This window comes from Peromyscus californicus, unplaced genomic scaffold, assembly GCF_007827085.1.
Source record: "Peromyscus californicus insignis strain IS unplaced genomic scaffold, ASM782708v3 Scaffold_11__1_contigs__length_118956290, whole genome shotgun sequence".
Classification (NCBI taxonomy): Eukaryota; Metazoa; Chordata; class Mammalia; order Rodentia; family Cricetidae; genus Peromyscus; species Peromyscus californicus.
In genome coordinates this window covers 11862503-11934591 of record NW_026294402.1, presented here as the reverse complement: position 1 = coordinate 11934591, position 72089 = coordinate 11862503, and the positions used below count along the sequence as shown (strand labels likewise).

At 44.5% G+C, this 72089-nt stretch overlaps 1 protein-coding gene across 4 annotated transcripts; it reads right to left on the bottom strand.

Annotated features, from left to right (window-relative positions):
• Window positions 1–21558: 21558 nt before the first annotated feature.
• Window positions 21559–62977, bottom strand: Slc36a4 (solute carrier family 36 member 4). 4 transcript variants are annotated; one of them, XM_052752931.1, is made up of 11 exons: window positions 62650–62977; window positions 44552–44675; window positions 43479–43569; window positions 42217–42305; window positions 40656–40751; window positions 39365–39449; window positions 37034–37261; window positions 35342–35440; window positions 31498–31667; window positions 27004–27173; window positions 21559–25933 (listed from the first exon to the last, which is right to left on the bottom strand). In XM_052752931.1, the coding sequence occupies exons 1-11, from the start codon at window positions 62693–62695 to the stop codon at window positions 25632–25634; spliced, it is 1500 nt and encodes a 499-aa protein (XP_052608891.1). In that variant the 5' UTR covers window positions 62696–62977; the 3' UTR covers window positions 21559–25631. The 4 variants fall into 4 exon arrangements, with proteins under 4 accessions (XP_052608891.1, XP_052608896.1, XP_052608903.1 ...); XM_052752923.1 differs by having other exon boundaries at window positions 25797–25933; window positions 27017–27173; window positions 62650–62784; XM_052752936.1 differs by lacking the exons at window positions 42217–42305; window positions 62650–62977 and having other exon boundaries at window positions 44552–44666.
• Between the last annotated feature and the right edge of the window lie 9112 nt (window positions 62978–72089).

Below are 72089 nucleotides of genomic sequence, written 5' to 3'. Positions count from 1 at the left end.
GAAATGTCAATGCTCGCCTCCATTTGGTGGGGTTATGGTCTCCAGCAGAATTGACCTATCATATGGTATTTAAATTCTAGTTATATCTATCTCCAGTGCTGATCTGAGATCTTGGTTTTCTGGTGTGAGAACCAGGCCATGTGTTCCCACTGCCTGGTCTAGCCCAGGATAACTCACTGGAACCAGAAGCAAAAATAAGCCCACATCAGTTATATTTTCCAGTTGAGCATTTTGTCACAGAAATGAGAAAAATAACTAAGATGTCCCTGGTGGTTAGTTTAAGCCTCTCACCCTACTCAGAACTAATGAGGTAGAGGAAGTTAATCAGCTCTCTCCACCATGTTCCTCGTCCTGCCTTGGCCTCTGAGTTCTTGAATTATAGAAATGTGTCACTATGACCCGCTCAAACCAGGGAGATAGAACACAAGCACTGTTAATACTTGGAGTCACATAACTGTGTGCTGCTCTGTGCACTGTGCAGTGTCCAGTAGCATCCCAGGCCTGGGGTTCAGCAGCATCTTTGGCAGGAGCATTTAGTATTGCTGCCGTCAAGACAGGGTGATCATTAATATCTCCAGGCAGTGCCAAATGTGCTCTGGAAACACAACCACTCTGATCTGAAAAACCAATGATTAAAGTCCCCCTGCAGCAACATTTAGCTGGGGCCTGTGTCCCAGGTACTTTGCCAAGAGATTCACAAAGACTGTCACTCTCCATTCTCACTCAGAAATATCCAGTAAAGAGCAGCAGCCTCCATTATGCCTGGGAAACAGATGTTGAGAGAGTTAGTAACTAGCTCAAGGTCACAGAGCTGGGGTGGTAAGAGGTCCTTTGGACTCCATGGGTAATATGGGTATTAGCAACTGCCCGGGCTGACCCTCTCCCTCAGATTCCCACCAACATCAACCCACACCTTCGAGTCTCTTCCCTACCAGGAACAACAGCCGTTCCCATGTTCACAGGGGCGCCATTATTGTGACCCCCGGAGACTCTAACACCTTTAGCCCATGTCCCCTCCTCACAGGACTGGGTCACACATCCTGGTGTCTCTTCATACATAGATATGCCAAAAGAATCAAGTTCCATTCTCAGTCACCCCACCTAGGTAGGGCTCCCCATCAACTGCTCGGTGTTGGGTATTTCACTGTCTTTCTTTTGTTCGGCCAGCTCAGTATGGTAGCTGCCTTCTGAACTTGATGTTTCTATGACTCTTTTATTATTGCTTCATTGTCGTTGTTATCAGAGAATTCCACGCATGCATATGGTGTATTTTGATCATACCCACCCTGACATTCCCCTTCCAGCTCTTTCCAGATCCCTTCGGCCTTCTGCAATTTCATATCGTCTTCTTTTTCCAATAGTTCACAGAGTACAGCATCAATGCTATCCAAATGCACGTGGGTGGGAAGCTACCCACTAGTGCATCATCAACCTGTCCAGTGCCATGCCCTTGAAAAACACTGACCTTCCCTCAGCAGTGACCGCCAGTAGCTCCTCAGCTGGGGAGTAGGGCAGCTCCCCAGTCCCTCCCTTATCCACATTACGATGCCTCCTGACTTGACCTTGTCCAGGGCTTGGGAAGCACAGCTGCTGGGACATCACCAGTGCAGAGGCCTGTCTGTGGTGTCCAGAAGACACTCCAGCTCTGGCTCCTACACCTCCCCACCTTCTCCATCTTCTGCAGTGTTCCCTGAGCCCTGGGGACAGCAGTTGAGATTTCTGTGATGTGTAATGGTTTTATCTTGACTGTTCAATTAATTAATCAATGTGTCTTTATACCTAATTAGGGACGTTTTGTATTGTTAGGTTTCTCATAAAAGAAGTGACTTGGCTCTTATCTCTTGGTTGAGCTCTAACAGCAACAGATGCTGGCTAACCTTCATGACGACCTAGCACTGAACACCCCTAGAGCCAAAAGACAGAACTTGTAACATTTATGATCTACAACTTAAATAATATTCATGCAGAGCTTTGCATAACATCTTAGGAATTGTGATGCTCATCAAAAATGTTAACACATCTGATCTTATGTCTATGAGATATTCATGGAAGAAAGTAAAATAGAGATTGCTGTAATGATGATGGAGATGACTCACCTTTAACTTTGGTTCTGCTTTTCAAATGAGGACTCTGAATATGGAGAGGATGGCAAGCTCCATGCATTAGAAAGAGCAATAGAACATGTCTAGTAAACTTTTGACAAGGAAGATATTTAATAAGGCAATAACTGTTGGAAGGAAATTAAGTTGAAATGTGAGAACAGGGGTTCCTTGGGCCAGCACCCTAGGGAAGCACTAGAAGAAAGGAAGTCTGTGAAGAACAGAGTCCTGCCTGACAAATCCCAATGGTTCACTCTGAATAGCAAATAATTTTTCCCTCGGAGTCACAGGATGTGAACAGCAATGAGTTTTAATCACAGGGAAAACATGCTTTACACTTATAGCCCCAGTGTGATGTTCTAATATCTTTTCCAGGTACTATTCTGTGGAGTACATTCTGCCTCCAAAATGTCTGAGGGCTTTCAATTATGGCTCCTGTAATAAGACCCAGCTTGATTCAAATGTCTGCCCCTCAATCTAAAGCATCCTTAATTCACTGAATTATTTCTACAGTGTCCCTGGGGGTTTCCATTAGCTGTCCAGGACTAACAAGCATGTACAGGAGACCTGCAATCTTACAAAGACAGTTTCCTATGGAGACCCCAGCTATATAGAATCTCTGCCAGGACCCCTGTAGCCCTGGCAAAGACTGAGTTACCACAGAGGTCTCTTCCTATTTCAACAACCACTCAGACTCCTACAGAAAACTTCTCTGAGAAATGGCACAGCCAAGTGAATTTGCCAAGATCTCTCTGGAATCCTTTGGGTACTTCCATGGTATTTCTTCTCCTGAATAGTATGGCATCCAACAAGCTTCAGTGTCTATAATCTTACAAGTCTCATAGCTTTGCCTCTAAGTCTATAATAAAGACTTCTGAAGGCCATGCTTACTTGCAGTTTCTTCAAAAATGTTCATTATACTTCTTTCTTTTCTAATAATTTTGTTCAAGATTTCAACACAATAAGAATCATAGAGCCAAAGCTAGATATAACCATTTTGAAAAAGGCAGCTTCATCTTTTCTCAGGAACAAAAGTCCTGATAGCAACAAATTTTTTTGTGAGAAGAAAGGGAGAGACTATTTGAGTACCTTGTATTCCTGTTATACACGGGCACTCCTGTCACCAGGACAGGTCCAGGTTCTGGTCATAGCAAAGCAATTGGTCCGTTCCCTTTAGGCAAAACGAAATAGGAAATGGGCCATGCAGATCTGATGTTCAGTTTCTCTTTATTTCAGTCTTTGATAGACTGCTTTGTTCCAGCCCCATGCATGAGGGTAGAGCATTCCTCAGTGGATGAAAAATGCTGCAGACAGCATTACACACTCACCATGAGCCCAATGCTCTCTCCTTTCTACCATCTGAATGGGCATACAATATGGCTTTCTTTCTGATAATGGGATTGCCTTTCTGCCTGGGCTTCCTGGAAGTTTAGAACAAATTGTTATGCTAATTACATTAGCCACGCTATTCCCAGGGATTGATGATGGTCTTTTTCCTATACATTTTTCTGTTCTAACTTCATTACCTAAGAGAATGTATTTTAATATGGACTACTTTAAAATCCTTTTAAGTCAAAGCTGGAATACAAATAGCATCTTTTGATGTCCACATAGTTTGGGTAAGGTCACAGAGCAAACTCCATCTATGGCAGCCCCTTTGAAGGGCCAATTTGCAGTCATAGAAATGAGTATGTACGGCTTCTCTCCCGCACCATCTGTTCACTCATGTTTATAATTCAGGAGACAGCATCGTAAACTTTTCCAGAAATAATGAAAGTAAAATGGCTGGATGGCTCCCTGCAGAGCTGAGCTTGAAGGCTTTTGTGATTTTTCTAGAAAACTAATGTATACCAACATCAAAAGAAAAAAAAATGGTATTTATTTTCTCAACTCAGGAATGAATCCATTGACTTGCTGTTTTGTTGAGCAAACTGTCAAATATTGTTTCAAATGTCCCTTGATCCACTTCTCTATCTTTTTGTGTTATTATTGTTCACTGTTTCCTTCTTTGAAAATAAGACTATGAAGTTTAGCTTTGGGACCAGTGGCATGACTCCATGGGTATAGGTGCTTGCTGCCAAGCCTGATGACCTGAGTTCAATTCCCAAGACCCATATGTTGTCTGACCTCCACATGCACACACAGAAACAAATGAATGTAATTTTTAGAAGAACTAAGCTTTCAAAATAGCTAAAAAACTTTGACAACATCAACTGACAGAGAAGTAAGAAAAGGCACTTTTTAAGACCAAAGGGCTTAAGTTTAGATTTTTAAAGACCTTAGTGCCTATAACACGGAATAATAGCAATTAATAATATTGCAGGAAGATAACATTTATCCTAAGTGAGGCCTGTCTTAGTGAGTTAAAAGTGTCCATCTATTTAATTCTCAAAAGGACCACATAGGCAAGAGCTGGCAGGATCCCACTACACAGAGGAAGAAACTGAGGTACATGCTAAGATTGAATATCGCTTAGCTTGCTTTCCATTGTTCAAAAGCCACTTTCAGAGGAAAGGGCTTATTTCATCTTACAACTTACAGTTCATTATGAAGGGAGTGAGGGCAGGTCTCAAAGTCGGAACCTAGAGGCCGGAAATGAAGCAGAGGCCGTGAAGGAACGCAGCTTACTGGGTTGCTCTCTACTGCTTGCTCAGCTGCCTTCGTATACACCCCAGGACCTCCTGCTCAAGGGTGGCATTGCCTGCAGCGGGCTGAACCCTCCTACAGAGTGGGAATGGCAGGATGCAGGGGGTATAAAGGGGAAATGGCAAAAACAGGGATGCAGCCTTAATTAGGTCAGCAGTTTTCAACCTGTGAGGGATTGCAAATCAAATATCTTATCCGATATTTACATTATGATTCACAACATTAGCAAAATTATAGTTATAAAGTAGTAAAGAAATAATTTTATGGTTGGGGGTCACCACAACATGAGGAACTGTCCTAAAGGGTCACAGCATTAGGAAGACTGAGAACCTCTGAATTAGGTAGAAGGGAGGGTTCAATACAGAGTGAAAGGGAGGGGGGAGGGACAGACAACACTAAGGATGTTTGAAAAGCCTTAAGAACTCATTTTATCCATATAACTTTATTTGCAAAGAGTCACTGGTCTAATTCGAGGCCTCTGGTTTCCGCCACACCATCGATGCTGGGCCCTCACTGGGGCTCCTCTTGGATATCCTGCTGTTGCCCTGTGTCATGGAGATCCTGCAGCTTTGGGTCTGCAGTGCCGGCCCCTTCACATGCTCCAGCAGATCCCAGATGGGGTGGATGCTGGGGTGGGCCAGCACATAACTCTGGTTCTGGGCCTGGGTAGCTGCAGGGTTGGAAAAAGGGGTTGACTGCGTGACTCACTATGTCACACAACAGCTTCCATGATGAGATTGATTTTTTTTCCTTCTCTTTTTCTTTCTTTTGTCTTTTTCTCTTAACTTTTATTTTATTTTTGGGGGGAGGTTGCAAGGGCAGAGGATGAATACAAAGGGATGGGGAAATGAATGGAATAAAAATGCATGATGTGAAGACACAAAGAATAAATAAAAAGAAAAAAGAACTCATGTTATATTTACCTAAAATTACATATCATATCATACCATATATATATCTAACAATGCTCCCCACAAGAACCACAGTCTAACAAAACCCCCATTAGCAGGTATGAGGAACCACCTTTCAAGCTGGTGGTCAGGATAGCCCAAGAGACTCTCAAAACAATATAAGCTGCTGCTGTTGCCCCTGGCTGCCTCCAGAAGCCAAAGGTGAATCCCTGTTGCTGAACACACCATACACTCAGGACATAGGATTTGGAAGACTAGAACTGGACTTGACCTCAAGGTCTCCCTCCTAAGCTCTAGCTTCCAGAATGTCAGAAGGTACCATGCAACCTGCCATGGGAGGGAAGCAATCCATAGTCCTACCCAACTGTGTAGTCTATGAACTACAATGACCAGCATGGCAAGATAGCAGTACGGTGAGGTAGTGGCACTCACATCTTGGTGGTGACTAACAACTAGCTGTCTCTTTGGATTAAGGCCCACTCAGCAGGGAAGAAGTCATGGCTGGTCCTAGAAACCTACATAACTACCCAGAGCTAGTGAGGTTGTGGATCTTAGGGGAGAACACACTACTGCTACTTAAGTACACCAGCACACCTCCTAAATACTTATTCTTATCCCCACAGTCAAGCGTAGCTCTCACCCTCTTTACAAAAGATGGTCTCTGAAAATCACAGATCTCTAAATGCAGAGACCAACTGATGACAGGCTGCCCAACCCCAGTGGATATATCTACAGCACAACTCCTGCCACTAAAGCTCAGCTCAGAGAAGGGTGTGGCAGGTTAGAAGAGTCAGAAGACCAGGAAGTCTGATGTGAGACTCTGATTCCTAGAAAGGACAGGGAAGCTACACCCATAACACCTCAACAATCAGCTTCCTACACAAGACCAAACAATGACACCACCCATAGACTTGCTACCGTGAAAGAGGGAAACCTCACCAGTGGCCCAACTCCTAGACAAAGAACTACAGGCAGCTACTCACTGCTGAGAGGGAGATTTAGTCTTTCCCAGGCATGAGCCCCCTAATTGCGTATCTAATACGAAGAGAGCAACCTTGAAACCATGTACACACATATCAGGCCCTCACAGTAGTGCCTGGACACAGGAGGGGCTCTACATTAGTTATAACTACATTTTTACAATCAGACTCACCACTTATCCATGGGCAGTAAGGCCTCGGACAGTGTGTTTTTCTCTCAGCCTTAGTTTCTTTACCCACAGAACTGAGTTGATAGTGTTAGTGCTTTTAGGAGAAGAGGGTGACTTATGAAGGAAACCAGACCTTGACAAGACCCTTCTGCATAGAAGGGTCTCCACTGATGATGTCTTCCTGAGGACAACTCAATCTTTCCTTTGACTCTGCTTATCTATAGTCTCCAGACTTGAAGATTTTAAGCAAAAACACCATTTCCTCTCGTGTGTTTGTTTCATAGGGTGTCATCTGAGATGAAGTTGTCTACAGACTGGGAAATCTGTTCCTTCTTCCTCTCTCCTTCCAACAGCTCTGGGTACTCCTTGACTATGGATGGCATCAAACCCTGATGAGTGGAAGCAGAGCCCTTGTAAGAACAGACACCCCCATCCTCTTATCCCCTTCTCTCTGCCATGCAGGAATATGGACAAGAAAATTGTGCAAACCACAAGTATTTCTCAGCTTCCAGACTAATATCTGTTAAATCACAAAGTCTAGAGCAACTAGTTAGTTATGCAACCAAACAAATGGGCTTTGAAATCCTGCAGCAGAAAACTCCCCAGCAGCCATCACACTCCGCTGTCATTTAAGACTGACATTCCCCAAGCACACTCTGTTGAGATGAGTCCCTGCCTAAGCAATGTGGCCATCCTTTACTGCTCCTCTTGTTTTTCTTCCCCCTGCAGCTGGTTACTTTTCATTTCTATTCCATTTGAGCTTCTCCCACCTGCAGGACAGATGAGTTACTTAAGGTCTTGAAGCAAATGATCTAAGCCTGAAGTTGGTCAGATTGTTGGCTTCGTCTTAGAAAAGGTACACGTCAATAGTTTATGTAGCATCATTTAATTCAGGAAGAAAGTAAAGGAAAATGGCTTATGGTTCACCGACCATGCCTTAAGAGAATCTAGTTGGTCTTCTGAGATGTGTTCTCATCTTGGAGTACATGTCTTTTTAATGAACTCTAGCCTGAGAGGTTATTTGCCAAATTATTTTTTCCAGTATAAACACAAATGGAATAGCAATTCCTAAGTGAACACTTACTTGGATAAGATCTTAACTTCTCTATCTTACCTAATCACAGAATGTGGGTGTGCTCTGTGCTTAGAAAATAACTAAGGTCTTATGGCCAGCAATGCTCCATGGCCTGTGACATGATCAAGTGTGTACCCGGATTTGGTCTCATGTGTCTGTCTGAATCCCAGCATCACCCTATATTAGTCTGATCTTGGGAAACTCACTTGAATCTGAGTCACATCTGTTAAGGCAATAGTATAAAATCTGTCTCACATAGTTCTTGCAAATACTGAGTTACAGAAGAAAACAAACTGAAAATGGGTTGTAAGCCTAAATACAGCAGCTAAAACAAAACCACTCAAGATTCTATCGAAGTACAAGGGCCTGAGCTAAAGGCATGTGTCCTCACTGCTTGTCTATAAAACCCTACTTCACAGATTATTACGGACATTAAATCCTGCAGCTATGAAATAGTAGCAATTGTCAGTCCAAAGTATGGACATCTAGAAACAGGAGCTTCTTTGTGTCTCTAAAACCAAGATAATTGTCATCATCATTATTGTCACTAATAGTTTTGTACAAGTGTAAGATGAATCATGGTCTTATTAATAAAAAATTCCAGAGTCAGATATTGGGGTGAATTCTGAAAGATCAGAGAGACAGAACAAGCCACAGCCAACTTCACCTCGCCAGGTCCTCAGCTAATCTTGTTTCCTCAGATTGAAGGCCTCTGAGTCCTCACCCAAAAGTGTCTCAGCTGAACTGCTTAAAAGCCTAAAAGCTTAAAAGCCTCTAGTTTCTGGTCCTCACGCCTTATATACCTTTCTGCTTCCTGCCATCACTTCCTGGGATTAAAGGCATGTATCCTTCCCAAGCAAGACATGAGATCTCAAATCCTGGGATTAAAAGTGTGTGCCACCATGCCTGGCTTTGTTCCCAGTGTGGCCTTGAACTCACGGAGGTCCAGATGGATGTCTGCCCCCACAGTGATGGGATTAAAGGCGTGTGCACCACCACTGTCTGGCCTCTATGTCTAATCTAGTGGCTGTTCTGTTCTCTGACCCCAGAAAATTTTTATTAGGGTACACAATATACTGGGGGGACACAATGTATCACCACATACAAGACCTCATCTATCAGGGCTTGATGACTAGGAGCACATACTGTTCTAAAGGACTTGAGTTCTACTTCCAGCACCCACATCTAGGTAGCTCACTCACAACCATACTCCACCTTCTGGGAATCCCATGTCCACTTCGAGCCTATGAGGGCAGCTGCACACAGGTGTGCATACACATAGAAACACACAGAGAGGCGCATACACAAGAGTAAGCTAAATCTTTAAAAGAAAACCTCATGTAAAGAAAACCTTTGGGCTGGCTTTGAACTTGCTATATGACTGAAGAGGACTTTGAATTTTTGATCCTCCTGCCTCCAGCTCCTGAGCCATGCCCTGCCATGCCCTGGTTTATGCACAGTGGGGATGAGACCCAGGCCCTCACAAATCCTAAGCAGGTACTCTTCCAACTGAGCTCCACCCTCACCTTCTATTTCCTTCTTTGTTGTTGTTTGTTTTTGTTTTTCATATTTAATACTGTTCTAACAAATAACTGAAAATGTTGACCAACTTCAGCACGCAATCCCTCAGTTGAAATCTTGTTCTAATGAAGATTCTAATCTTGAAGATCTGAGATGTGATCAAGGGTCTCATCTCTAAAAGGTTCCTGAATTTGTTAATGGTGATTGTGGTCTCTGGTCCACAGTTTGAACAGCAAGAATCCAGGTCTTAAAGTGCCGACAGCTACCCTGCTTATACTAGAATTGAGAGAAACCAAGGAAGAAGGGACTGGACCCATCACACTTTAGAAGCACTGTCTTGGTTCGCTTCTCAGCAGCCATGAGACAGCGTTGCTCAGAAGCAGCTTGGGAAGGAAAGGGTTTACTTGGCTCACATGTCCCAGTCACACTCTGTCACTGGGGGAAGATCAGGCAGGAACCTAAGAGAGTGCTCTTACTGAATTACCCCCTATGGCTTGCTCAGATTTCTTATACAATGCAGGACCACCTGCTCAGAGGCAGCACTACCCACAGTAGTCTGGGACCTCCCATGTCATCATTAACCAAGAAAATGCCCCCGCAGACATGCCCACAGGCTAATCTGATGGGGAGAGTTCTTCAGTTGAAGCTCCCACTTTCCAGGGGACTCTAACTTTGTCAAATTGACAAAAACTAACCAGCACAAGCCTCGTTCCAGAACGCAGGGCAGTGGACAGTCAGCAAGGGAGAGCTGTGACTGTTAATCTTTGAGAATAGAGCATATCTGTGCCCACGGGGTTCGCTGTCTGCATTAATGACTCCATGCACCACCTTTATCTGCATGACTTCATTGTTCCAGGTTGTTTTGCCCCAGAGGATAAAATTGCAAAGAACTTGATCATTTCTTTTGAGAGGATCCGGAAACTTATTTTATGTGAACCTTAAACTACTAAACAAGTCTATATCTTTTTAAACACACAGCTTCAAATGATTGTTCCTGGTCCAACACTCCCCTGAAACCATTGCTCTTATCTCTATTTCTAAATATGTTACAGGTTTACCGAACATAAACAAGCCCCCCCCCCCCCACCTCACCAACACTCTTTTCTTCTCCATCCAGCTCTGACAGTGGAGTGGCACTTTGAACCAAAGGTAGATATCCTCATGCATTCATATGCTGAGGCCTGTGCATCAGGGTAATAAGCCACAGGAATGGGAACTCTGGAAGGTCACTGGAACATAAGAGTGGAGTCCTCGTGAACAAGTCTGGTGTTGTTATACAGAGATGTAAAAGAGAGAGTCCTTCTTCTGCTGTCCAGAGGACGGTACTGGACAGAGGGAGTCCTGCTTCAAGAGTCCTGGTCCTTGCTCTGGCCCTCCAAGATGGAATGTGGCTCAGTGACGGATGCTGGAGCTTTTCTCATTACGCCTGTGACTAGGTTTCTAAAGGAAGAAAGGTTCTTGTCCCTGGCAAATAGGAAAGAGGCAAGGCTATGAAGGGAGACTGGTCCTCAGATCCAGGGCTTCTTAGCCTTGTGGAGGCAACTTTTCCCTCCAGCCCCAAGCTTGGAAATGACATCTCCATCCCAGCCTCAGATCTTTCATCACAACCCCCCACTCCCTGTTAATGTCCTGTGGGTATTAGGAAGGGACCTGTGAGGGTTCCCTCCTGGGTCGTCCTCATGCTTCTGAGAGTTCAATGTTTGATAACCTGGGAAACTCCCTAATCTTGTTTTAATGTGTTGTTTATTCTTTAACTGTTCAGTCAAAAGATGATTTGAGTGCCTATGATGTTCTATGTGCTGGAGCCAGGCACAGATTCAAGCTGGAATCTCAACCTCAGAACAATTCACTGAGGTAGAGAGGGTTTAAGGGGAGACAGTCACAGAGATCCAGGAAGGGGATTCATTTACCCAGCAAGGTTTAGAAGGCTGCTTTGGTACAATTAAAGAACTTGGCAATTAAAGACTGTCTTTTGGCTTGTGAATAGGGAGCAGGGCACAAAGAGTGTGCGGTTGACCTTTAAATGCTCTGAGGCCGTCACCAGCGCCCCCCCCCCCCCCCCACCGTACCTCCCAGGAGCTGAGCTAACTCTCTGTCCTTTGGTCCTACCTTCTCTGTTGGCCCACACGTGAGGGATGAGAAGGAAGCCTTGACCTCCATAGGCCGAAATAACAACAATGGTCTGAGTAAGAGCACGTGATAACAGCAGGGCTCAGAGCACCCACAGTAGTTCTAAGAGCTCGGCGAACACAGTGGGGCTTACAAGTTAAAATGCATGGCACGGCATTGCAGGCGACTGGTGTCACCTCAGTGCCAAAGGAAGAGTTTGGTCAAATCTCAGCACTTAAGGGAATTACTTCTCAGATGCCTCCAAATGACATCTTTAGGCTATCTACATCAAACCAGAACTCCCTATCTTTCTAGATTTCTGTAGCTCTAATATCTAACACAAATGCATGTGTTGTTACTAAGGTGAAGAAGAATTTATTGGAATAAGTTCCTTTCTTTAAAAAAAAAATGTATATAGGTTTCCAAACTGACAATGAACAATCTTTACACATTTGAAGACATGTTTACTTAATAGTGTTACATTTCTGCTTGGATAACCACAACACAGTCACACAGTATTCTTACACTGATGGCAAAAATTCATTTCCCTCATCTGCTTACATGGTTTTTAGTGATAAGCAAAGAAATGTGATTTCTGTCTGATAATTTCAATGAGATGTCCCTTATTCTACCTTCTATAACTGTTATTAGGAAAATTATATATAGCTTTGATCACTATAAAAAAGATGACTTTGGAGCCGGGTGGTGGTGGCACACGCCTTTAATCCTAGCACTCGGAGGCAGAGGCAGGTGGATCTCAGTGAGTTCAAGGCCAGCCTGGTTTACAAAACAAGTTCCAGGACTGTTAAACAGAGAAACTCTGTCTTGAAAAACCGAAAAAGAAAAAAAAATGACATTGGGCAACAAAAGATCACTGGATAAACCTTTCAATGAAAGGCAAAGGCTCCAGGAATTACTTGACTCCACATAGAGGTGACTTTACCATGATAGTTTACAATTCCACATCCATGAGTCAGCCTCTAATAAACAAAAATGGTTGTCCACAGAAATTTAAATTAGATGGGACAAGTTGAAATAAAACTATTGCCTTATAGGTAGAATAGTATTACGGGTTCCTTTCAACATTTCCTTACTGTATTACAATTCATATACTTGCTCAATAAAACCTATCTGGAAGTCATAAATCTTCTTGATTTTTGAAAATTAGCCTCTGTGGTCACAAATTTCAGTTAATTAGTATTGGTTTAGTTGTTAGTGGAATATAGAAGTGGCCTTCTGCTATTTTGGTCAGCACAATAAAACAGACACAAAATACTTAGCAGAACCCAGTGTCCTTTACCCAAATTTCTAACGAACTTGACAGGAACTCACACGTTTGCTGGTTACATCCTTTGCCAGTGTCACAGCAGTGATGGAGATGGCCAGATGGGGTGCTGGAAGGGCTTCCTTGTTTAAAATGTACATGGGGATGATATTGGGGCTTGGGTGAATGCTTCGATGAATGTAACACTTTATAACAAGTGTTTCTTGAAGTATCACAAATAAACTTAGCTATGGGTTATTTAATGGTTTTAAAGTAAGGCGTCACAGCAAACAGCAGCATTTTCTGCAGCTGTCTTGGTCAAACACCACTTTTCTACACGTGGGTCAGTGAAAACAAATAACAACATTGTTGAATAAATGGGCAAATGCATACAACAGTGAGCATCCATAGACTTCAGACAGTGTGTACTGGACTGGATCCATCAACTGTGTGGAGCAACAGATCTGTTTGGAAGCCCGAGGAGTGTTGCAGATGTCTATCTACCAAGTCCCGAGAAAATTATGCAATACAGGAGACAGTAAACTAATTGTGGGTTTTTTTTAACCACTCATATTTTTCCTGTGTAAACAAATAAAATATATGGGAAAAGCAATAAAAAATGTGGTAACAATGGTGGGGAGGTGTCTGAGTTGCTCTGATGTTTTGAAAGAGAAGATCTTGCTCTAAAGTTTGAACTATTTTTCTCAAAGAGCCCTGTTCTCTCTTTCTGATTGTCTTGTCATATACAAATATTAAGTCTGTTGACACAAATCTATTCAGATCCCTGGGGACCTTCCAAATTGTCAGTTCTCTTGTGCTGTCTTCAAGTTCACTTATTCTGTCTGGGTTGCAATCATTCTATTATTGAGTCCTTTGGTGAGGGAGTTTTGTTTCTGACAAGATTCTGCTACATAACACAAGCTGATCTAGGTTAATGTGTTCAATTCCAACAAGCGCTGTTTCTCTGTTGAGCTAATTGTGGTTTGGGGGCTTTATTCTATTGATACAGTGCATTACATTAATTGACATGTGACTGCTTAAAAGATCTTGCAATCCTGGGACAAATCCCCACCTCCCCCCACCCCTGCCTCAGTCATTATGATGGTTTGAGTAAGAATGGTATGAACACTTCCCTAGGTTCATATATCTAAATGCTTAGAGAGTGGCACCATTTGAAAGATTAAGAGGTGTGCCCTTGATGTAGAAAGTATCACTTGGGGTGGGTTTTGAAGTTTCAAAAGCCCAAGCCAAACCCAATGGCTTTTTCTCTTCCTGCTGCCTGTGGATGGAACTCTCAGCTCCTTCTCCAGCACCATGTCTGCCTGCATGCTACCACACTTCTCATCCTGCTGGTAATGAGCTAAACCTCTGAAACTGTAAGCAAGTTAAATGTTTTCCTTTATAAGAGCTGCTGTGGTCATGGTGTCTCTTCAGAGCAATGGAACACTGACTAAGACTGTTACGTTGCATATTCCTTTCCGTGTGCTCTGAGGCTCCTCCTTCATATATGTCATGTCTATACTTAAAAGGGAAGAGTGATTTACAATCTTTTCTCTTAGTGTCATCTTTATCTTGGTTTTGGATCAGGAATTTAGTGTCTGGCAGCACAGCATGAGCTATGTTCTAGGTTTTGAAGAATTTGCAGAGTTAGTTTCAACTTTTTAAAAACTAGGTCAGCTTTCACACTTGGTAGTTGAGGTGAACCGGCACAGACCTTCTGAAGAAAGGCTTGTGACTAATTTCCCTGTCTCACAAGCAACTTCCATACCCGGAGGTGGGACTTCCATACCCAGAGGCAGGGAGGTCTGTGCTATCCAGGTTCTGTGGAGAAGATCCATGTGTGCTCCTGCAGCCTCGTTAGGATCACTTTCTGCACTGAATTCCTGCTGTGTTTCCTGTATTTACACATTTCTGATGACATCATACTTCAGGAATCCCTTGTTTGCTGATAACTCTCCTGCAGTGCTCCTCGCTGTCATGTCTTATTCCCTTTGATATCTCCACCGCTCTTGCAAAGGGTCTCACAAACGGGGAGAGCCAACAGTGGGCCCAACTTGCCATCAGGAGATGGAAGCCCACCACTTCTCCTTGATTAACCCCTGGCAGACCCAACCTCAGTGTGTGTGTAAAGCAGAATCACATTAACTCCAATAGATTTACTTTGGAAGCTAGATTATGTTGCCGAACTATCCTGAAGGTTTTCATATTTACAGAATGAGAATATCATTTGATTTGCCTTATAGCCCCAAATGTGCAACACAAAAGTCACTGAACTCAGTTTTACTAATCATATATACACACTTTAGAAGAATTTAATATATATTATATATTCTTATAATTTGCTATCTACTGCTGTGATAAAAATTATGACCAAAAGCAACTTGGAGAAGAAAGGATTTATTGAGCCTACAGGTCCCAACACTGAGGGACCAAGGCAGGAACCCAAGCAGAGACCATGAATGAGTGCAGGAACCCAAGCAGAGTCCATGGATGAGTGCAGGAACCCAAGCAGAGACCATGGATGAGTGCAGGAACCCAAGCAGAGACCATGGATGAGTGCAGGAACCCAAGCAGAGACCATGGATGAGTGCAGGAACCCAAGCAGAGACCATGGATGAGTGCTGTTTACTGGGTTGCTCCTCCCAGCTTGCCCAGTTTGCTTTCTTATATATCCCTGGACCACCTGTCCAGATATGGCACCACCCACAGTAAGCTGGGCCCTTTTATATCAATCATCAGTCCAGAAAATGTCCCACAGACAGGCACATGGACCAATCTGATGAAGGCAGTTCTTCAAATGAGGCTCCCACATCCCAGGGGGTTTCAACTTGTATCAAGATGACAAAGAAAGCAGTACAAATACACACACACACACACACACACACACACACACACACACACACACACGCACACACACGCACGTATGTATATGTATACACATATGATACATGTGGATCTATGGATAAATATGCATATGATATATATGCATAGGTCTATATATATAAATACACATATACATATCTGAAATTGTAGCCATTTAAATTAATATTGAAATACCACATTACATTAGCTCTCTTAATTTCCTTTGAATTCTTAAATAGCAGTAAAATATTATCAAAGCCTACGTTTTTAAAATAATTCTTACATTCAGAGAGAATGGGTACTGTTTGATACTTTCTAATTATAATCAAGATATTAGATAAATGCTATCAAGGACTTGAATTTGAGTTTGGAATTTCCTTACTAATGAAAATCCTTGATTTCAAAATTAAAGTCAACCAGTTTCTCCAGTAGTGGGCCGAATCCTTTAAATCTTTTGAGGATACTTTAACACATTTCTAAGTCACAAATTTCCATAGTTATTACACTCATAGGAAATTCTTCTTACATCTGACCTGCTCCAGTTGGAACTGGTCTCCCTCTTTTGTCTCCTGACATTTTGAAGGAGACTAGAACATACTGGAAGAATAGCATAATCCCTCCGAGAAGTCACTACCACGTCGTGTGACTTTTGAAAAATGCCAAGGGCAATTATCGTTAAAGTTGAACAAGGCCAGAGAATGATAATGAACTTGATCTTTAATTGTTCAGTGTCATCCCACTGCACAAAGAAGGAATGGATGGAGTAAGTGATGTACTGGCTAAAGTCAGGAGGTGTCGTGGGGTCAGGCCTCGGGGTTCCTCCTATCCCCTTGGGCATGCTGTTGAACCTTATTGACTCTCTCATTTCCCTTTCTTGAAAATGGTTCGATACTAGTGCCACTTTGCACGGTTTTGAGATTTAAACAGGTGTAACCTTAGCTGGAAAGAGCCCTGCACTGACCTGGATGTGTTTGCTTCTTTGACCTGCTATATCAGAGCATCATATGTCCTAGGCTACCCAAGAGATTGCTTCCATTCTTATCGCTCCATGTGGTCAAAGTCGAAAGTAATGATGCAAGTTTATTTATGGGCTTAAATTTTTTATCTAAGTTTGAGTAAACGAGGGAGATTTTTAAAATGTTTTCACAAACTTTAAATAATGTTTTTTTTAATTGAAAATAAATGTTTTTCACACACATTATTCTGATCATGGTTTCCTTCCCCCAACTCTTCCCAGATCCTCCCCATATATTCTTCTTTTTTCTCATTTTCATAGCCGTGTCCTCACACCTAGCTGACCAGGCAACAATGGTACTCACGTGGCAACTCTCAGCTACTGCTGGCCAAGTGTCTGTCAGGACTAAATGGCCGAATTCTTAGATTGCTTTATTCAGTTCATTAGACCACTATTAATTGAGTCTAATAGAAAGGAGAGGTAGCAGGAAAAATAACAAACAAGCTATAAAGCACAGGGGTTGGACAGCACTATTCTCAGGGGAGAGAGAGACAGCATGTCAGGGGACGAACCTGGGGTGTGTGAGTATGTGGACCTCAGCCTCCTTACTGCTTGTTCTGCCCCGTGCTCACACAGAGGGCCTGTTACTCCAGCATGCTCGGCTTGGAAACCACACACAGAACCTGGAACCTGGAACCCTCCAGAAATAAGGCACCGGAATCTTTACAAACTCAACTGACCAGATGATGGCCTCCTGGGTTTGTTCACGCTGCAAGCCAAGAGCAGATGACTCAGCTCAAGTGGTAGTTGTTGGTGAAAACTAAGCACGAAAGAACAGGCCGTAGGCCTTAATCCCACGAGGATGGGGTTTCGGTCCTCTTTTGAAGGTTGTGTATTACCTATTACTCAGGTGAGGCAAAATTCCAGAGACAAACTATTTACCAAGAAAAAGAGAGGTTCGTAGCTCATTGATGTTGGAAGTCTGGTGAGATTCCTAGGCAATCTCATGGATGCCCATGTTAGGAATACAGACGTACAGGAACAGGAAGTCAGAAAGAGTCTGGATTCCACAATCTCTGAGGCCCTGCCTCCAGTGATCCATGCAGGTCCCTCTCCATCACTCTTAAAGGGTCCACAGCACCTCTACACCTCAAAGCTAGGAGCAACTCCCAACACACGAACCTTTTGGGAGAACACATTTAAACCATACTCAAACCACACCAGGCACTTTTCACGTTACCTATTTCCTCCAAAGGTATATTCTCTTCAATATTGTATTAAACAATGCTTTGTAATAAAAAATACAAAACTTAACAGCAAGTAGCCACTCCCAGTCATGCCAGGATTATACATGATACTAAGGCTCAAGAAAGACTCAAAACACCAATCTGAGCGCAGGGGAAGGCTAGTTCAAGCACCCTCTCCACCACTGCTGAGTCTTAGCTGGGGACAGTCTTTTGAGTTCCTGGGGATTTCCCTAGCTGCAGATTTCTCCCCATCCCCTTAGTGGTACACTCTGTCAAGATCTCTCTTTCATTGCTCTCCCTCCCCCATCTTCCCACCTCCCATTCCCTCCAATCCCCTCTCCTCTATTCCCCCTCCCAGTTTACAGGGATGGGGGTAGATGGGGGGAGGTAGGGGGAGCAGAAGAGGAGGGAGGGGGAACAGGGGTTGGTATTTAAAAGGAAAGAAAAAAAAATTTAAATATAAAAAATTATTTAAAAAAAGACTGAAAACAGCAGGTTTAATTACTGATTTTATCTTTTAAATGAAAACTGGTGGCGCCTGGGGTCCTGCAGTGTTAAGTCCCTGCATCTGTTCCTCATTCATCAAACGTTTATTGACACCTTCTTATGCTTAGACAGGAATCTAAATTCATCTCAGCAGCTGCACTCCTGGAATGGTGCTGGTGTAACTCTGAGACTTGGGGGCTGAGGAGGAAAAGGTAGATGCAAATTTCAGAATCAAAACACCGTGGAATATTATTCCATATTCACTGTAGTCAGGTTTCTTGGTTGCGTTTTGAATTCTAAAACCTAAATATAAGAAAGGGGATAATCTGGGGAGAGGAAGGGCACGGAGACAGGTAAGAATGTGCTAAGAACACAGTATCATGCCATGGATGCATAAAAAGTGCCAACAAGAAGACTGCTGCTTTGTATGACAACTTGTACTGGTCAGTTTTTAATCGTCAATTTGACACAACCTAGAATCACCCGGGGAGGGGGACCCCAAATGAAGAATGCCTTGATCAGACTGGCCTATGGCCATGTCTGAAAGGAACTGTCTTGATTGATGACTGATGTGGGTACCCACTATGGGTACTAGACAGCGGGGCATGGGTGGTATAAATAATCAATGGTAGAATTCTCACCTGCCTAGGCGGATGGGCCTGGCTGGCGTAAGGAACTAGCAGAGGGTGACTCAGAGAACAGTCCAGCAGGCAGCTGTGGCGATTTGAAAGAAAATGGCCCCATAGGCTCATATTTGAATGCTTAGTCCCCAGTTGGTAGAACTGGTTTGGATCAGATGTGAGCTCTCAGCTGCCACTCCAGCACCATGCCTGCCTGCTGCTGCCATGCCCCCACCATGATGACAATGGACTAACCCTCTGAAACAGTAAGCCCCCGTTAAATGCTTCCTCATATAAGTTGTCTTGGTCATGGTGTCTCTTCACAGGAATACATGTTATTAAAACAGCAGCCCTCATCCATGGTTTCTGCTTCTGTTCTTGCCCTGACTTCCTCAGTGAGGGACTGTGACATGATGTAAGCCCAATAAACCCTTTCCTCTCCAGGTCGCTTTTGATCAGGGTGTTTTATCACAGCAACAGAAAAGAAACCTGGATGCAGAAATTTAACCTTTTAAAAGCTGAAAAGCCCACATTCCTCCCCACCTTATTGTAACAGAAATGAGTTCTCCACCACTGCCTTTTCAGGATCCCATGTGGATGCTCAGTTGGCAGTGCTAATCAGATCAGCACTCTACAGGGTCTGGTTCATCCCAAGTCTCTTATCTCCACACCTCAGGATGACGGTGTGTGGGAGGGGATGCTCTGAGTGTGTGGTCCTGCTCTGGCTCCCCAGTGCTCCTGAGTGAGATGAAAATGAACCCATGGGAACAGCTCAGGCTGAGTCAGTTCTCGGTAACTTCACTTCAGCTAAGAAGATGAAGAGTACAAGCAGCAGTTTGTAAGACACCTCCTGGTCAGCAGTGGCTCTGAGTTTTCTCAGGGGTCCACGGCACATCCCAAACAGGAATCCTTAAATTCAAGCTTTATTAGGTCTACCATGCTTTAGCTTTAAATTTCATAGTTTAAAATCATACTCAATAGATTTTTTTTGTTTTTTTTGTTTTTTTTTTTGTTTTTTGAGACAGGGTTTCTCTGTGTAGCTTTGCACCTTTCCTGGAACTCACTTGGTAGCCCAGGCTGGCCTTGAACTCACAGAAATCCGCCTGGCTCTGCCTTTCGAGTGCCGGGATTAAAGGCGTGCACCACCACCGCCCGGCTCAATAGAATTTTTTATATAACACTCTTATTCATGCCTCATATGAAACTCAATTGATGTTCTCAATCCTACTTTCTCTTCCTGGTGTGTGTTCTTTCCCAGCCCCTTTTGACTGGTAGCTGAAGACTATGTGATTAGTTCCAGGCAGTAACATGAAGGAAGAAATGGCATGTCTCTCTTCCAGTCCAAGCTCATTTTTCCCTCCAATGGTGACTTCAGAAGCCATGTTCTGAGTGTGGTGGTGGCACTGGTGAAAGATCCGGATGCTGCTTCCCACATGGGAGAAGGGACCACAAACGGTGGATGATTGGATGTGGCTTCTCATTACAGGGACATCTCCCTTCAATTACAATGTGGGGGGGGAGCTGTTCTGGGGGGGAGCTGTTCTGTTTCTTCTCTTGTGGGTCAAACATATGTTCTGCTTACAAGCAATTTTTGCTTATTGGTTTTGTTTTTGAGATGGGGTCTTCTTCTGTAGTCCAGCCTGGCCTGGAATTTCAGATCTCCTGCCTCAGCCTCGTTATTACACAACACCTGCCCAGTAGAGATTTACTGTTATTTTGTTGGTGGTTTGTTTTTAGGTTTCTCTCTTGAAGTTTCTCACACACTTGTCGAAAGTTCACAGGATCAGAATTCCTGGGATTCTGTTTCCTTTGGTGGGGGGTGGAAAAACACTTTCTGAAACCACTGTCTCATTTTTATAAATCAACCCATATGACTCACACCCAGTTGCTTCAAGGTTTTTCAAATGGCAAATAAAAATCAGATATTTTTTGGGTACAACATGAGGTTTTACTACATGTATACAATGTGTAGTTTTCAAGTCAGAGAGCTGGCATGCTCATCATCTCAAACATTTATCAGTCCTCAGTGGTGGCAACCTTTAACACACTTTAGATTTTTTTGAAATAAAGTGGTAAATTGAGTCATGTCCATCACTGGGTACATGGTTCTGAGTGTCCTTTCATTTTTAATCTACTCTTAAATCGTTGAGGCCTTTAATATCCATAAAGACTGTTTATACTATTCATCATGAACAATTTCAGGCATCTCTCTCTCTCTCTCTCTCTCTCTCTCTCTCTCTCTCTCTCTCTCTCTCTCTCTCTCTCTCACACACACACACACACACACACACACACAGTAATAACAATGAAACAAAGTTTAAGCAACTGAAAACTGGGGAAGGACAGCAAAATGGCAAAATGATTAAAGAAGCTTGCCACACAAGCCTGAGGACCTGAGTTCGATCCCACCCATGTAAAGATGAAAGAACCAACTCCACAAAGTTGTCCTCTGACCTCCACATGCATTGTGGCATGTGCAGCCACACATCTAGATCATGTATACATACAATAAGAAGTTAATTTTAAAACTTTAATAAAACAAAATATTTGTGCATTTTTAGCTAGGATATTTTCCATTTTATTTAATCTTATAAATGGAAAACTTAAAAAGCATTTAATAGCAAGCAAAATAATACTTTATTGACAATTGAGAAGTTACAGTACTTGCAGACATTTTTCAAATTTTTTACAAAGAAAAATAAATTATAAGAAATGACACAAGTCCAATGAAACTTGACTTTTAATAAAGCTAATAAAATCATTTTTGAAAAACAAAAATCTATAGCTTGACTTTTCATGTCATGAATATACATTTTCCTATGTGATCATCACTGTGGTCCAATCTGTGGTAGAGTAGTTGAATGGATTCAGAGGTGAGTCCCTTTGGGGTAACATGCATGGATGCACATAAAAAGTAGCCAATTCTAACAGGAAATCTGAACAATTGGGTGATTTGTCATTTCACTGTTTAGGCAATAAATTCCAGACCTAGCCATATTTCTTTTTATATCCTAACCAGATCCAGGAAGTCCTGTGTGATCAAGTAACATGTAGCCATTTAATGATAGGAAGCATCCTGTTATCCTCAGTAGACAAATTTCCCACTTTCTTAATCAAGGGGAGATAACTGGACCAAGCTGATAAAATAAACCCATTTCCAATATTTTATAATTTTACATTACTGCTTTATATTTTAACCAATTATTTTCTTGCTCAACAGTTAATGTCTGCTGACATAAGCAACTGTATTATCTCCATTGGCTTATTCTGTATCTTTTCCATCTTGACTGAAGGAAAAGGAGTTGCACACAAGACCTACTGTGTGCTGCCAATAACAAGCACCCTGGCATCTGGGGGGGACTCAAGTGAACCGGGAGGGCTGAGTGCGACTTCCATAGAAATGGCACCCACGTGCACTTACGCTGACATTTTCTAGGACTACAAATACATCCACGATCAAAGCCTATAGGAAATCACAAGCGCACTGCCGTAAATGGCTCATAACCACTTCACGAACACCATCTCAGGAGACTCAGAACTGGCTTTGGTGACAAGTGAGGGAGAACAGAGCAGGGCAGTAGTGGGGCGTGGCAAGCCCCGGTGTGTTCTCTTCAAGCAGCATTCTCTACCTGAAAACTTCTAGCTCCCACTTCTTAATGTGAAGAAACTGGGCCATTCGGGAACAGTGTTTTGACAAGAGGACCCAGCCACCGACGAATACTCTTTGGAGTGTCAGGGAACAGAGACAAATGGCAAATGGCTGAGTCTAGCCCATGGGAGGTGAACAACGGCTTTCCTCTCAGCTCTCCACAGCAGAAATGGCACCCACACAGCCAGCTTTCAGGGGAAGTTCCCACTGTGCTGAGGAGTAAACTGCGGAGGTCATTTCAGCCACCATGTGATGGATCAAGAGAGCAAACATGAATTCAACATGTGTGGCCGCTTCTCCTTCCTCCAGGCCCCCAGACAAAGGGAATAGCTGCTAAAATCAAAATATCATCTCCAAAAATCTTTAGAAAATATAATTCTGTAAAACTAACTATTATAGAAAATGAGCAAATGATAAATACATCTCAGTGCCCTTAAACAAGAGTGCATGCCTTTTACACTTTGCATCTAACCCGTGTTTCACACTATTTCCTCTCCTCTTAGTCTACGTTCCTTTCTGTCTGGTGACTGCTCCTGTGTTGATCATTTGGGGACTCCCACATGGGGTGTTGATTCAGCACTCTTACTGTGTGGGAAATCCTGGCTGATAAGATGCTCACAGTGTTTGTGCAGAACTTAAAAAGTACTGCAGCACTCGGGAGGCAGAGGCAGGCGGATCTCTGTGAGTTCGAGGCCAGCCTGGGCTACCAAGTGAGTTCCAGGAAAGGCGCAAAGCTACACAGAGAAACCCTGTCTTGAAAAACAAACAAACAAAAAAAACAAAAAATAGTACTGCCGTGACCCAGTATTTAAAAACCCACTGCACTTGGTGAACTCCACAAGTAACAGGTGAAGATACAAAAATACAATTGAGCATGCAGAGTAGAACATAATGTGAAGACAGGAGCAAGAGCCTCATGTAGCTCCTAGTCAGTGAATTTTAACTTGCTGTATGCCACTGCACGTTTTAAATACTGATTTCTCAGTCACATTCCTATGAAATTCCTTTCCTCACAACCTCGTCCACTTTCTCTGCACAAGACTAAAGACTTGAAGTAACAATTTAACATTAAATATCATAAACAATCATTAGAAATATCTAACATAAATGTTTTTAAATTTTTGGTTCTTATGAATTCATACCAAAATAAAGCTTCTGAGCTTCTGATATATATAGGCTCACATGAAGACAAAGTAATGACATAAGCAAATAAGTTAACATTTACATAGAAAAATAGAGAATTCCACAGATGGCTTGGTGACATCTTACAGACCAATACACTGGAGAGCCATGGGCTGAGAAGTCAGGAGATGACCCGGTACACATTCCTTTAAACCCCATAATTCTCATCTTTATCATCAAATGAGCTTGTTTGCCTAGCTAGTGTGTTTGGAGATGGAACAAAGGACGCACTTCTCAGGATGATGCCTGAAGTGTCTCAGTATTTACCAGGCAGTTTTTGATTGTTTCAAGTTTTCCTAAGCATGCATTTTAGGGTTCCTTTACTATTGCAGTAAGAATGCTATGAGGCTAGGAAGATCCAAAATTGTATTTTGTCATCTATCTCTGATGCCTGAAGGCCCAGGAGGCAAGTGACCAGAATACTGCACAGTTAGCCATCTGTCCCCTGCTGTTTAAGGAGACCCCACCTCCTGTGACCAGCACACCCCACAGCTAGCCAGTTCCCTGCTGTTTAAGGAAATGTTAGCTTCTCTTCCAGTGTGAGGTCTATAAAGCCACCAGGCAGGATTCTTGAAATTTTATGTCACCTATATTCAAAGAGCAGGCACACACTCTCAAAAGATGAAAATATAATTAAACTCTACATTGAAATAAAGCTGGATGTGGCTTTTCATTCTCCTTGACTATAACATGAAAAATAATTTAAAAAAAAACTCTGCATGGAGTCAACTATCAGGCTTTCTTGACTCAGTAAGTGCTCTTGATGAAGTCACCTGACATTTTGGGACTCTACTTCCTACACTGGAAACTGTCCTGTCCAGTTTATGTCAGCTTGACACACTCTAGAAGTGAGACACTCAATTGAGAAAATGTCTCTGTAAGACTAACCTGTAGGCAAGTCTGTAGGAGTATTTCCCAGATTGATGATTCAGTCCTTTGTAGGTGGGGCCACCTCTGGGCTGGTGGTCCTGGGTGCTATAACAAAGTAGGGTGAACAAGTCATGAGGAGCAAGCCAGTAAGCAGCGTCCTCCCTCGCTTCTGCATCAGCTCCTGCTCCATGTTCCTGCCCTGACTTCCTTTGATGATGGACCATGATGTGGAACTGTAAACTGAAATAACCTCTTTGCTCCATAAATTGATTTTGGTCATGGTGCTGTATCACAGCAATAGGAACTTAACTAAGACAGTAACCAAGGGAGCAGTATTCCAGAAACTTCAATGGCCTTTTCACCTATGATGGAAACAGGAGGTGAGAACCCTGTTCAGTGCTTCCCAGTGACTATGCAGCCCGACTGTCTGTAGAACCTACCTGTGAAGACTCTGGCTCTGGAAACTTCCTAATGTTTACATAATGGTCAATGGGAATTGTCTATCCTCCCCAGGGGCTATCAGAAGCATTACCCATGGAATAAAAATGCAATCAATGCATTTTCAAACAGGAGGCTTACTTGCTACTGTGGGATGTTCCAGAAAGATTTTCTTAACTATGACCCTATTTAATTTCCACAATGCTGAATTGCTTTATCTTCTCAATAGTGGTAAGAAAGATAATTCTTATTCAAAGTGTTTCTTACAGAAACAAAGACTAACAGGGTATGCTTATTGTTTAAGTTTTGATTTTAGTTTTTTCAATTCTCAAAGCTAATTTAAAATTTTTCATTGTCATTAGATAAAAGCAAGAATCTGCCATAGTTTACCACAGCTGCAAAAGATGACCAGTTCACAATCCAATTACAATACTGTGCCAACAAAAACAAGAGTTTGGCACTATGTTTAGGTGTACAGTAATACACTGTACTGGTTCTTAACTGCTGTTAGAATTGGGATGATAACAGAAGGCTCACAGATCTTCCACTATTTCAAACCAGGTGCTAAGCATGTAGAGTTCACATTCAGAGAGAGACTCTGTGGGGTACCAGCTACTGTAGTTGGATAAATAATTTCTTCAACAGTGACATATGTGCCCAACAAGAAGCCAACGACTCCAGTGAATGCTATGGAAATGTTTTTCAGGATCATCCATATGTTGTAGTGTTCCTTAGAAAATGTAAGGATTTCCACGATGGGGGGCAGGATCAGGGCCAGCGTACTGCTGCTTACAGCCCCAACAAAGGAGATCACGATGTCTAGGCGAGGAATGAGAACCGCCCCAGCACCTATTAAAAAAAAATGGCTTCTGTTGACATGTTTACTACACACACAGGGACTTAACGAAGAGCTTTTTGATACAATGAAAGTAATTAGCAGAAGCCACTGCTAATGGGAAAACTGTCATAATTTATTCTGAGCTAAGGAGGAGCAAACCAAAGAAACACTTTCTGGACTCATACTTATCAGAAAACATTTCTCATGGAAACAACTATTAACTTTGTGCTATGAGATTGGAGTGTCTATTTCAGAGCACTGAGTTCCTCTCCCTGCCACACAGAGGAGTCTATGACACACAAAACAGTGTGGTGTGCCAGGAATAAACAGGAGCAAAGAGAGCCCAGTTCTTACAGCAGAATTGTGGTCAGCCACTCTTCAGGACAACACACCAGAGGGTCATTATCAAGAGAACAAGGCCATAGTCACTGAGCAAGAGGAGGCAATGGAGGATTGAAAAATGAGTGGACAGAGTAGGATGTGCTGTGTGGCAGTGCAAGCTTCAATCCCAGAAACTGGGTTTCCAAGTCAGGAAGATCATGAGATCGAGGCCAGCCTGAGCTACATAGCAAGGCCCTGTCTCAAAAACCCAAGTCTGGCCAGGGGTATAGTGCATGTCTGGCATGTGTGAGGGTTTGTTTCTAGTACCAAAAATTTTAAAGCTGGATGAGATCCGGATATACGTATAGTCACAAATTATCTCCCTAAGACACTGTCTTTGAAGCGGAGAAACAAAGAGGCCACTTTAACCAAGTGAGCAAAGCTGGTGTTCTGATGTGGTACACTGAGCAGTGCCCACAGTGCCCCGATGTGGTACGCTCAACAGTGGCCAGCTCCTCCTGTGGAATTCTTGATAATGGTTTAAGGCTAAGCCAGGAGTGGTGGTGCAAACCTGCCACCTTGGAATTTGGGAATCTGAGGCAGGAGGACAATGTTTGAAGCTGCCCTGATCTACACATACACAAACATAGCCCCATTTCTAAAAAAATAACTGTTTGCAAAATATATGATTTAAACAGGTCTCACATTAACACATGCACATGCAAGTCAGCTATTACAATAGACATGTACTGATACTTACAAGTGATACTAACCAAGAAGGACCGTATCCCAAATTCACAGATGCGCTTCCATTTGGCATGAAGTCTGGCAGTGACTCCAGGGATAATGATCTCTGCTGGAACATAGAACTGAATTGAATAGGTCACGAAAATGCCAAAGGAATACAGAATTTTCACTGACTGATACAACCTGTTGGAAAAAAGAAATTCAACATTTAGTTTTTTCTTAATGTGAGTTTGACTTTCCTCTTTTTTAATTCTTAGAGGATAAACAAGAAATAAAGAACACAAGGCAGTTTAGAAATGTCCTAATCAAAGGTGAAAAAGGCAACCAAACCAGACGTGGTGGTGTACAGCTATAAGGCCAACACTCAGGAAGCCAACGCAGGGGGAACCGCTGTGAGTTCCACATCAGTCTGGCCTACATCTGTACTCATTTCCAGACTAGACCAGTGGCTACAGACTAAGAACCCTGTCTCAAGGAAGAAAGCAAAACACACACATATTTAAAAAAAAAAAAAAAAAAAAAAAACTAACCTCCTCTGACCACATTTCTAGTCCTCAATAGACAACTCGCTCTGACGAGCCTGTGAGGCTGAGCACAGACTTGGGGACACGGTGCTAGAAGACTGAGTTTAGGGCCACGCTGGTGCTCCCTGAAAAATTTTTTTCAACTTTCTTTTAAAAATTTGAATATATTTCTTTGAAATATTGAGTCACAGCCCCAGTGATCTCCATGTAGAAGAAAAATGTCATATTAGGCTCTCCACGTGAGCCCTCCTTGCTTTACATTTTCGTGAGGCAAAGGGCACAAGGACGGCATCTGAACCCTTTCCCCAGCTGAGTTTCCACGTGGCACCTGCTGCCTGTGTTAAGATCAAAGCAGTAAGGGGAGAGCTGTGCTGTGCTGCTGCTGCTGCTGCTGCTGCTGCTGCTGCTGCTGCTTGGTTTGTGATGCAAACTTGTCCCTTGGAGGTCAGGGCTTCCAGTGCACATCAGTGTTCCACTCATAGACATCTTCAGAATTCTCTAATTGCTCATGTTATGTGATACACGGAGAGTCCCACATATTAACAGGGTCCAGTGTAGTCTGACAGGGCAAGACAGTGCAGAGGGTCCTCCATCTTGTATTGTTACAAAGGCCATTTCAGGTTTAACTAGAATTTGATCTCCTTGACGGAGAATCCCAGGGAAAATTACCAATTCTATTCTAGGAATCAAGTCACGATGCCCCCGCTACCTCATCTCAGCCTCTGTTAAACTGCCTGCTTATACAAACCTCCCCTCCAGCTGACTGCTTAACTTAGCTTCTGCTGAACTGCTTACTTATGTTAAATCTCCCCCTGCAGCTGCCCAGTGAGATACAGAAGTTTTGTTTGTCTTTAAAAACCCCTTGCTCAGGGCTACAATTGGGTCCCAAATATCTGAGTGTTGTTCCAGCCAGCTACAATAAAGACTTTCAATTGGCTAGACTGTGTCTAGGTGGTCATCTCTGGAGGACTCACTATAAACAGTAGTATGTCAATTCAATATAAAATGTGTGATAGTCTTTAGATTTTACCTTGGTGATGGCCCCCTGCCAAAACTCACATGCACTTCATTCTTTCCTTTTTTAATTAATTAATTTAGTATTTTATGTGTTTCACCTACATGTATCTCTGTGTACCATATGAGTGTCCGGTGCCTCTAGGGAACAGAAGAGGGCACCGGATCCCCTGGAACCACAATTATAACTGGCTGTGAGCCATCACATGGGCCTTGGGAACTGAACCAAGTGCTCTGAAAGGCTGAGCCAGTTCTCCAGCCCTTCAGCATGTATGTCTCAGTCAATACCTCAGCAAATCCTTATCTAGAGAAAGTGACATTTTTGGTGAGGTGTAGAGAATGTATGGACTCACAAGAGTCAGATGAACAATAAATCTACTCCTCTGAGCTATGGATGATAAAAATAGTAATATTTCAATACTTTAACATTTTGAAATTTTAAAGTATTTTTTATATTTAAAATCTGCTGTGGGATGTTCTGTATGGCAAATATGTTAATAAATAAAACACTGATTGGCCAGTAGCCAGACAGGAAGTATAGGCGGGACTAACAGAGAGGAGAATTAAGGGAACAGTAAGGGAAGGAAGAGACTGCCTGCAGCCACCGCCAGGACAATGAAGATGTAAGGTACCAATAAGGCACGAGCCACGTGGCAAAGTATAGATTAATAGAAATGGGCTAAATATAAGAGTAAGAGCTAAACAATGATAGGCCTGAGCTAATGGTTAAGCAGTTTAAATAATATAAGCGTCTGTATGTTTATTTTATAAATGGGCTAAGGGACTGCCGAGGCTTGGCAGGACCCGGAGAGAAAACGCCAGCTACAATAATCAAAAGAAATATCCACTTGCGTGTTCTAAGAAACACACTAGAAAGGCAGCTGTGGCTGGAGGGAGCTGTGATTCTGGGGCAGTGCTGAGGGAGACTGCTTCAGGCTGGGGCAGTGACCAGCTCCTGTGTTCATTCGCCTGTGGAAATGCCAGGGTCCACAGCCTCTGTGCGTCTCCTTGGAACAAATCCTATTATCCTAAAAGGATAGACAGGACTCTACTTTCGGCAAAGCCATTAATTAGGGCTTAAGCTTATTTCTGACATCCTAAGACCAACAGCCCTGAAAAGCATACGCACTCTGCGGTCTGTGACCAAGCAAGGATTCAGTAGGCTTTGGCCGCAGTGCACACACACATCCGAGGAGCAAATACAAGAAGCAAATGGGGCCGAGTAAGAGTAGACTTGAAAATGTGGCAAACACCACAATTAGGAACAAGGAAGTCCTCAGGGCTGAAAATAATAAATCTTAATTTAGAAATTACCCAAGGACATACTTAGCTAGGGCCTTAAAATGTAACTGTAAATGGTTGTGGCTGAAAATACGTAAAATTACCAAATGACTATTTTTTCGCATGTCCTGATAAGCAGCTGTAGAGAATTAAGCAAACATTCTTATTAATTCATAATTCACTTAAAAGAGGAATATTGCTGTTTTCTAATTACTGTTATATCTTCAAAGTATGGTCGGTAATATACTTTAAAATGAAAACACTATTTTGCATATAATTATAATTACATTCCACTGACATAAAGCTGGAGTTCCACAGGCTAACACATGGTTAGTGTTAATACCATCCACACATAGTACTGTTATCTGGTGTTATATGGAACACTGCTCTAATTTTTTCCTCACATTACGTGCTGGAGAAGTGAGCACTACACAGACTGGTTTTTCAACCCTAGAAGAGTAATATAGAAATGTCAGTGTTCAAACACACTGTATAAAAGCCCCATTTATTTCACTTTTACCTATTCTGTTTCAAAAGCCCATTTATCTCTATGGTTGGCATGTGTCCTTCAATAACACTTAATACTTTTTCTCAACTCTTCAACCTTGGTTCTCACTTCAGCTTAAGTAGCCACAGAGCTGTACACTCTGCGATGCACACAGGAGACAAGAGGAAACACGCAATCCCAGGGCCTTCTGCACTATCACTTTCTAGAGCACTAGCCTTTGAGAGGACAGTCACCCTGTAGCTCTCGGAGTTAATAGTTCAAAGGACTATTAACTCCTACTACCTTACCAGGTCCACAAGGCAGACAGTGAACCAGGACAGGCTGCACCCAGCCACCCTGTGAAGAGGTTCAGATGGACTCTCTCCAAAGAAAACCTCTCTCTACCCTGACTTGCTCGCCTACTTTTCAAGATGTCTACTGTTTCTCAGTATAACTTTTGGAGGCCTTCTTCTAGCTGAAAATTAGATGGCTAACCTATGATTGAACAGTCTCTGAGTCACAAGTCCTAATTTGCTGTGTTCTAACTTGAGAACCATATCAAGCAGGGGTCAGAGATGAGCCAGTCCTGTAAGGAATGAAGGGCTACTTCAAGTACAGGTCACACCCCCACACTTGAACTGCCAATATATAGGCATGCCTTCCTAGAGTCCTGCCGCCGTCCTTCTCCATGTCTTAGCTGGGAACAGGGGCATCTATCTATCTGTCTGTGGGCTTTCTCTTCAGTTCCTTTTCCAGGAAGACTTACTTTAAATACTTCTGTGAATAAATATTGTTACTGTTTCTACCCATGTCTCATATTTGAAAATTTTTTTTAAAAGATCCAACTCTTTTTTTTTAGATTTATTTATTTATTATGTATACAGTGTTCTGTCTGCATGTGTCCCTGCAGGCCAGAAGAGGGTGCCAGATCTCATTACAGATGGTTATGAGCCTCCGTGTGGTTGCTGGGAATTGAACTCAGGACCTTTGGAAGAGCAAGCAGTGCTCTTAACCTCTGAGCCATCTCTCCAGCCCATATTTGAAAATTTAAAAGCCTGTCAAGTGCATTTTTAGTTCTACAAATAATGAAATCATGAAAAAGTTTAAACGTTCAAATCATAAATCTAAAAATATATCTTCCCCATCAAATCTTGTGAATAAAAAACACAGAAACTATGACTGGTAAGTCAGCTTTACCTACCACATGTCCTGGGGAAGATTCAGTGTAATGCTGCCTTTGATTTCATCACGGAAGCACATGTAGCCTAGAGTGGCCAGGCTGACGTACAGGACTGTGACAATCGCCATGCCGATGTTCAGCGCCTGAGGAAAGCGTTTAGACTCCTTCATCTGGTTTTCCAGTGGAAGCACCTAGGAGGAGAATGTAACTATTTTTAAAGGAATAGAATACAGGAATTTCAGAATAACCAGGGTAATTAGAAAAGTTGGTCTTCTGCAGTCTCATGTGCAGTCTTCTCTTCATTCCATTTGTAAGAGCTATTTTCTTTGTGATATGTAGACATATCCATGTATGTTTGCGTGTGTGTGGTGTGTGTAGGGGTTGACATCAGTGTCCTCCTCTACCGTGTTCCACCTCAGTTTTCCCCTCTTGGGTTGGTTGAGAGTGTCTCACTATGTAGCCCTGGCTAGCCTGGAACTATACAGACCAGTTTGCCCTCAAACTCACAGGGATCTGCCTGCCTCTGCCTCCCACATTCTGGGACTAAAGGCGCGCACCACCATACCAAGCTTCCACCTTGCTGTTTGAGACAGAATCTCACTGAATGTGGAGCTTCCTGGCTGGGCTAAACTGCCCACCTGTGAGCAATCAGGATCTGCCTGTCTCCATTTCCCAGCACTGGGATTACATCTGCACCCAGCTGATTATGTGGGGGATGGGCTCATCCTTATGCAGAAGCACTTTGCTAACACACTCAGCCCCTGTGCTCTGTAGATTTTTATATTACATTATTTTTTAATTCCTAAAAAAGATTTGAAGATCAGCTCTCAGCAGGCAACCTGCTGGGTTTTTTTTATACACCTTTTCTGGTTAGAATAATTTTAGATTTGTTTTTAAATGCCAAGGAAAACACAGATGGCTCCCATGTGCCCCCCCGGAGCAGCTCTCCCGTGATTAACACTTTATACTACCAGTTGTCACAACTGAGACAACAGTGGCCAACCACAAGTGACTGAACCCCAAAGCCCATCTCAATTTCTCCAGCTCTTCCATGAATGACCTTCCAGGACACCGTATTGCATTTTTCACCTTGCTTCCTCGCTCTCCTGTGGTCTGGCTGGCTTCTCGGTCTTTCTTTGCTCACTGTCCTGACTTGTTGAACTCCTCTGCACAACATCCCTCTAATTTGGGTCTGTTCTAATGCCTTCCTTGTGACTAGACAGGGGTCATGGCTTTTAGAGACGGACACCACACCCTAAAGTGCTCTTCTTTCACGTTTCCATCATGACTGTGATGACTGGTGTACTTCCATCTAGTCCCACCCACCTTATCATACTCTGGGTCTCTAACTCCACCCACTCTCCAAGAACTAAGTGAGAGTTATCTATACCCGCTGGGGGAGGAGGTGCAACTAGGGATCCTGCCTCGTAGTCATTAGTCCAATCACTTACTCCCTGTGGACTTCTGCGATCTGTTATGCACACTGAGTCACAACCCAACATTCTGTCACTGTGATACGACCAGGCATGTGTGCGTCCCTGGTGGTGCTCACTGCCTCACTGTCCGTCCTCTGAGCATGTCCTTCCTCTCTGGCCTATAGAGAGCCCCCACACTCATGTTGGATCCCATGGTTTCAGTCTTCATCAGACATTTGTCTCCACAGAACGTGGTTCTTGTCTTGGAGCATGGCATTTAGAATTCAGATCTCCAGGGTGTGTGCTATGTGAGGAGTGTTGCTTCTGAAGCCCTCAGGACACAGAGCAAGTTAAAGCTCACATGCATAAGAACACACATGTAGACATCTGTAACTGCTCTATAGTGTGTGTGGAGGGGGCAGGAAGGGGACCACAGGACAGGACAGGGATCTTGGGAAGGGATGAGAGGTAGGAGTGGAGTGTGTGTCAGGAAGGCAGGAGGGACTGTGTGGCATAAGGAAGAGACCAGCCAAAAGAAGGGAAGGATAGTATATGATGTGTGTGTACAGAAATGTCATAGGAAACTTCGTGTCCTAACAAAGCAAATATTAAAAATTAAAACAAAAAAGGGAAGAGAAAGTGGGATAGTGAGGCTAGTTTTGAATGAGCAACTGTATGTTGGACTTTTGTCAGAGAATCAACACTTAACTAAATATCCAATGATTAAGATCCTAAACTAACGAAAGACAGACATTAAAATCCGAATCTACAGCTGCAACCGCAGAGAGGAGCTGTGAGAATTCCTAAGAATTCAGACAGCAGAGAGCCCGGGGAGGCGGGGGGACGGACGGACGGACGGACGGACGGACACAACATCCATTTGCATTCACAGGAAGAGGCATTTAAAGTGGTTTTGTTCTGATACCAAACCATCAGACTTGAAGACAGTAGACATTAATATTCAAATTTCCCTAAATCTACAAATTCTAGGCCACAAATGCTGAAAGTATTTTGAGTAGAAGTACTTAAGATGTTAGAGGCCTCAGGATGTATCTCCTGGCACTGACGTCTCACTAATGTTGTACCTTAAAACAAATATGATGTGCCTGACCCAAAGGGAGACTTATCTTTGAGTATCACATGGCAATAACTTTATAATTATTTCCATAGCCTTCAAATATTCTAGTCTGTAATGTGATGTTGGGGCTGGCAGGCTGACATGCAAGCCGGATGGCCTGAGTTCAGTCACCAGACCCTGCAGAGGCTGGATAAGCGACCTCACATCTAAAATCGCATATTCCTGTGGAAAGAGGGAGGTGGAGACAGAACTACCTAGACCCTCTCTGGCCTATTACCCTGGAGAGCCGCAGAGCAGCAGGAACAGGAGAGACTCTGCCCCACAATGGAAAAGGAGAGAACCAGCTCCTGGAAGCTGTGCTCTGAACTCCCCTGACCCACCCCAGTACATGACCTTTTTAAATGGGTTATTGAGGACTGGAGAGCTGGCTCAGAGGTTAAGAGCACTGGCTGCTCTTCCAGAGGACCTAGTTTTGATTCTCAGAACCCATGTGGTGGCTAACAAACATCTGTAACTCCTTTCCAAAGCCTCACTAACCCTCTTCTGGCCTCCACAGGAACCAGGCATGCATCTGGTGCATAGACATGCTTACAAGGAAAACAACCCAGATGCATAACAGAATTTAAAAATTAAAAAAAAAAAAGCTTTATTTGGGCAAGCTTGAGTATGTGGGATACAAACAAAACAAAATTGTGAGTTCTATTTTCTGAAGTTACATGATACTTAACAAGAGTTTTCAGTATAATACCTTAAGGCTTTTATAGGCTTGAAATTTTTCCCAATAAAATGCTAAAAATCTAGTCTAATATTGTCACTTAACCTACCAAGGAAAAGACTTAGAGAACCTAAGAAACATGTCTAAGGTTAAGTTACTGGTCAGTAGAAAAACTAAACAAGAGTTCAAGTCTACCCCACTGTTAGGACTCAAAGCTACAACATGTCTCATTCGTGCCTGTGGCTCCTCCCAGCACCTCACCCCGCCCCTACCCTAAACCTCCCCATCCTAAGGGCTGGGCTCCCCCAGTCTCTTGGCCTCTTGGCCTGGGCCGGGGTCTGTGGCTCTTCCCTTGCTCCCTCTTCCCCTCTCTCCTCTCAGGGTCTGGTGTCGGCCAGTCATGTTCAGCCTGGACTCTCCCCTCTGCCTGCTTTCTCCCTCACATCTACAATAAAAAAATCTCACACCTTAGGGGCAGCCAGGCCCTCCTCCTTTGATTTCATTGTTTTCATTCACCCACCAAACTGGAATCATGTTCTATGAATACACGAAACTAAGCCTTGCCCCACCCCCACAAAAAACATGTACTTTTATACAGTTAGACTTTAAAAATTCTTGTGATAAGAGTTTAAAAAACAAGTAATGGCTAATTCTTACCACTCCTATGCCTTCAAAAGCAAACACAGCAGTACCAAAAAACAGTGGGTATTTCTTCCAACCGGCCACAATTGGAAGGTTGTGGGGATCTGGCATGTTCTGCAGAAAAGAAAAAAAAGAAAAAAGAAAGCAAGTTACAGCTTTATCTAATGCAAATTATTTAAAATTAAAGAACAAAATCACGTCTTCCAAGCTTCACAGAGCAACTGGGCTTATGAAATTCAGTAAACGTTTTACACATATGTTAAGGGAGGCTAAGCTGTTAGGACATCGTTACAGAAACAACTGTTTCCCTCACATCCACACATTCCTCCTGAGTACCTGTGTCCACTGGCCAGTCCCAGGCAGCACATGGGATACATCTCCTGCCACATGAGAAGTATGCAGGCATACTCAGAACCCAGAGCCCAACCGTCACCAGGCTGCTGCGGTCTCCATGCATCCCACCCCTTCAGGTCCCTGGCTCCTGACTGCTGTGCTGGCTCTCCCTGTTCAGGCCTCCTTCTGGCTTCAGTGTGTGCTCCGACACAACACACACAACCTATTCCTCACTGTGGATGGTCCCGCTGCCCTTTATTACCTGGCACCATCTCATGGTAATGCTTCCCACTCTCTTAAGAAACCATTGACCACAGTGACCTTCCTTCCAGACACCCCAATTCTGGTCCCCCCTCTTCTCCTCTGCCTTACCTGCTGAATTAAAACTCAAGGCCAAGGAAAGAGGCTATGCAAACCAGTGTGAAAGCACGTGAGTAATGTGGGCAATGAGGAGGTTGGTAACAGTTGAGGCACATGTAGAATTACATGATGTGAAGAAGACACATGATGGGGAAAGCAAGGAGCAGAGTGAGCAGGGTCCAAAGGTCTTGATCGTTTGCTAACGCTAAACCGTGACTCAGGTGAGCAGGATGCTATGGCACTTCCTTGTGCTCTTCCCTCTCCTGAGAGATCCCCCAATCTAACATGTCCAGCTAAGGGACTGGGAAGCTCAGAAAGGCTCAGGCAACCTTCTTTCCTACCAATTTGAGAATCCAGAAGGAGGAAAGTGAAACAGACCCAGTAAATTAGTTTATGTAAACTTCTCATGGAAATCTTATGATATCTTGGAAGTAGTATGTTTGATGGATTAGATCATGAGGAAATAAAACAGGATCCTTGACTTTCTTGGGGTCCTTGGCCTCTGCCTAGTATAATTGGGTTAAGAGTCCTGAGACTTCAAACAGTGACCTCAGTTCCAATTACTGCATGGTCTTCAAACAAAGGAGTCACAGACTTGTGCCATGGCAGTGGAGGGCACAGGGCAGCAAGCAAAAACCTTAGAGCATTACATGCATGCCCATCCTTGTGACTGGCTCAGAGCTCCAAAGCATAAGCACAGTAACTCAACGAGTTGAGTCATGGGGGGCTCTGTAGGAAGAGCACAATCCTAAATCTCACAAGAGCTGCGACAGGGAAGGGGGCCGTTTGGGAACACTGATGCAAACCCACAGGCCCCCTCACCAACATTCAAGCCAGACGCAGCCTCTTAGCATCTATGGCATGCATTACCATTATCCCCTGAAGGAAAATCAACGTTTGCTGCTGTCCGAGTGCCACGTGTGTGGAACAGGTCTCTCCATGTCACAACTGTCACCTCCAAAGAAAGCTTTACACGCATGGGAACACAGGGTGGTTACTCAAAAGCAGACTTACTCTGACAACATACTGGTAAATTATCACAAGACTGGCAGCCATGGACATGTTGGCAAGGAACGAAAGTATGAAGAGATTCTTCAGCTCACGAATGAAGACCAAGAGAATTATAAACGGGAGAAAGCAGAGCATATAGACCCTGAGGTCCACACTTCTTCTCTCACACGCCTGAGACGGATCTGTGCTGTTGGAAACCAACGCTGTGCTCTCCAGGAGTCCTTCATGAACCTGCAGTACAGTCACAGAGGAGGACGGAAATTACCCATCAGCTTACAGTCACGAGAGAAAATAAAACTCACATCCTCTATGATCAAGCGCCGTGACAGTGGTGACTAGTGAGGTCATCCCACAGTGTCTAACTGTGACAGTGGTCACCAGTGAGGTCATCCCATAGTGTCTCCCTATGGCAGTGGTGACCAGTGAGGTCATCCCACAGTGTCTAACTGTGACACTGGTCACCAGTGAGGTCATCCCACAGTGTCTCCCTGACAGTGGTGACCAGTGAGGTCATCCCACAGTGTCTAACTGTGACACTGGTCACCAGTGAGGTCATCCCACAGTGTCTCCCTATGACAGTGGTGACCAGTGAGGTCATCCCACAGTGTCTAACTGTGACAGTGGTCACCAGTGAGGTCATCCCATAGTGTCTCCCTATGACAGTGGTGACCAGTGAGGTCATCCCACAGTGTCTAACTGTGACACTGGTCACCAGTGAGGTCATCCCACAGTGTCTCCCTATGACAGTGGTGACCAGTGAGGTCATCCCACAGTGTCTAACTGTGACACTGGTCACCAGTGAGGTCATCCCACAGTGTCTCCCTGACAGTGGTGACCAGTAAGGTTATCCCAAGGTGTCTCCCTACAACAAGAGTGACCTGTGAATTCATCCCACGGTGTCTAACAGTGACGGTGATGACCAGTAAGGTTTAGCCAGTGTACATAGTAATGTGCACTGCCCACAATGGAAGGAAAACTTCTGCCCAGGTGACAATTTCCAATTTCACACTTCTGTGGCTGCTGCCCGCCCTGCCCACGTGGGTGTTCCTTGCTGCCTTGGGCTGTTTTCTAAAGTCTGACTGCATGTCTTTCTGTTTCCCTTTATGATTCTAAAAGACTTTCATCATTCTAGTTATAAAAGACAATTTCCCTTTCCAACCAGCCAGGGAGCCACTTTTTCTACCTCATCTTCTTGTGCCTTAAATTTTCCATTAAACTCTGGCTGGAACAGACATTGTTTCATAAGAGAAAGTCATTAAAAGTCTTTAGATGTTTCCTCCCTCTCCCGCTCCCCACCCAAAATAAAACCCTAAAATTCCTACCCGGTGATAAAAATCATTACCAAAGGTGGCCAACCAGGTGTGGCAGTACATAACTGGAAACTCAACACTTAGAAAATGAGACGCCAAGACCCGAGTTCAAGGCAATACACAGCTAACAAAGCACACGCCAGGGTAGCAGCTGTGGCCTGAGACTGAGGGCTCCGTCTCAGGAAAATGCCCGGTGGACTCAGTACACGTCAATCGTGTACACAAGACTTCGCAGTAGTTACTCCAAGGTGATTGTAAAAGTTATAAACATAAAACCACAAGGTATTGTTCCTAGATTCAAACAGGGCTCGTCGGCAACTCTCTTGGGAGAACTAGAAAGACCCAGCCGTGACCAGTCACGGTGGCACACATCTGCAGTTCCAGCACTTGGCAGGTAAATACAGGAGGATCAGGAGGTCCAAGGCCAGCCTGAGCTACACAGAAAGTTCAAGCCTGGATTAAGTGAGACCATCTCAAAAAACAAGTAAAAATGGTGGGGATGGGACAACAGCTCCATCACTGCCGTCTCGCATGATCCCAGACTCTGCTGCCATCACGTTCCATATGAATGACTGCAAGACAGCATGTGTTTTCAGACCCTTTTAAAACAACAGCAACAGTTACTGGACCTTAGGAATAAACGCTCGCCTTCTTACCTCCGGCTTCCTGCTGCTGCCTACCATCCTATACCTCCTTTAAAGAACATCAACAACACCAAGGATGTGACCCCCAGTATCTATGTGCATACTTTTGAGATCTAAATTTGAAATAATCAAGACACAGTAAGCCAGACCACATTCTGGCCCCCCAAAAAACCAAGCACGGTTGATATAATGTCAGGTATAATAATACCAACAGCAATAACATCAGAAATCCAACTTGTCAAAGAGTCACTAAAGAAGAATTTAAAAAAAGACTGCAAGTGAAACATGCCTTTAGCTTCAACCATGGCTTCCACAGATGAGCCATACAATAAACAAGGCATCTGAAGGAAACGTCTCACTGACTGCAGAAACATACTCACCTGTTTCACATTTTCAGCTAAGAAGACGATATAGACGCTGCAGAATCCCAGCTGTGTTATCACCAGAAAAAAGTCAACCACGTTCCTGAAAACACAGTCCCACAAAGAAGTGTCACTGGGAACTCTAAACAGGTAGCGTTTCTCTTTTTAACTATTTTAAAACATTCTGCAATACCATTTTTTTTTTTTTTACTTCCTAAGATAACGACCATTTAAAATATCTGTTTCCCAGGAAGTTCACATGTCAGCCAGCAAGGCATTAGACTAGGATAGTAAAAGCACGCTTCACTCAGTTAAAAGGCAAAGGTTTTTTCCAAGACAGGGTTTCTCTGTCTAACGGCCACAGCTGTCCTGGAACTCACTCTGTAGACCAGGCTGACAAAGATTTTTTTTTTTTTTTGGTTTTTCGAGACAGGGTTTCTCTGTGTAGCTTTGTGCCTTTCCTGGAACTCACTTGGTAGCCCAGGCTGGCCTCGAACTCACAGAGATCCGCCTGGCTCTGCCTCCCGAGTGCTGGGATTAAAGGCGTGCACCACCACCGCCCGGCTTCTGACAAAGATTTTTACATCAAGTCCTACTTCTGTGATTCTGCTGTGTAAGAACGGCTGCTTGTAAAACAATTTCACAGAACTCTGTTCAGGCTTAGGGTGTGGCTCACAATGCAGCCTTTAGGCCAGTGTGCCCAGGGACCTTTGTTCAAGCCTCAGCACTGGAGAAAAACGCGTATTTTAGACTAAACCTCTCCCCCTACTCTCAAGACGTTCCACACACCATCCCAGTGTATTTCCACCCTGCCGGCCTCCTGTTGTTTACACACAGAAGTACACTTGCTACTTCCTAAGTCCATAAGAATGCAGAACACAAGAGGATTGGAAGCATGAATCAACCCTCCAGAAACATCTTTGGTAAATTTACTATGTTCTTATTTTATAATGAGATGCTCTGGAAAGTTCCAAAACATAAAACAGTTATGTAGAAGGAGAGAGCAACTATTGCCAGACATCTATGCGACATCATTTGGATACAGCAGGTCCCAGGTACTGCATCCTGCATACTGGACTTGGAGCAAGGGGTGAGCACAAGGTCTGAATGACTGACTGATGACTCCTGTCAACTGCCATCAACACCATAAAATAGCAAACAAGCAGTGACTAGAACCAGAGTCTGTCCACTGTAAAAACCACTGACTATTTCCCACAACTTTGTCATACTTTATGTCTTACTCAACGAAAATAGTTAAAAATCAGCATAACTTCAACACACAGACATTAGGAGCAAGGCCAGTGCTCACCGGCCCCACGCTGCCTGCCTCTGAAGGAAACTCCACGGGCTGGCCTCCATGGCAAAACTCACAGTGTCACTGTACCCCAACGTTGACTTCTTAAACCTGCAATTTAATGGCATACACACAGAGCAAAGTATTGAATTGGTCTATAAGGCCATTCCATGAAAATAGCATCAAATAAATAGAGATTTGTGAACTCAGGATATACATTAGCAGATTTGTTTTCAAAGTGTGAATAAATATCTGTGTACCCATGAGCATGAGTCAAGAGATTTCAAAATATCATCTGCCCTGTTGCAGGCATACAAAATTTTATCTGCTGCTGTAGTTTTCCTATTTGTAGGACTCAGACAGCTTTGATGTAAATACTTCAAGCACCGCAAACTAGCAACTGTACTGGTCATCTGAAGAGGACCCATCCTGTGATGGCCCTGTGGAACAGCATGCAGGCTCTGCAATACAGTTCCAAATACACTGTCGTGTTTAGTCTTCAGAACACCTCCATGAAGCCAGTGTTCCTTCTCCATGCTCTATTCCACTTTCCTCTCTAGAGTCTGCATCGTTATTTAAACAGCAGACATGATATAAACAGTTTTATATTAAACCGTTTATATGAACATTTAATGAAAATGTTGGGGCCAGACCCCTGGTCCAATATAACATGAAGCATTTCATGAAGCAGAACTAAAAGGGGATATTTATTTGTCTAGGTCTGTCAGCCCACTTATCATTGTCACTAAAGCCGCTCTGTCCCAAACTGAATCACCAACGAACTGAAGACCTGGAGCTGCCACTTCAAATGCACAGCTGCGTGGCTTCCCCTTCTACTAGATAAAAGAACCCACCCCATCTCCCCAGCAGAGCACCTTTTGAATGTCTGTTGTCACAGGCCAGCAAGATGACTCAGCAGCTAAAGTACTTGCCAGAAAAGCCCGACAACCTGAGCTCAAGCCCAGCAGCCCCGGAGAGTGGAGGAAAGTGCTGACTCCACAAGTCGTCTCACCTTCACACATGCACTGTCATCCAAGTGCCCACATACATACAGCGTATACACACAGACAACAGTCAACACTAAAGGAAGTACAGCCATCATCCCTCCTTACCCACGAGTTCCTCATGTGTGGGTTAACCAACTGCATATGGAAAATTCATGAAAAAACATGTCTGTGATAATTACATACACAACTTTATTTTTCTTGTCACTATTTGGTGAACAGTATAGAACAATAATGTGCATAGCATTTGTACTGTATTAAAGATGATTATGGCATCTGGAAGGTTGGGCAGAGGTTGCATCATTTTATGTGAGGGACTTGAGCACGTGTAGGTATCCATGGGGATCCTGGAACCAGTCCTCTGAGAACACTAAGGGATGACTGCCCACAGATCCTGACCACATTCTCTACAGAAATGCTAGCCTGCCCCATGGTTATTATCTCAGCTGTGTCAGGTTGGAAGGAAACACAAGCTCTAGAGGCAAAGCACAAGAGATACACGAGACAAGGATGCTCTAAGCAAACATGAAGCTTTACAATAAATCAAAGAGACTTAATGAGTCCACATTTACCTCTGACATAGAAAGTGACTGCAACGTACCAATATGTGCATACAGTGGACGGAAATAATTCCTATAAACACAAGGCTGATTGGGCCAAGCTGTGGAGAAGAAAATACAGAAGATTTAAATATTCACTTTTAAAAACTGAGCGAGCTTATTATAAGCAGTGGGTCAATGGACAATTCATTTACAATGAAAAAATTGTTGAATCCACTGATTAAATCGTCACAGACATGAAGAAAATCAGTAATTCTGGCACAGAAATTATTTCAGGTGATATTTTGGACAATGATGCTAACTTGCCGACTTGGCCACTGAAGCCTGTGTTAGAGTAGACACTCAGCAGAGTATAGAACGCAATGTCACAGCCAGCTCAGGGGGATAAATCTACAGCATCAGTGTCCCACGGGTGTAGTACACACTGAGACACCCTGTCTAGACAAAAAAGATTTTTAACCTTCTAGAGATTGCTCTTGGAGAATCTGCACGTGTGTCAGGGACAGTAATTAGGAAATAATTCTTTCAAAAAGTGGTTCATGGAAAGTTTTAAGTGTGTACTCGCGCCAGACTCCAAGTGCCTGGATCATGGCTGGGTAGCAGATGCAAAGGATGCCTGGATTATGGTGGGTAACAGGACCAGGCAAAGCTTACCTGAACAATCAAAAATCTAGTTACTTTACACACAGGACAGAAAAATGGGATAGCTACACCCTCCATGGAAATCAACCCATTTAAAAACAGCTCTGTGTAGTTTACTTCATCCAGGAACCCGCCTCACCACGACCCTCAAATGCAGCAGTTACAGCAACCGTCTTTAACACTGCTTTGATATTGGTGTTTAAAAGACGCTGGTACTCATTTCAACTATTCTTCTTATTTATGAATACTGCATACATATTATAATGACTCTAAAACACTAATGAGATTACACACACAAAAAAAATCCATTCCCTTAATACATTAGTTGCTGTGGGTACACTGCTTAAGCCTCTGACAACCCCCCAAAATGAGACATACTCATCTTCAGAAATTAAGAACTGGGTTAGGTTTGAAACTTTGTTGTTAAATATTAAAAATAAGCAATCACATATAAATGAAAACAGTAATTCTCACTCTGGGTTAGGCACCATGATTATTAGAGTTCACATAATTGTATCAGGACAACAGCCAATGGCCACCTACATGTAACCCATACTGGATGAGGCGAGATGGTGGCTTTCAAACATTTTCACAGACTGTATCTAGAGTGGAGGGCACACGGACAGCCTTACCACAATGCCGGCATTCTTGATTGCCAAGGGGAGCCCCAAAAGGCCGGTCCCGATGTTCCCCTTAAGCAGATGCATCAGAGTCTGCATGAATCTGGAAAGTGAAAATCATAAGATTTAAGCATTCAACCTAGGACCTAGGCAACAAACAAGTAATGGTTTCCATCCCACCGGCAGGCAAGAAGTCACCCTAGGATCAAATCCCATCTTCACTCATAAAAGGCAAGTACAGAGAATTATTGTGGAAATTAAATGAAATATGGGGCATATAGAAGAGTCAACTACAACTGCAGTTTTCTCCTAAGATGCTTTGCTGCTATGGTGTCAAGAACATTGAGGATCTGGCTGGTAAAACAGAAGGACTTGTTGGCACTGTCTAGATAATTATGGCTCTAAACATTTGATCTATGATTGCTACCCTAAAAGGAAGTTATAAAAGAAAAAATATTTATACAAGTTTTAACACTACCCTCAGGTAAAATAATAATTTGCTATCACGAGCTTCCTCAGGACTTAGAAGTTTCTAGGAGTGACTGGAGGTCATCTCCTTGACCAAGAAGAAACAAACTGAAACTAAGAGAAACTCAAACTTCAAACTCATGAAACAAAAACAACTACCTAGAGTTATTCGGTGTTTTTAGTTTATACTTGGTCAAATTTCAGGTGTCTGTGCTTAATCACGAAATCACTATTAAAGTAAGAATTCAATGATCACAAGGCACCAAAACATGGTTTTATAACCCATTCTACCAGTAGCTTGTCTCCTCATTCTGCACGAGCTCCTTCCCCTGAGAAGCCATTCTCCTAACACTAAACACTTCTGTCTTCTCACTGACACCGTTCTTTGAGGGACACAGGGCTGGACATCCATCAGCACTGAAGAAATCCCCACGCTGTTCAATGTCATAATATCCTTCTCTCCCAGACTACAAGCATCTAGGAGTCTATCTAAATCCTTAGTCTTCCGAATCATCTCTGTGTCATCTGTAGCATTCTGCAAACACTCAGACCTGGGGGAGACTAAGAAGTGCACACAGAGTCAGACCGAGCCCAGGACCCACGACCCTGACACTCACGAAATCCCATGCTGCCCATCCAGCTGGTAGTGCTTCTGCACAGGCAGGAGCGTCTGCTCCTGCTCCTCGTCTGACGTCCCATCGAAATTCTGCTCGTTTATCAAGGGCCTCATCACGTCCATATCTGCAAAACGGAAACAGTCCTGTACCACTGGCTGTCAAACTGATGTACGGTGATATCTCTCGAATTTTTAAATATCAGGAAGTATCAGGCTGCAGAGACGAGATGGCTCGCTGGATAAAACAACTGACCCACAAGCTTAAGGACCTGAGTTCTGATCCCTGGCACTCACAAAGCAGCCAGGGAGCCAGAGCAGCCGCTTGTAACATCTTCTCTAGGGAAAGATAGACTAGCAAGATACCATAAACCCTGAATTCAGTGAAAGATCTTGTCTCAATAAATAAAGTGGAGACAACCTAGAAAGATACTCAAGGTCAACTTCAGGCACACGCACGCGCGCACACACACAGACGCACGCACGTACGCACATGTGCGCACCATCTGTATTCACTGCAGCTGAGTATCTTAGTTCACCTTGGCCCCCGAGTCTTTTTTTTTCTTTTTTCTTTTTGCTTTTTTGAGACAGGGTTTCTCTGTGTAGCTTCCTGGAACTCACTCTGTAGCCCAGGCTGGCCTCGAACTCACAGAGATCCACGTGGCTCTGCCTCCCAAGTGCTGGGATTAAAGGCGTGCGCCACCACCGCCCAGCAAGCTCCCGAGTCTTGATATTGTCATAAAGAAACTTTCTATTGGATTATATATAGTGTAGAGGAAAAAGCTTAAGTAATATAGATAACAGTTCTTATTTTATCCACATGAAGTTTACAGGACAAGAAATGTGAAGAAATAATCAAACATATTTTCCACATCTGGTCAGCTTCAAATCACATTGCAATAGGTGAGTAACTGTGTTTTTAAATACTTAAAATTACAGTCATTCCAATGTTAAAAATTTTAGTATCAAAACATTCTCTTCTTTCTAACAATGTTTTCATGTGACTATTCCTCACTGTCCTCTTATTGCAATAGAAATTACTAAATCTGAGTTCATTAAGACTGAAATACAAAGCCAGGCATGGTGGCGCTTGCCTTTAATCCCAGCGCTCAGGACCCAGAAGCAGGCAGAGCTCTGAGTTTGAGGCCAGCCTGGTCTACAGCGTGAGTTCCAGGGCAGCCAGGGCTACACAGAGGGACCCTGTCTCAAAACAAAACAAACAGAAAAGACTGAAGTACAGAGATTTTAAAGGTCAACACTTTGATCTACCACTCACGGGAAGCTGGCATACTGGGGATGGAATAACTATAGCTAGAAATGATCAACCTCGCTCTTCAAACTCTTCATCTTAGCGTAATTTCAGGTTTAAACTTGCAACAACAACAACAAGCACTAACACCTTGTGCAGTCTTTGCACTTTTTCTAATTTTCACCACTTGCTGCAACTGCTTTTTCCCCCTCAAATGCAGACTCACTTCTATGAGTTACTGCGGAGTTCACACACATGGTCTCGGTTCACCCTGTGGCAGCATCCTTCCTAAGAACTAGAAAGGTCTCGAACTTCCACATTAGGGCTCTCATTTCCACAGCTGCACCAATTAACTCCTCTGAGCTGTTTCAGGACAGGGGGTCAAGGGCAGGGCCACAGACTCCAATTTCCTGGCCTGTTTGGCTGGTCACCTCTATCACTCTGTCTTTTAGGATGTCCTTGGTTCTTCTCTTCTCCTTAACTTTTTACTATCTGGACAGTTTTAAGATGTTTAAATCATGTGTGTATGTGCATCTGTACGTGGGTCTGTGTAAGAGTGAGTGCAGTGCCTGCGGAGGCTAGCAGGAGGCATCAGATCCCTTGGAACTGGAACTGCAAGGGATTGCTAGCCACCTGTATAGGTACTAGGAACTAAACTCAGGTCCTCTGCAAGAGCAGTGCACATTTTTAACAACTGAGCCATCTCTCCAGCCTGCCTTGACAGTTTTGATTGTTATACAATGTCTACCTACTACCTATGTGCTATAGTTCAAATGTGAAGTGTCCACTGGCTCATGTGTTTGAACACTTGGTCCCCAGCAGGTACTGCTGTTTAGGGAGACCGTGGACCTTTAGAAGTACAGCCTAGCTAGACGTGGGTCTCTAGGCAGGGCGGGCCTTGAGGTTCACAGCTCAGCCTGCCTTCTGTCCTGTCTCTACTTCCTGGTCCACTGAGAAGTGGGCAAGCAGCTCATGCATACTCCCACCAGGATAGGGCCACTGAAGCCATGCACCGTCTGCCATCATGTTCTCCCTGCCATGGTGGCCTGCAGTCTCTTCTGTTGCCATCTTGTGTTCTCTGTTAACCACTGTATCATTTTCTGGAAACCTTCTTCCCACCATGTCTCCATCTACACCTTAGATTTAGATCTGCAGACAAGACTGGCACTCACTACAGTTCTCTGACAGTTTCCTTGAACATCCAGAGTTTATGCCAACTAGGATGTCTCAGAAAGACCCCGGAGGGCTCGCTAGCAAACTGACATGCTCCACCCCAAAGTTTCTGACTCAGTATGCTTGGGCTGGAGCCGAGAGTAAGGCCTTGAGACCCTGATATGCTGGGGACTCACTCTGAGAACACAGTCCTAGCAGATTCTTCAGGAAGGAATCACCACTACAGTATTCTCCAAGGATTCATTCATTCAAAATCTAGGATACAAAGTACTGGGTTTCATATTTTCATACATGGTTCATTTTTGTTGATCTTCCCCCTACATGCCCTTACTTTCCTCCCACTGACTCGCCCCATCTGCCCCACCATCCCCCCAGGAGCCTCTCTTCTGCTTCCATGCACCCTCCTTCACACCCTCCCCAACCCTTCCTAAGACCTCATTTCCCCTCTCATGGAGACCTTTCTCGTTTCATGGCCTCTACTATCACCAAAATACTTATATAAAAATTAAGATTTAAGATCCACATATAGAGAAAGCCTGCACTGTCTTTTGGAGTCTGATATCTTTCACATAACATAATTTCCAATTTCACAATTTTTCTATAAGTGTCATGATTTTATCTTTCTTAAAGTTGCATAAAATTCCATTATTTTGTGTAGCCATAAATTTCTAGGGTCCCACTTGCCCCCCACCCACCCACAGTCCAGACAAATCTCTCTCACCCATAGTCCCGCAGCCACTGGGACCCAAGTAAACACACAGAGGTTTATATTATTTACAAACTGCATGGCCTGTGGCAGGCTTCTTGCTAGCCAGCTCTTATAACTTAACCCATTTCTATGTATCTATCAGTTGCCACATGGCCGTGGCTTACCGGTACTTTCACATCTTACTTCTCCTGGCGGTGCTGGTGTCTCTCTAGACTCCGCCTTTCTCCTTCCTTTCTCTCTCCTTGGATTTCCCACCTGTCTCTAAGCTGCCTTCCCATGGCCAAAGCAACTTATTAACCAATAGGAATAACATATATTCACAGCGAACAGAAAGACATCCTCCAGCACGTCCCTTTTTCTAATTAAAAAGGAAGGTTTTAGCTTTAATATGGCAAAATTATATATAACAAACAGTTATCAAGCAAGAATTACAGTTGCAATACCTCGTCTATTTGTATTTGGCAAAATTAAAGAAAATATTTTATCATTTAACCTATATTTCTGAGTGTAAAGTTTCATATCTAATTTACCTTTTATTGTAACCAAGAAAAATTATAACTATCTAGTCTTTAACTACATCAAAGATCCCAGAAGGATATAATATTACCTAAGTAAATAGGAAGTGCATTGTAAGCAACTTCCAAAAATCTAGAATGACAGAGACAGCTGGCTGCCTGGACAGTCATCCAAAGTTCCTCTGTACCACTGTGGCATCCATTTTCAGCCTATAGGCCTAGTCTCTCAGTCAATTTTCCCTGTGTCCTATAGAATGTCTGGCAGTCTCCTCTGTGAAGCAGGAACCTGAAGGACCATCTTGCCTTGTTTTGGCAGAATTTAGTGGTCATTTTTCCATGGGTCCTGTGTGTCCAGTCGATACAACATTTTGTCAAGCAGTCCAGGCAAGAACAGTTTCTTACCCAAATGGCTACCTTTTCCCATAAGGAAAGCAAATTCCATATGGAGTTTCTTCAATGTCCATCATCTTCTTTGAAGTAAATCAGTGCTGCCAGGAGTAGACATGTCTCACTGTCCAGAAAGTCTAAATTTTTAAAACATTTTAAATGCCATATTTTGTAGGTCTTTGAAGTGTTTGAAGATGGCCTACCTAATTGAAATATATCTATGTATACCTAGAAAACTTAACTAACATGACTTTCTTTTTTTTTCCAGACAGGGTTTCTCTGTATAGTTTTGGTACCTGTCCTGGATCTGTAAACCAGGCTGGTCTCGAACTCACAGAGATCCGCCTGGCTCTGCCTCCCAAGTGCTGGGATTAAAGGTGTACACCACCACCACCTGGCTAATCTGTATTTTTTAATTGTATATTGTAATTTTAAATGAGTTGTATAAACACAATACCTTAAACAAGAGTAGAAATATACATACAAGTCCCCAATAAATTCCTAAAATCACTAAGCTATTTCCGTGGATAGCAATTTAATCACATTAGTGTTTTTTTTTTAATCCATTCATCTATTGATGGACATCAGCTGGCTCCATTTCCTAACTATTTTTTATTGTGGATACAACATCAATGAACATGGTACCTCCATAGAAGGATTATTAAGTCTTTCAGGACTCTACACAGGAATAGCACAGCCAAGCCATGTGGTCACTCTATTTTTGGTTTTTATTTATTTATTTAAAGGAAAGTCTGTGGTATTTCCACAACACCTGCACCATTCACATTTCCACCAGCAGCAAGGTTACTCTTTTCCCCGTCCACACCAGCACTTGTTGGCTTTTGCTTTCTCTGCATTTGTCTAATGCTTCCCACGATCCAGCTATCTAAAGGGCTGGGTATAAAGTCCTCGGTTCATGCTTGCCTTGCCCTCCTATAGCTTCTCCCGGGTGTTCCAATACCAGACTCACCTTTTCAGTCACTGATTTGCTCTTTTCCCTAGACGGCCTAATGACCTACCTGTATCGGTTTTTCTTTTTTAACTCCTTATAGATTCTTGTGGATTTCACATCATGCACCTCAATCCCACTCATCTCCTCATCCCTTCGTATCCACCCTCCGCCCTTACAACCTCACCTGCAAAAATTTTTTAAAAATTAAAAATAAAAAATCTCATCACGGAAGCTGTAGCATGTCACCATTAGTCACACAGTATACCCTTTAGTCTATACATCTTGCAAATCTTCATTGCAATGAGTCACTGGTCTGCTTTGAGGCCTCTGGCTCCTGCTACCCTATCAATGCAGGATCCTCACTGGAATTCCTCTTGTATATCCTGTTGCTGTCCTGTGTCATGGAGATCCTGCAGCTTTGTATTTGCAGGAATGGCCCCTTCACGTGCTCCAGATCACAGATGGGGATGGATGTTGGAGTGGGCCGACTCAGAGCCCTGGATCTGGAACTGGATGACAGCTGACTTGGTCAGCCCACCAGCTCTCCCGCATCCTCACCACCAGGGTGAGTTCTCCAGCACCGCACCAACTAGCCCAGCTCATGCCAAAGGCAGCAGGTCTCCTGCTCTCATGCCCTCAGGGCCAGTTCACCCACACCTACACCACCACGGCCAGCTCTCCTGGGCTGCTCAGGGGAGGTACAGGGCCTGCTCTCCCAAGTTCTACAGCCAGGGAGAGGCAGGACCAGCTCTCCCACCTGCTGCAGGTGGCTAGGGGTTAGGGGGGTAGAGGGCATCTCTCCCTCACCCACGTCGCCACACAGCAGATGAGGGACGGGTCCAGCTCTCCCACTCTCACACCCTCAAGGCTGGTTCATCCGCCCCACCCCCACCCCCGGCACCAGAGCCAGCCATACTGTGTTGCCCAGGTGAGGTGCAGGGCCCACTCTCCCAAGTGCTGCAGCAATCAAGGGGCAAGGGCAGCTCAGCAGCTCTCTCTCGTGCTGCACCCAGTGAGGGGTGGGACCAGCTCTGTGCAGCCCTTGGATACTGTGGTCCCAGGCAGCAGACCAGGGACATCCACATGTTCTTTGGTAGTAACATGGACCATGGACATCAACACAGACCCCTGCTGCTGCATGGCCACACACCCAGACCTGGCCTTCAGTGGCAGCACGTGTAGGAACTTCAAATGGCCTCAGGTGGCTTTGCAGACCACTCGCATCAGGCTGTTCCTCTCCACCCTCCAGTCTCCAGATCCGCCTCTCTTCATACTGCTCAAGCTGTTCCGCTTCTCTCTCTCCCATCTCTCCACCCCACACCTGCACATTTTAGTAGCTTGTGCTTCGAGCGGGGTCTCTGGGTGTCTCCTTCCTGCCTACTCTACATGGCAGTGGGTGGGGCTTCTGGATGTCTTCAAGTGTTTGTCCAACCCAAAGCTTCCAAAGGAAATAAGTCTCTGGCCAAAGTTAAGCATAGCACTGTAAAACTGTAACTCAACATAGAATTGTCCAGTCTCACGGCTGAACCACCACCACGACCAACTAGAGAGGTTAGCAGCTAGGCCAAGCATGAGAAGTAGACACAGCAGGGCATGTCCAGTCAGTCATGGGGCTCCATTCTGCAGGTGCTGCTCTTCTTCCCGGGCTAGGATGCAGCTCTGGGAGTCACAGCAGCTCATCAGTGGTCGGTTTTCTCAAAGGAAGACTCATAGGCCCACGAGCACCTGTGTTTGTTACCGGCTCAGGTGATGGACGATGTCATTCACCTTTTCCTAAGGACAAGAGGAACATCCGTCTTCCTGTCTCCTCTCCACCTCACTTCAGAGTGCACAAACCGCTGGTCTTCCCTTTCTCCACCACCTATTTGCTCATTTTCCTTCTCCCATCACTCCACCATCTACTCACTCACTTCCCACCACACCCAGCCGGCCATGGAACCCTGGTGTGATCTCTGTGCTTCCCAGCGCACCTGGGCCCAGCTAGGGCTAGGCCGGGCCTTGGTGTTCCAGTGTCCAGGAGCTGTTTCTTTCTTTCCTTTTTTTAAAATTTTATTTTACATCCCAGTCACAATTTCCCCTCCCTCCACTCCTCCCATTTCTTCCCTCCCATTCTGCACACACACCCTCTCCTCCTCTGTTTCTGCTCAGAAAGGGGCAGGCCTCCCATGAGTATCAACAAAGCATGGCATATCCAGTTGCAGTAAGACTAAGCACCACCCCTTGTATTAAGGATGGGCAAGGCAATCTAGTATGAAGAATAGATTCCCAAGAGCCAGCCAAAGCATTAGGGACTGCCCCTGCTCCCATTGTTAGGAGTCCCACAAGTAGACCAAGCTATACAACTGTCATATATATGTAGAGGGCCTAGGTCGGTCAAATGCAGGCTCCCTGGTTGTTGGTTCAGACTCTGTGAGTTCCTATGAGCACGGTTAGTTGTTTGTGTGGGTTTCTATACCCAAAGATGCTCAATCATACCACAAGGACACTTGTTCAACTATATTTAACAGCTTTATTCATTATAACCAGAACCTGGAAACAACCTAAGAATGCACCTCAACCGAAGAATGGATAAAGAAAATGTGGTACATTTACACAATGGAGTATTACTCAGCTGTTAAAAACAAAGACATCATGAAATTTGAAGACAAATGGACAGAACTAGAAAAAAAATCATCCTGAGTGAGGTGACCCAGATCCAGAAAGACAAATGTGGTATATACTCCCTCATAAGTGGGTATTGGCTGTAAAGTAAAGGAAAACCATGCTATAATTCACAGACCCAAAGAGGCTAGGTAACAAGGAGGGCTCAAGGGGGCACACATGGATCTCCCTGGGAAGGGGAAATAGAAGAGATCTCCTGCATGGACTGGGGACGGGTGGGGATGGGAACTTGAGGGATCAAGTTAGAGAGTGGGTGGAGGGGAAAATACTGAAAGAGATGGCTGGAAAGGGGGCACATTTCAGGGTCAGGTAGAAACCCGATGGAAGGGAAACTCCCGAGAATCTGCAAGGATGACCCCAGCTAAGACTCTTAGCAATAGTGGATACATAGCCTGAACTGTCCATCTCCTGTGACCAGATTGGTGACTACCCCAATTGTCATCGGAGAGCCTTCATCCAGTGACTGATGGAAACAGATGCAGAGACCCACAGCCAAACATTAGCCTGGGCTTGAGGAGTCCTGCTGAAGAAAGGGAGGAAGGACTGTAGGAGCCAGAGGGGTCACAGACCTCACAGGACCTGTTCCTGATGATCCCAGTCCCGGTGCCTACCAGGTACAAGCAGCCCTCTCTCGCCCTGGTGTTTCCTAGATCCCCTCTCACCTGGCCAGAGAGGAGCAGGATCACTCACTCTCAGCGGAGATGGGGCCTGGCTGAGGCTACAGCTGCTGCAGCCAAGAGGCTGGAGCACGATGCTCAGGCTGCCGTGGCCGCCACTGTCATCTTGGTTTCCGCCTACCTGTATCTTTAAGGCCCGAATACTTCATTATGGGCGACCTGATCTAGTCCTCCTGAGCCCATCCCTCTGGAGCTGAATGGGCCTTTCTGACACACTGATTCTGGTTTTCTCTTTTGTTTCTAAAATCTTGGATGATAGTTCCAGATACTTGCAGGTTCAAACGCTCTCTTGGGGCTCCACCTGCCCGTGTTGCTCCCCTTGCCCATCTTTCACTTCAGCGCCTTTCTCCAAGACCCTGTGGACGTCTGTCTTTACTTCATTTTCATTTCTCGTTTTTCAAGGACACATTACCTTTTTATTTCAATATACTCTCTCTCCCTTGGCAATTTGTAATTTCCTATCTACTTTGCATTTCCCTATTCCTAAATACCTCACATACAAGGATCCTGAAGCAGGAAGTCCAGCTTAGGTCCTGGATGAGGGTGAGGAGGAAGCAACATGTCTTCTGGCTCAATTCCCTCTGCAAGGTCCTCAGCTTTCTCTTCCTCTCTCTCCCTTCACTGCCGGGGTGTGGGGAGCCTCTCCTCTGCTCTGTCTAGCTCTTCTCTATAAATCTTTGCCAAGGCTGCCCCTCAGTCCTACTACTAATAAAATTAACTTCCGGGCCTCAGGCCTTGAACTGCTAACCTGAAGACCAGGTCTCTCTGTTCAGACTCTTAGCACTTTTTTTTTTAAAGATTTATTTATTTATTTTGTATACAGTGTTCTGCTTGCATGTATGCCTGCACGCCATAAGAGGGCACCAGATCTCATTACAGATGGTTGTGAGCCACCATGTGGTGGTTGGGAATTGAACTCAGGACCTCTGGAAGAACAGCCAGTGCTCTTAATCTCTGAGCCATCTCTCCAGCCCCCAACTCTTAGCACTTTAAGACAATCACATTCAAGGAACTTTCCAAAGTTTCTTCCTAGTTTTCTACTCCCACCTCTTTACATATCCTAATACTGCCCCTGTCCACTCCAGGCTGTCCCCCTGTCCACTCCATGCTCTGCCCCTGTCCACTCCAGGCTGTCCCCCTGTCCACTCCATGCTGTCCCCCTGTCCACTCTATGCTGTCCCCCTGTCCACTCCATGCTATCCCCCTGTCCACTCCATGCTCTGCCCTGTCCACTCCATGCTGTCCCCCTGTCCACTCCATGCTCTGCCCTGTCCACTCCATGCTGTCCCCCTGTCCACTCCATGCTGTCCCCCTGTCCACTCCATGCTATCCCCCTGTCCACTCCATGCTATCCCCCTGTCCACTCCATGCTGTCCCCCTGTCCACTCCATGCTCTGCCCTGTCCATTCCATGCTCTGCCCTGTCCACTCTATGCTGTCCCCCTGTCCACTCCACGCTGTCCCCCTGTCCACTCCACGCTGTCCCCCTGTCCACTCCATGCTCTGCCCTGTCCACTCCATGCTCCGCCCTGTCCACTCCATGCTGTCCCCCTGTCCACTCCATGCTGTCCCCCTGTCCACTCCATGCTCTGCCCTGTCCACTCCATGCTCTGCCTTGTCCACTCCATGCTGTCCCCTTGTCCGCTCCATGCTGTCCCCCTGTCCACTCCATGTTCTGCCCTGTCCACTCCATGCTCTGCCCTGTCCACTCCATGCTGTCCCCCTGTCCACTCCATGTTCTGCCATGTCCACTCTCCATGTTTACAACAACAACTTGATACACAGTGTTTCTTTCTCTGTTTCTCATGTCTTTGCACTGTAGCATCTGTGGGTCTCCTTGCACTGTTCCTTGAGTCATTGACTTTTGTGCATAACCGAATTCACAGGCTTGGGACTGATGTGCTCATCCATTAGCTCGGGCAGTCCAGTCTAGCACCACCTGGAGTACAGCCAATGGATTTTTAATGATTTGGCAAGGCTTTGCAATACTGGGAAATACTTTAAAAGTCTCTGCTTACATCATTCCTCCTGAAGTGATGTAACTAACAGACAGGCTAAAATCAGCAAAGCTACGGAAAGCTCCAAATTCCTGTCATCCATCTAAATTCATGAGGACTTTGATAATTCAGGCTCCATCGCCTTTCATCTTTGGGTGGCTCCTCTGACTCAGCCATCCTCGGTGTATTCTCCATGGGTTACTCTGTAGGGTTGCCTTTTTTCTCAGTCTCTAGTAACAAAGAATGGACAGGCTAGACCTGAATACAGTGAAAACTCAGAAGGAGACAGTAATCGTTTGCCCACGGCAGGTCTACTGTGATGCCGTCTCATAATTACCCTAGACACACATTAGGATCGGTTATAAGTTTCCTTTCTAGGAGCAGATCCTGCTTCCTTTTCTGTTATGTCCATACAAAGCAATGCATTGTTTCCCCTACAAAACCATCACTGCAGTTTTGTGAGGGTTACCATTACAAAATGGGACAACAAAAATCCATCATCCCAAAGGTCAAGAGGGCTGAAGCCTGAAATAAGAGTGTTGGGAGAGTGAATTCCTGTCAGGGGCTGGGAAGGCTCTGTCTGCCTCAGGCCCCTGTCCCATTTTGTATGTGGTCATTTTCATGTTCATGCAACACTCCCCCATAACTAAGCCTGTACCTAAGTCCACACCTCTGTAAGGACATCAGTCACCTGCCTTCTACAGCAGGTCCTGTCTCAAGTAAGATCACTTCCTGAGGTACTGGACCAACATGTAACTTCTGGGGAAGCTAGTGAACCCCATCAGCCACCCCTATTCTTTCCATCAGCTTTGGTTTTATGCCTCAGTGCACCCCGCTGCCCTGTGGGCTCTTGATTTCATTCACTTTGATTCGCTCAGCTTGTCCAAACTACCAGTTACGCCCACTTTCTAATTTCTTTCTGCCCTGGGCTGTGGCTGGAGTGAGTTCACTGTGTTCTCCATAAAGATAGTTATCACTTCAGTATTTCAAAACCTTAACCATCCATTATTTGAAGCCGACTGCCAGAGAGATCACAGCAGCCATGGAACGTCAAGGAAAAGGTAAGTTCTCTCATGACTTTGAAAACGTATCAACTCTAAATGAGAAGTTTGCTTTCATTGCATAGGTGGGAATTTATTTTCAGTATCTTTTTTAGCTAAAACCTGGGAATCTAACCTACAAGTATCAAAATGGCTGTAGATAATAGTTTTGTAATCTATGGTTGACTTTCAAATCGGCATCACAGTGTTCACTTGACTCTCACAGGTCAGCTGGGCTCTCGCTCCCTCCTAACTTAGGTTGTTTAGCAACTGACTGAAGCTTGTTAGTCCAGCCCCAAGTTCCACTTTTCCCCGGTTCTAAAGTCATTCTCAATGTTATAACAGTCCAGGAAACATTAGCCATGACTTACTGTGAAAAAATCCATTGCTATATTTCTTTGCTTTCAATCCATTTTTTTATCCCTCATATTGAACATCTTAATAAAAGTTAATTATTCCAGGACACTCCTCTAACCTTCTTATGAGATTTAAGGGAATTTGTAAAAGTTGAAATTGAGAGAAAATTCCCTAACAGGTTAGGAGCTCAGGAGTCTACATTTACGTATTACTTTGACGCTGCCACCGAAGCAGAACTCAGCGGCATGGTGCTCTGTTAACGAAGGCCTGCCTCGGTGCTTAAATGATGTCTAAAAGCATCTGGGAAGGCTCTATGACTGCCCCTTGTTTCAGACCTCATTATTGGAAGAACAATACATACTAAGGAATATTTATCTCCTTTAACTAAACTAAAAATAGGTGAAGGGTCAGGTTCTAAAACTGACTACATCAGCTTAAAGGACACAAAGTAACTCCAATCTGAAGAATTAAAAGATACTCAGACGCTAATACCAGGAAAGCTACAGCTAAGGAGCTACAACTTAAAACACTCCTTAATATCCCACTTCAACCAGATCCTAAGGGTGAGATCTGCTACAAATTCCATCACTTATAACTCTCAGAAACCCCATGAATCACTACCTGTACAATGACACACTGTATTCTGTTCTGAACTTCAGGATACAGTATGTAAATACCACAATAATGTCTTGTGTCAGACCCCCTAGGAAATGCAGTGATGTTTCTTATGTTAGCCTCTAGCAAGCAACACTGGCTTTGGTCAGGAGCCCTCTGCAGAGCACACACCAGGCCTGAACCTCGGCCTGTGGTGAGAGCACACACATCTAATAGTGCAGTGTGTTTAATCTGATGAGTCCGACAGACTGCACCCGACAAGAGAGCCAACACAAAAAGCAGGGTTTTCCATACCGAGGACCTGAAATCCAGGGTGCCTTCAGTGGGACACACACTGCAAATACTCAGAGACCAACCTCGTGTAGCCAGTGGCTGCTGGAGAGCTTTAAGCAAGGAATGAAGTCAGCTGGATGACATCTTACCCAGAGGCCTCTGGGCCTGTTATATCACACACTCGATGAAAGTCACAACTTCTACCTCTCAGAGGACAGACAATGAAATGATACAGCAGGCATGAAGCACTGAGCCCACTCCACAGCACATGCACAGCAGTTCCGCCCCTCGTTGTGTACCAAAGCACAAGCGACATATATTGTCTAGGATTTTAAAGTACTAATCTTTGACAAGACATCAGAACTATTAATAAAAATAGTTAATAATGAGCATTTTGGAGCTACAAAGTGCCCAATAAGACTGAGTTTACAAAGACAGAAAGTTAAACCAGCTAAAGAGAAACAGAAACTAATGCAAAATTCATCCTTAAGGACAGCCAGAGAGACAGCTTAGTCTGTAAGGATGCTTGCTACCAAGCCTGAAGACCCCTGGGACCTACACAGTACAAGAAAAGAACTGACTCCTACAGTTGTACCCTGGCCGCTCCTGTGCGTGCACGTGCACACATGCATGTATGCACGCACACATGCATACACACACACACACACACACACACACACACACTAAATGAATTAGTGAATTAATTCTGAAATAATAACCATAGTGATGATACTAAAGACCTAACATGGGAAAAGATTAAACAGAGTTAAGATCACACGGAATAACATCTGAATACTATAATCAAGAAATTAAAAATTACATGAGAGAATGTAGTTTACACATAGTCTATTATCTGCTGGTGTTTTGATATACTTTTTTGGCCAAGCAGTAAATTAGACAGTTCTGATAAAAGCTGTGGTAAAACAGATAAAAATCAATAATGCCTTATAAAATACCAGTAAGCAGTGGATTTCAAACTATTGGGGCATAATTATTTCTATTTACAAGTGGATAACATGTATGAATAAGAAACACTCATCTGATTCAGTGTTATACACCTTAGACATACTATGCACACACACTAATGAAACTTGAATGAGGCAGAACACAAATGCTCTCTTATGTCACCCCAACTCTTGTTTCAGCCTCAACTGCCTACCCCAAAATCAGCTTAAGCTCCAGTTGTAGCTAAAGACTGACAAACTTAGCAATATGTATTAAGTCTTACAGTGCTCATTACTAGCAAGCTACTGATAAAGACGTTTGTCGAAACATGACTTCTCGAAACTTGTTAAGTATACAGTTTACTCTACTCACTAAGGCACACCCCTTCTACAAAACACAACCCTGACTTCACATTGTGGTTAGGAGTCTCAGACAAACAAGGGCAGTCACAGCTTACGATGAATCAGGAGAGGAACTACGTACTCACACTACACAGCAATGTTTTAAAAAGTAAAGTGGAAATGCAGAGGAGAAAATACACCAAAGTAGGAATAAGCTAGCGAGGGTGCAGACGGACCACAGAAAGACCATCTGTATCCTCTTCTCATTAAGAAAGTTTTAAAAACATGAAGTAATGTTGGATTGTTCTTCTTATTCCAGCAAAATAAGAAACCATTTATATGTTGGCAATGAAAACAGGACAAAGTACACATGGTTTCTTTTATAAAAAATAGCACGATGCTGTCACCTACACCTATGAACTACTATCTTGATCATGAAGTAAGACTACTTTATTCCTGTGGTTGAGAGAATAGTATATAAACAGTCTAGAAATCCCCAATGACTTGTGACATGAAGACCAGCCTTTGCGCTAAGAAGCTGACCTTCATCTCCAGCAGTGTTCTCCACAGATGCCCAATGTTAAAATGCCTTTTACACTGTGTAACACTCAGCCACTGTAGAAGATCACAAAGCATGGGTAACAGTGTGACAGCACTTTCTAAAAACCACCTCACCATCCAGACACTGCCTCGGTAATAACTCAGACATTTTTGTATCTCTTTCTCCGTTCCTCCATCCCTCGCCTCCCCTTCCCTTCCCTGCCCTCTCCACAGCTTCAGTACCACCTACATGCTGAGGACGTCCCTTCCTCCCCAGACCTCACCTATATGCTGACGACTTCCAGCTTCCGCCCCAGACCTCACCTATATGCTGACAACTTCCAAGCTTCCTCCCCAGACCTCACCTATATGCTGACAACTTCCCGCTTCCTCCCCAGACCTCACCTATATGCTGACAACTTCCAAGCTTCCTCCCTAGACCTCTCACCCTCCAGTAACTCTACACACCAAACTTCTCATCTCCTCTCCAAACCCATATGACCTCACCCAGCAAACAAGTCACCTCTTATGTGGGGATCACTTCTATTGTTGATAGCAGTTGGTTTTTACTTTATTTAAAAAGAAAGAAAGAAAGAAAAAGGAAAAAGAAAGGTCCATGGCTTCTGTCAGGGGCCTCCAATCTGTGTCCCATGGATGCTGTCTTGGGGCTGCCTGAGTATCTTCCCAACACGGCAGCTGGCTTCCCTTCCAGTGAGTAATTCTACTGAGTGTGCCAGGAGGAAGGCACAGTGCCTCCACTGTCTAGCTCTGAAGTGGTGAACCATCACATCAGTCAAAGGCTAATCATCAGAAGTTAAGTCCAGCATGTACTCAAGGGAGAGAAAATGAAGCCCCTTCTTCTAAAGAGGGAAACATAGAAGGCTGGGCACAGTATAAAACTGCTGTAAGCCCTCAATCCGAGGCACCTTCATTCTCAGACATGCAGGTCCCTGGAGCCATCCTGTCTACCAACCAAGCTGGTCTACATCCTCACATGCACAGTCTAATGGCCTCTCCGTTTGCATCGCTGCCGCCATGCTGGTCTGATAGCACGCTGGTCTCTTTCCTAAACTTGTGGAACGCCCTCCAGCTTCTGCTTGTGCCTTTTAATTCCTTCTTCACATGGAAACCACCAGAAGCTCGCCTTATTTTGTACTGTATTACTTTTTAAAACAAGGTCTCATGTAGACTAGGCTGGCTTCAGACTTGCTATGTAGCAGAGGGTGACCTTGAACTTCCAATCCTCCTCTGTCTCCTCCTGAGTGTCGTACCCTAAGCCCAGTTTATCCAGTACTGGGGATCAAACCCAGGGCTTAAGGCCTATTAGACAAATACTCTATCAGCCTAGCTACATTCCCATGCGCCTCCCCCATCATCCTCTTAAAACCTAACTCATGCAAGGCTCACCCTTTAATCCTGGCACTTGTACTCAGGAGGCAGAGGTAGGCAGACCTCTCAGTTCCAAGACAGTTGAGGATACACAGGAAGGCCCTGTCTCAAAAATAAACAGATAACTAAACCTAAGTCAGTCATGTTACTGTAAACACTCAGCTCATTCTCACTTCAAATTCCCTCACACTGCTCTTCTTCCACAGCACCCTTCACTGGACACGCTGTATAATGACCTGACTGGAATCTCCCCTGTTCACTGTCTGTGTCTGCTTACTAAACACAGTAACCAAGGCAGGCATCCTAATGGGTTTTTTTTTGGGGGGGGGTGTCTTTTTTCATGTTTCCTGTGTCCTGAGCTACACAGTGAGACCCCACCTTGAAAATTCAAAAAGAGGGCTGGGGAGGAGAGAACCAACACAATTTTCCAGCTAACAGACATGATGCATGGTGAACATTCTTCCATATCATGTTTAATGGCTAATCAGTAGATGACTATATGGCTAAATCACATCTTAGCCTATGGCGTTTCATTGGACATTTGGATAGTAACTACCTCGACCCTATTACAAATGCTGCAATGAAAGTCCTCTGGCAGGTGTGTGTGTGTGTGTGTGTGTGTGTGTGTGTGTGTGTGTGTGTGTGTGTGTGTGTGTGTGTGTTGGTCAGAGGACAGCTGGGTCGTCTAGTCTCACTCCCGCCTTGCTTGAGGCAGGAATTCTCTTGTTTCTGCTGCTGTGCCATGCAGCTGGCATTGAAGTCAACGAGTGATTCTCCCGCCTCTGTCTCCCATCTCAGGGTACAGGGATAACAGATGGCCACGCTCCACTTTACATGGTTCTGGGGGTCCAAATCCAGACCATCAGACTTGCAGGGGAAGTGCTATTTCACACTGAACCATCTTCTCAGCCTAATGTAAAATGCTATCACATGATTCACTTCTTTGAGAAATATCCTAGACATAAAATTGCTGAGGGAAAAGATTCACTTTTCTGGAGGGAAGAGGAGAGTCAGGATCTCACTCTGTGGACCAGACTAGCCTGGAGCTTGCTGTGAGGCACAGGCTATTATTGTCCTCTTGCTTCAGTCCAGTAAAATGGGATTGCAGGTGTGTCCTATTACCACATCAACTTTATAGGTTTTAATAATAATGTACTATCCTGCTCCTGCCAATCTCCTCACACCTCACCAACATGAGTTATCCATGAACTGAAAAGTTACATAAACTCGAGTTTGTAGGAACATGGTTGTGCCTTTAATGAGCTTAATTGCAAGACAAAAAAAACTTGCCTCGCTGGACTCCTGGGAGGATCAAGTGGACACTGGCTAGCAAGTTATGTAGCTCCCTGCTTGAGGCTCTCAATAAAAGTTACTTTACCCTTCCACTTTCCACCATTATTGTAACTTTAAAGAAAACAACTACAAAGTGCTGGCACATTATTACAGAAATGCCAGCCCATAAAGTACTTTAAAGTGCATCTTAATTTAACCTCTTTCTTCAGGGTTAACATCCTGCATGAAATCAGAAATCTTCCTAAGCTCAGTGTGCAGCTGGGAAGACACTGTTTTATCCTAACCCCGGCTTCTGTTTTTCTTTCTGACAGCAGCAAAGAGAAGCAAGCCTTCCAAAACCGTGGAAGCAGAGTGAGGGCAGGTCACGCCCAGGTGCGTCCTGCTCTCCCTGGCAGCCACATCCCAGTCAGAACAGCTGGGGAGCACAGAGTCAAAAGAGGCTTCACCTGGAGACGCCCAGAGTTGAGATCTGGGCTTAGCTTACAAACGAACACAATGGCAACTTCCTTTAAACATCCTGGAAAAAAACCAGTGGCAGCTGCTCCCGCCTCCCTTTGACGTGGACGTGAACAAACTGGGCGACTCCCCGCGCGGGCGCACAGCGCTACAAGAACAGGCCGGTGGCCAGACAGACCGACACACAGACAAGAAACCTGAAGACACCCCAGCAGACAGACATCGACACACACGATGCAGCCAGCGCCCTGCAAGGCCAGGCCAGGCCTAGGGACCACTGCGAGGTGCTGGCCCTGGAGGCGCGCACCCCAGCCGGGGTCCCAGGACCTCCCAGCCTCTGCCTGGGGTCTCTGCACACCGCGCCACCCCGTCCCCAGTCCCCAAGTGCTCAGTGCGCGCGCAGGGACGCCCCCGCCAGACGCGCGACACTCAAGGAGCCCGGATGCCGCCGCGGACGCGGAGGCCCGCACCCCGGACTGCGAACACGACAGATGCCCACGCCCCGAGTCCAGGTCGGGCCCGGCAGACACCCACCGAGCTCCTCGCATCCTGCCGCCTCCGCCGGCGCCGGCGCTTCCATCCCTCGGGGGTCTCCAGGTCGCAGCCGCCCGCTCTGCCGCCCGCACTGCCGAGCATGCGCAGAGCCGCCCCGAGGGGCGGGGCCCGGGCCGGCCTCGACCGCAGCCCACGAGGGACTGCGCCTCGCGGGGTGACAGGCGCGATTCCGAGAGGCCGGGGAATCTGAACCCGCGGCTTCGCGTGCCGGAAAACGGGGCCTCGGGCCGCGCAGAAAGCGGGCAGCCTGCAACTCCGACGGTCGACGGTCGGTCTTCCTCCATCCCAGTTTACACTGGCACTGGCATCTTAAGGACAGCTGAAGCTAGGGTTGAGGCAAAGGGAGGTGTCCCGCGCTGTCAAGCACTACACACATTGCTGCGTGGTTCCGTGGGCACCGGAGAGACCACGCGATGCTGGAACCCACTGTGCTCACTGTCCACGCAAAGGGATGTCACCTCACCACCCACAGTGAGCCAGTGAAGGCAAGGCAGGAAACCGCCACTGCAGCGGGGACTCCCGGCCTGCATGCAAAGCTGGCCTCTGGTGGACCCCAATAAATACATGATGAATCCACAGGAAAAAACACGGTTCTGATTAAGAAAATATTTAATTTTGAGACTGAAGACTGTGTGGTGGCTTACTCAGGTAATCCAAAACTGGGAAGAAGAGGCAGGCAGGTTTCTGTGAGTTCAAGGCCAGCCTCGGCTACATAGAAAGTTCCAAGACACCCAAGGCTACATACACAGACCCTGCCTTACCATAAAATTAAAATTTGAAAGACTACTACGGTGGCAAATGCCTGTAATCCCAGCACTTGGGAGGATGAGGCTGGAGTTGAAGGCTATCCTTAGTTTTGTATGGCATTCGAGGCCAGCCTGAGCTGCATGAGATTTTGTCTCCAAAAAATAAAAAAAAATTAAGTAAGTAAACAAATAACTTAGAAATTACTGTCAGGACATCACACAAAACTTTTTGTTTCTTGTCTGTGTTTTGGAGTCAGCTCAGGAAAGAGGTATGTTTGTTTCTGTGGGAACAGGGCAGTCTGAGTTCAGGCCACTAATAAAAGCTCAGTGTGTTAGATATTCAAACTTCACAGATTAAGAGAGAACCAGTTCCTCTCAGCCCCACATCTTTCCTCCTCTCTGAAATCCTCAAGGTTTTCATCAGATAACTAGGCACAGTAAAACTTTTGCTCACACCCCATTTTCCCCTGAAAACACATACACATCACAGAGAAATCCCCACTCCTCACAAATAGCACAAATTAGCAGAGATGGTGAGCTACTGGGACCTGGGTCCCTGGGCTGCAGGGCAGCAGAGATCTGTATCAGAAGTGATAGCCTGTGTTTATCACTGCGTTAAAAGCATCAAAAGCCATTGCCTCTTAATGATGGCACACAGGGAGACTAGCCGGACTGTCCTGCGAGGCCTGGTTAAGACAGGCTTCCAGACTGGGTTTCATTCCTGTGATGTGAGAAAAAACCAGGTGGTGAGGAATCAAGAGAACTGTGCTATCGTACATCATTATGTCACTCTTGCTCCCCGGTCTTATGAATTGAGGCAGTAGTCCCCTACATCCCAAGACTGACAGAATGCCTGCAACCGTGGGTGAAATAAACACTGAACCCTATGTAAGCAAACATAAGACAGGGTTTAACTGATAAAACAAAAGACGTGTGAGACTGGCATTGGGGCATGGGCTTCTTCCTAAGGGTTACTTGAACACAACACGATAGTAGGTAAGATAAACCAAGACACTGAGTGAGTACTGGGAAGGTAGTATATACAGCATGGATACTCTACAAAACACTGAGTGAGTACTGGGAAGGTAGTGTATACAGCATGGATACTCTACAAGAAGAGGAGATTCACAAACATGCAGAGGGGGGTTCCTCAGTTCGAGACTTCACCACAGTACTCAGTGCGGTTTGTAATTTGTGACTTCCTCTTTGTTGTTGTTTTGTTTTGTTTTTCGAGACAAGGTTTCTCTGTGTAGCCCTGGCTGTCCTAGAACTTGCTCTGTAGACCAGGCTGGCCTTGAACGCACAGAGAATGACTTCTTTATTTCTAAGATTTTCTACTTACTATTTTCAGACCACAGCAGACAGGGAGTGACTACAGACTTGAGAGCCAAAAATCACATATAAGGAAGCACACACTAGTCCTTGCCACCACAGGAACTGCGACCACTGCTGTAGGTGAAGGTGTAGAATGTCACTGCCTCCGTCCACATGGAACTGAAGGTGCCTTACACAGCAAGCCCGAGAGAGTGGAGAAGCTGGGGAGAGAGGGGGGGAGAGAAGGGGAAGCTGACAGATCTTAACTGCTGCTGCGGAAAGTGACAGAATGTTGCTGGTCGAGAACCCTCTTCAGATCGGGGAGGCTGAACAGTTGGACTCTGCTTCGGGAAGAGTTGACCAGGCAGGCATGTGTATAAAGCAGACAATTTCAGCTTGCCTGTTAGGTATTGCCTATTTTGTATTTTAAAGTGGCTTCACCATCTGCTGATTTCCGGGAAGGAGGAGCAACTTCCTCCCTATCTTCTGAACATCGAAGGTGTCCGATGGGTGGACGTAGGAAACACAGTGACAGTGCCCTGGGAGATTCTTCACTGGGGCTGATAACATGACCTTTACTGCAGAGTCTTTGTTTACTTAGCTCTTTAGGACTGACTTCTCAAGCTGAAAACCAAGAAAAATGATGTGTGAGTTTAACTTATTGTGAAAAGGCTTCACACTGTCCTCACATAATTTTTTATAAACACATTATATCCGCTGTCTTAGTTAGGGTTTCTGTTGCTATGATAAAGCAGCATTGACCAAACGCAGCTTGAGGAGGAAAGAGTTTAGTTCACCTTACAGCATGGAAGTCCATCACTGGGGGAACCCAGGGCGGGAACTCACGGCAGGAACCTGGAGGCAGGCACTGGAGCAGAAGCCATGAAGAGGTACTGCCTGCTCACTCTGCTTTCTAACAGCACCCAGAAACACCTCCTCAGGAGTGGCACTGCCCACAGAGAGCTGGGCCCTTCATCAATCAAGACAATAGACTTGTCTACAGGCCAAAATGGAGGCATTCTCTCAATTGAGGTTCTCTCTTTTCAGATGTCTAGAATTGTGTCCAGTTGACAAAAATACAGCCAGCACATCCACAAAACGAAAACAGAATGCGATGAAAAAGAGGATAATGTGGGAGCAGGAAGCAGAACCAACAGACAAGGAAGAGTTAAGTATAGGATCCACCCAGCAGATCTGGAATCTTAATTCAGGCAGACAAAAGGGAAGGAAAACCAGGAATCACACATCAGGACTGAAGAACACTATCGTTGAAAGGCATTTGTTCAGAACTGAGCAGACCCCTGACTGCCCAATACAGCAGGTGACAGCCAACTTAAACCAAGACATATTATCATAAAACTTTAGAGTAATGAAAACAACAGAAGACGCTAAACGTTGTGCTGCCAGTTTAAATACTAAAAGGCAATGGGGAGAGCCTCCTTGGCTTGAAGCTCACCTGCCAACTCATAGCAAACGTCAAAGGCTAGAGCTCCATGAAGCATTGAATTCCACTTTTTCAAGGAAAGCACACCCAGCTAAAACTCTATCCAAACTGTGGATACAGTGAAAGAAAAATACAAACACACTTTGATATAACATAAAAACTCAGTCTGGCCATCTCATGTACTCTGTCTTAGTGAGCTTTGGAAGAATGCTTTACCAGAATTAAGGCGTAAACCTAGTTAGAAGACATGGCAACATGGCAACCAAGAAAGCAAGAATCCTAGGCAGGCGAGGAAGAGATCCCAGACCACAGTTGCACCTGGAGAGATGTCCGTCCACCTGGAGCACCAGGAAGGGATGAAAGAAATGGTAAAGTTAAGGAATATTCTGAAATTATACAATTTGGACAAAAAGACGTTTTCCTCCTTTTGGAGAACATCAAAAGACTTTGCTGCAAACATGACAAAAGCCAAGCAGCAGGACAAGGTGAGGGGCTGGATAGACACACGGACAGCAGGTCTAGTTAATGCAATGTTGATAAAAAGAAATAAAGTATGAGCAGAGCACATAATACGCCTTGGCCATGAGTAATACACACAGCCACATCCCAAGAGATGATGAACAATGGCAAACACGTTATGATTCTGCAGGTGCAGACTAATATAAAGATTCTAAGTTCTTACTTTTTATAGTTATGGGGAAATGATGATAAACAAAATGGAAAAATTAGTGTGTGCTTTCTTGAAGTGTGGAAGCAAATACAACATGAAGTTCCTGAGTTTAGAGCAGTGGCCTCTAAAAACAGAATGGTAAGTAGGCAAGACTCCATCTTTTATCATAAGTCCTATTTGATTTTAAGCTATGTACGTGGTAAAAAAAAAATACTAAATTCTCAAAAGAAATATCAGCCTCTACAAATTATTAATTTTTATTAAGACAAATATCCTAGAAAGTCATCTATAACATGAAGCTTATTAATTTTTAAAACCATACTGTTTCCTGTTCTGTAGTTATTTTCAGAATCTTTTGGTATTTTGGTGGTAATGCTGGTGGTGCTGGTGGTCATGGTGTTGATGGGGGAGATAGAAAGGGGTTTGTGTGTGTGTGTGTGTGTGTGTGTGTGTGTGTGTGTGTGTGTGTGTGTTGTGTTTATCTCAATACTGAACTGCCAAGTAACTTCTCCACCGATGAGTTACATCCCAGCACGTTTTTGTTTCTTTTTTGAGACAGTTTCAGTAATTGTTCAGATTGGTCTCAAACAATCAATCCTGCTGCCTCGTTTTCCCCAGTAGCCAGGATCTCCAGTGTGTTTTATTGTGCCCAGTAGAAATTCCCTGCTTCAATGCCAGCCATCTCTATGGCTAAGGACACAGCACCTCAGATTCTAAATTTTTAGAGTCTGTGAAGATGACGAAGAAAATGTATTTCCTGAAATGTTCTTTAAATTATTATACTTAGAGTCAAAAGGAGCCTGTGTATTTATTAAATACTACCGACCCACAAGTGACAGGTTTAAACTAATACTAACTCATCCAGCTATGATACCCATTTAAACCCACTTACATGTGAAAGTTTGTCAGGAGCCATCGTAAGTTATAAGTCGCTTTCGTTTGGGGCTGGGAAAGGTTAATGTTCCACACTGGAAATTCAAGGCAGTAAACTGAAACACTGCTTGTTATACTAACTGACCTAAGAAGGGTGTCCTGGGAAAGCATGGCACAGTTGAGAAAGAGGAAGCCCCGCTGAGGAGCTGCCTCACAGCAGTCTACGTTGCCCCAGATTGGCAGGGCTCAGTGAGCATGCTCGCAATTGTGGAGCAATAGGTACTGTTAAGGCTGCAATCATCCCATGTACAACAGAGCATATAGGCTCTGCTATTTGGAAAGCCTTTGGGCATGCACACTGATACATTCCAAAATGTTCTAAAGGTCATGTGCAGAAAACATTAAAATGTTCTCAGATCATCCACTGTTCTCAAAGGTCCAGCTAGATTCTGGAGTTCAGTCTGAATTCATCTCCTTACTACAAGGGTTGTGACTGAGTCAGGCAGCATGCTAACTGTGGTGGCCTTCCCCAGTTAATGCCAGCTTCCAACCGAGCTCACACCCACCTTCTACCCAGCTCCTTGTCCTGGACAGCCTCCAGCTCCTTGTCCTGGACAGCCTCGCTGCACAGAGTACTCAGTGGCTCTCTTGAGTTATGTTTCCATTCAGGTTTCTGGAAGGAGACCACAGGGCAGAATAGAGCCAGGTGTTCACTCCCACTGTGCCTTCCTTATAGGGTACAGAATGTGGTTCCTCTCAAGACTTTAACCTAAGGGGCTCTACCTTCCCGTGTTGAGTTCTCTAAACATCTGCTTTCTTAATTAGCTGAGCCTTCAGTAACCAAGTTCCATTCAATAGGTGTCTGGTAAACAAAGAAACTGGCTATTCTGGCTTTTTGGAGCTTAGTGCCTATGGTGAGACACTTTGCGCAGCCTTGGTGCAGGGAGGAGGGGCTTGGACCTACCTCAACTGAATGTACCAGGCTCTGCTGACTCTCCGTGGGAGACCTTGCCTTGGAGGAGATGGGAATAGGGGGTGGGTTGGGGGGAATGCTGGGGGGTGGGAGGAGGGAGGACAAGGGAATCTGTGGTCGGTATATAAAATGAATAGAAAATCTCTTAATAAAAAACAGGGGAAAAAAAAGAAACTGGCAGATCATAGCTCTGGACTGGAATCTGAAATTAAGGTGTCAGCAGAGTACAAGTGGTGTGAACCTCCTCCCAGCTGCAGACTGCTACCTTCTCATTGCATCCACACAGTAAAAGGATGATAAGATGGCTCTCTGAGGTCCCTTTTATAAGGATAGTAATCTTGTTCACGAGGCTATCACCCTCATAAGCTCCCAAAGGCCACACTTCTTGTCGCCACCCCCATTGAGGTTAGGGTTATCTGGCATTGAGACCACTGAGCTTACTCACCAAAGCAAACAAGCAAACAAACCAACAGAACAGGTAAACAGTCCTTTCCTGCCTCCACTGCCTTCAGTTAGCCTTTCAGTGTGCCTCTGTGTCCTTGTAACACCGATATCCACGCACATCCATGGCCTTATTGGTTTCAGCGATGGGCCATAGATAAGTTAAGGAGTTCTAATATACAGCTTGGTGGTTATAGTTAACATACTGAGTGCATGGTATGGTGGAAATTTGCAAGAATAGGTGTTCAGTGATCTTATTACATATGCATAGGGCAAGGATACCACACAGGTGATGGGTATGTTAACTTGACTATGCTAACCATTTCACGATGTATGTCTGTCAAGATACCACAAAGACTGTAAGTAGAATCAACCAATTATTTATTTATTTATTTATTTATTTATTTATTTATTTATTTATTTATTTATTTATGGTTTTGTAGGTCAACATCTCATGTAGCCCAGGCTACCTCCAAATGTAAATGAGGCTATCCTCTAACTCCTGCTCCTCCTGTCTTCACTCACCCTTCACACACACACACATACACATACACACACACACACACACACACACACACACACACACACACACACACACCTGCTAGGATTACAGGTGTGCACCATCCTACCTGGCTTATATTCTTTTTTTTTTTTTCAGTTATACAACTACACAGTCAAACAGGGGAAGCCAAACCCAGTGGCACAGGCCTGTAATGCCTGCTACTTGGAAGGCTGAGGCAGAAGGTGGCCAGTTCAAGGCATGCCTGGGCTACCCAGTGAGTCAAAGCCAGCCATTCTATCTCAGAACAAAACGAATACAAATTAGAGCTGAGGCGATAGCTCGGTGATAGAGCATTTGCCCGGTGTGCTCCAGCCTTAGGGCTAGTCCCAAACCCTGCAGAGAATTTACCTAAGAGCAGAGGTGACATGCTTTCGACTAAGAGCAGAGGTGACATGTTTTAGACTAAGAGCAGAGGTGACATGCTTTAGACTAAGCAACTTCCCCAAGTGTCACACTTGGAAGCCAAATGTAGCTGTGACTCTAGGAAGGTGTTTCCCACTCTGCTTCACAGCTTCTCAAGGTCCCCAGCTCTCAGTGAGTGCTCTCCACACTGCCCCTCACTGTACAGTGTGTGACTCAGTCATCACACATTTCTGTGAACGTGTCCTCTTGGGACCAATGAAAGATTAGGAAAGTCCCTGTGGAGTCAGGTGACTAACTGCTCCAAGTGTCACCACTAACATGCCGGCATACTATTTGTCTTCAGAAAATGTAAGCTGTTCGGAGAACAATACACACATAAAGACTCGCAGTAAGAGCTGGAAAGCACAGGAGTGGCCCACACAGCTCCGATTTTAATAAATGTGTGGTTTCAAAGCCTCCGATGAGAGAGAGCACGCCCTAAAAGTGTTCCCATTCCACTCTAAGCATTATGTCTCGGCTAAACTATGAGGACATGACTTCACTTGCTCTGTCTTCAAATCAGACTGTTGTCCTGCTGATCACTGAAGCCCGGGATTCCTCTGAATGCTCAGATCCTCCTGTGTAAATTTAACTCTCTGTTTCAGGATTTTAACATCAAGGTCTGGCTTGGGATTTAATTTCACAGGCTGTGCCTGTCAGCTTGTATGTAGCCCACTTTCATCACAGTTCAAAGGGAGTGTGTGAAAGATTTCTGATAAGTAGGTCACTGGAGAGCCATGTTATGCATGAGGAAGTCTGGAATTCCTGCATCAGATACTCTCTCATGCTGATCTGATGTACATGTTCGGAACTTAGTGATACTGTTGAGAATATCAGCCCCACTGAGAATCAGAGCTCCCGAGGGAAGTCAACCTGGGATACACAGGTCCCTAGGGATCCTGATTAATGACACCAACATCCAGCCCCTGATAGCACAGACATTAGAAAGCTTCAGGAAGAAGTTCCGGTTAGACAGTCACATCCCAGTCCACGAAGTTCACACCACCAGAAATTTCCGGGACTCGGAGAGAGACATTTTAGAAAGAGATGGCATTTAAAATAAGGAGAAAAAAAGTCTACCTGTTTCCCCTACAGTGTGGTTGGTAGCCAAGTACACTGTGCTCTGTTTACTGAGTGCCTTCCCGCCAATCTTGTTTGTATTCATTGTAGTTCATTATCTGTTACATCCAATATTTACAAGAGATCTACCTGTCCTCAGCAGACCCAGGATGTGACTTATCCTTAACTGAGATGCCTTCTTTTACGTGAGACTCCTGAGCAGGGATTTATCAACTCAAGCCCTCAGCTTTCTTCAGCCATTTGAGAATAACCACAAACTACTCAGAGTGTCTCTGTGATTTCTCTGTGTGTTTCTTGCTCTCACTCTCAATCTCTCCTTTACTCTGGCTTGCTCTGCCCCTCCATTCAGTTGAAATAAGGGTCCATTCCCAGCTGAGGGATATCTGTGGGTGAAGCCTGCTGATCACCTGGCCCCAGTCTGCTCAGGCAGTCTGCATTTTCTCTTATTCCCGGCATCCCGGTTTGAAGAAGTTACATCGTCATAGGAAAACCCACCATCTAACATGTAAGCATGGCTCAGATGTCACTAAGTCCCTTTTATCATCAAAGCAGATCTGGGTTTGGTATTGCTCACAGGGATAGTTACCACAGAGAAAACCTTAAGACCGTAAACTTAAGGAGGGCCCTGAATTCTTTGAAATGCATCCTCCTCTAAGACCATCTGAATGGCCATCTGCCAGAAAATAACAGCAAATTGTCCAGATATTTTGATTCTTGGTGGTATATTGTCTGTTTCAAGAGCCTATCTAACACTCCAGCCCCATACAGCTCCTTCAGTCCTGAACATCTGAGAAAATGTAAGTGCCTGGTGTTGCCACCCAATGTGCTACTTCAGTCTACACAGAGACAGCTGGAGTTCTGAGTCCAGAAACCACCAGACATATGTTACATTCAGCAAACAAAGGTGCAGAGTA

What these genes read in the sequence shown, in the direction of transcription:
- Slc36a4 (XM_052752931.1), bottom strand. Translation starts at nt 62,695, where the DNA reads ATGGAAGCGCCGGCGCCGGCGGAGGCGGCAGGATGCGAGGAGCTCG. An exon ending in TTTACCAGTATGTTGTCAGA is followed by an intron (nt 35,441 to 37,033) that starts GTAAGTCTGCTT and finishes TCTTTTCTGCAG; the next exon opens with AACATGCCAGATCCCCACAA. An exon ending in CTTCTTGGTTAGTATCACTT is followed by an intron (nt 25,934 to 27,003) that starts GTAAGTATCAGT and finishes TTTTTTTAATAG; the next exon opens with GTGCTGGGGCGGTTCTCATT.